The 72089-nt window shown below is 35.5% G+C and overlaps 1 protein-coding gene across 1 annotated transcript; it reads right to left on the bottom strand.

Moving 5' to 3' along the window:
* Window positions 1-33478: 33478 nt before the first annotated feature.
* LOC107963138 (uncharacterized) lies at window positions 33479-48634 on the bottom strand. The gene is made up of 2 exons (XM_016899720.1): window positions 48433-48634; window positions 33479-33801 (listed from the first exon to the last, which is right to left on the bottom strand). Exons 1-2 carry the CDS (start codon window positions 48632-48634, stop codon window positions 33479-33481), a joined length of 525 nt encoding a protein of 174 aa, XP_016755209.1.
* Between the last annotated feature and the right edge of the window lie 23455 nt (window positions 48635-72089).

Here is a 72089-nt window from a genome sequence, read left to right as displayed (position 1 = left end):
AAGATGGACACTTTTTTTTTGTTTTCTTTCTTACATTCACGGCAATGGGGAGGGGGAGAAACAATCACACACATTCTTTCCTTTTTCCATTTCTTTATTACCCATACTCCTTATTTTATTGTTCCTAACATACATCACTAACATAACATGTTTGTGACATGTTTCCACTCATAGCATGGCCGGCCACTAGCTCAAATATTGGGCAATTTGACATGCAAACCCACATTTCTATAACATGCATTAATAGGCCACTTTACATTTGCCTAGCACATTTCTAAATTTTCTCACATAAGTCCTATTTACTAAAATTCACTTACAATTAACAAAATTCAAACATGAAATTTTCACACATGCATAAGTACATATAATGAGCATCAACTAGGACAGTTAATTATTTTTTTATGACTCGTTTAGTGGTCCCGAAACCACTTTCCGACTAGGGTCAATTTAGGGCTGTCACAACTCTCCCCCACTTAAGAAATTTTCGTCCCCGAAATCTTACCGGTAATTAGGTTTGGGTATCGTTCTTTCATAGAGTTCTCAGGTTCCCAAGTAGCTTCTTCCATTCCGTGTTTGAGCCATAACACTTTCACTAACGGAACCCTTTTGTTTCGCAACTCTTTCACTTCACGAGCTAGGATACGAATCGGTTCTTCTTCATAACTCATATCAGCTTGAATTTGACCTCGGAGGGGTTTATTAGTGTGAAGGATCGGATCTGTAACGTTGAAGCATCGAAACATGAAAAACGTTGTGGATCCTTTCGAGTTCAGGGGGTAAAAGCAACCTATATGCAACTGGGCCAACTCGTTCGGAGATCTCATACGGCCCAATGAATCTAGACTCAATTTGCCCTTACGGCCAATCTGAGTATCTTTTTCCAAGGCGACACCTTAAGAAACACTTTGTCTCCCACCTGATACTCAATATCTCTTCGTTTTAAATCCGCGTACGACTTCTGACATCTGATGCTGCCTTCACACTCTCACGAATTATTCTTACTTTCTGTTCAGCATCTTTAATCAAATCCACCCCAAAATTTACTTTCACCGAGCTCGTCCAAAACAATGGCGTACGGCATTTTGACCGTACAAAGCCTCGTAAGGTGCCATCTTAATACTTGACTGAAAACTATTGTTGTAAGCGAATTCAATCAAAGGTAAATACCGTCCCATGAACCACTAAACTCAAGGATGCAGCATCTCAACATATCCTGAGTATTGAATTATCCGCTCGGATTGACCATCGTTTGGGGGTGAAAAGCGGTGCTAAAATGCAACTTGGTGCCCAAAGCTTCTTGTAATTTCTTCCAAAATCGTGAGGTGAATCTCGGATCTCTATCCAACACAATAGAAATCGGTACCCCGTGTAATCTCACAATCTGAGAAACATACAATTCAGCTAGTTTATCCAATGAAAAATCCGTACGTACGGGGATAAAATGAGCCGACTTAGTCAGTCTATCGACAACAACCCAAATCGTATCCTTCTTACTTGCCGACACTGGCAACCAGATACAAAATCCATCGTGACTCGATCCCATTTCCATTCAGGTATCATGATCGCTGAAGTAAACCGTAGGCACTTGATGTTCCGCCTTCACTTGCTGACATATTAAACACTTCGAAACAAAATCGGAAATGTCTCGTTTCATACCATGCCACCAAAACTGACGTCTCAGATCGTTGTACATTTTCGTACTCCCCAGGTGATTTGACATTCGGCTACAATGAGCTTCGTTCAGAATCATCGAAATGAGTTCTGAATTTCTTGGAACACACAAACGACTTCTGAACCTCAAATAATTGTCATCATCAATTTGAAATTCTGATTCCATATTCGGAGTACATTCAGCCCGCTTTGCACCAAATCATCATCGACTTTCTGAGCTTCACGAATTTGTTGAATCAACAATGGTTTGGCCTTTAATTCTGCCACTAACACATTGTCGGATAGAACAGACAAGTGTACATTCATCGCTCGTAAAGAAACAGTGATTTTCGGCTTAAGGCGTCCGCAACCACATTAGCTTTTCCCGGGTGATAATCAATGACAAGCTCGTAATCTTTCAACAACTCAAGCCAACGCCTTTGTCGCAGATTCAAGTCTCTTTGAGTCATCAAATATTTGAGACTTTTGTGATCCGAATATACATGGCACTTCTCACCAAATAAATAATGTCGCCATATTTTCAAAGGAATACGATGGCAGCTAGTTCGAGATCATGGGTCGGGTAATTTTTCTCGTGTGGCTTCAATTGTCTCGACGCATAGGCCCAACTCGACCTTCTTGCATCAATAGCAACCCAACCCAAGTAGGGATGCATCACTATAAATGACAAACTCTTTGCCTGATTCGGGCTGCACTAGAATTGGAGCTTCAGTCAAATAGGTTTTCAGTTGATCAAAATTTTCTACATTTTTCCGTCCATTCGAACTTAACATCTTTTTGAATAGCTTCGTCATTGGTGTGGCTGTCATCAGAAACCTTTTACAAACGTCGGTAGTAGCACAAGTCCCAAAAAGCTCCGAACCTCAGTAATATTTCTCGGAGGCTTCCAGTTAAGTATGGCTGAAACTTTGCTCGGGTCCACTCGAATACCCGATGCGGATACCACATACCCAAGAAGCTAACCTCTCTTAACCAGAACTCACACTTACTGAACTTAGCATATAGCTGCTTATCCCGTAAAATTTGCAACACTAACCTCAGGTGCTCAGCATGTTGGTCTCATCTCTTGAATAGACCAAGATGTCATCAATAAACACAACTACGAACTGTCCAAATACGTCTGAAGATCCGATTCATCAATCCATAAATACCGAGGGGCATTAGTGAGCCCAAATGGCATCACTAAGAACTCGTAGTGACCGTACCTCGTTCTGAAAGCAGTTTGGGTACATCCGAATCTCGAATTCGCAACTGATAATAACCCGATCTCAATCTATCTTTGAAAACACTAGGCCCCCTTTAGTTGATCAAACAAATCATCAATACGCGGTAACGGATATTTATTCTTTATTGTCACTTATTCACTGACGATAGTCGATGCACAATCTCATGGTTCCTCCTTCTTTTCACAAACAATACTGGTGCACCCCAAGGTGAGAGACTAGGTCAGCGAAACCTCTATCCGTCAATTCTTGCAACTGAGCTTTCAACTCTTTTAGCTCGGTTGGTGCCATACGATACGGAGCTATCGAAATGGCGTAGTCCCAGGTACAAGCTCAATACCAAACTCTACCTCCCGAACAGGTGGTAAACCCGGTAATTCTTCGGGAAAAACATCCGGTATCACAAACCACCGGCACAGATTCGGGTTTCATTTTAACTCTTTGTCATCAAGTACATACGCAAGGTATGCTTCGCACCCTTTCTTACATATTTCTGGGCCAACATTGATGATATTACAGCTGGCAACCCCTTAAGTCCGTAGACTCAACTCGGATTATCTCGTTATTTACGCACCTCAAATCAATAGTCTTGCTATTGCAATTACAACCGCATCATGCACGGTCAACCAATCCAAACCAAGAATTACATCAAATTCATCAAACGGCAAAAGCATCAAGTCCGCCAGAAAACAGGAACCTCGAATTACAAGGGGACATTTCTTACACACTTTGTCGACAAGCACGTAACGACCCAAGAGATTTGACACCCGAATTACGAACTCAGTAGACTCAATAGGTAAAGTCTTACTGGATGCTAAGGTTTCGCATATATAAGAATGAGTAGAACCAGGGTCAATCAAAGCAATCACATTAGTATCAAAGAGAGTAAAAGTACCGGTAATAACATCTGGCGAGGAAGCATCCTCGCGTGCGCGTATAGCATAAGCCCTAGCAGGAGCACGAGCCTCAGATCTGGTCGTAGCATCTCTAGATCCTCTCTGACCACCACTAGCATTGCCCGTATTTCTAGATGGTCTACCTCGAGCAGTGGTAGCACCCGGTTTCCCACTCTGATTTACATTCTGTTCAGACAACCTTGGGCAATCATTAATAAAGTGGTCAACTGACCTGCACTTGTAACAGGAGCGGTCATGGAATCTACAACTCCCAGAATGCCATTTGCCACAATATTGGCACTCCGTTCTGTCTCGACGATCATTTCCAACACTGGCGATCGAAGTGACTAGTGTGCTCACAGGGGGTCGATCGCGATCTCGTCTAGAAAAGCCCGAAGTGTCCCTAGACCGGCCTAAGCCATCTCTAAATTTCTTCGATGACTGTGGGAAGGGCTTCCCCGAAGACCTTTTACGAAACTCCCTTGCTCCCACCTCAGCTTTCTTTTCTCCATACTGAGCTCCTCGGCCTTGCAAGCTCGCTCGACAAGTGCCACAAATTCTCGGATTTCCAAAATGCCTACATACAGCTTTATATCGTCATTCAGCCCATCCTCGAAATGTTTACACATCACGGCTTCTGAAGAAATGCATTCTCGCGCGTACCGGCTAAGCCTTACAAATTTTCGTTCATAGTCAGTAACCGACATGGAACCTTGTTTGAGTTCAAGAAATTCCTTCTGTTTTGGTCAATGAATCTCTGACTGATATACTTCTTTCGAAACTCGGTTTGGAAGAACTCCCAAGTTACTTGCTCTCTGGGCACGACAGAAGTCGACGTGTTCCACCAATAGTAGGCAGAATCACGTATCAAGGAGATAGTACACTTTAGGCACTCATCGGGTGTGCAAGATAGCTCATCGAGTACCCGGATAGTGTTGTCCAACCAAATTCAGCTTGCTCGGCATCATCGCTGTCCATAGCCTTAAATTCAGTAGCCCATGTTTTCGGATTCTGTCAACTGGGGGCTTATTTGACCTTATTTGGTCAGTTACCGGAGGTATTGTAGGTGCGGGGGTGGTATTTGTCAGGAATGGAGGTTGTGGAACAGCCGTATTGGTTCGAATGTATTGGTTGAACCAATCATTCATCACGCTATAGAAAGCTTGTCTAGCTTCATCATTCGGGTTACTAGCATTAGGTTGAGAGTCCGCCGACGCTGTCCCTTGTGCGGGAGCAGGTGCTACACTCTCAAGATCATCAGCTACCGCTCGGTCGGGATCGGGATCCATTACTATAAATAAACACATTTGCAAATGTCAGAAATCACCACACTATCAAATAATCACATAAAATGGCATGTATAGCTAGCCCCAAACGCATTACGGTAGTCCTAGAATCGACTAAACCGTAGCTCTGATACCAATAAAATTGTAACACCCCGTACCCGAGACCGTCGCCGGAGTCAGACACGAGGGGTTCGCAGACTTAAATCACTTATTTGCACAGTCCATTTTAAATTTTCCAGGCAGTTGGCTAACTGCATCACTGTCACCTTAAAATCATATCTTAAGTTCCAAAACTCGAAAATCAGTTTGTAATTTTCCTGAAACTAGACTCATATGTCCATTTACATATTTTTTCTAGAATTTTTGGTCAAGCCAATTAGTACAGTTTATTAGTTAATTTCCCCTGTTACAGGGTTCGACTACACTGACCTTCTTCCATTGCGACTTAGATAACTCCTTGTACAGGGATTAAATACTTGTTCCATTTGTTTCTAATAAAACTAGGCTCAAAAAGGAATCTATACATATATGGTATGACTTCTAATTGTCTCTGGTTAATTTATAGAGAATTTCCAAAGTCAGATCAGGGGATCCAGAAACCGTTTGGCCCTGTCTCACGAAAACTTTAGCATCTCATAATATACTGTTCATATGAACGTTTTGTTTCTTTCCTATGAAAATAGATTCATCAAGGTTCGATTACATAATTTATTCACTATTTAATTCCATTCCTACTATTTTTAGTGATTTTTCACATCCACATCACTACTGCTGCCAGCATCTATTTTTAAGGTGAACTTTACCTATTTCATGATCCTCCATGGATCAACTAGAGTTTGTCATACATATACCAAAAGTGATCCTGAATGACCATTCCCATGGCTAACCGATACCAACATTTCCATACCTCTCGACGAACAACATACAAAACGATTATAATGCTATGATCAAAGTATATTTAAGGCATTTTCGCATGGCTATCCAAATTTACACAAAACCGAAGGGTACATGACCAATAAAAAAAGGGTAGTCCTATACATACCATTTCAAAGTTCAACCAAAAGTATACCGAAAGGGGCTTTGATAGTGTGGGCGACTTCGACTTCAAAATTCCCGAGTCCGATAGCTGACGAACCAAGATCTATAAAACAGAGGATTAAAGAAACGGAGTAAGCATTAAATGCTTAGTAAGTCTTGAGCAAAGAATTTAAGCACAACTGAAGTATAGCATTCATATAACTAAACGGATAATCCATATATACATATTCTCAAGTCATTCCTACTTCACATTTCAACCCCTATATTCATACATAAGGGATCATCTTAGCCAAATACCGGAAGCTCATTACTCGACTAAGCGAATATTATTCGAAGGGAATCAACTATTCCAATGCACATACGAAACATACCTCATTGTTGGGATTTTACAAGCGTATTAACTGAAATTTTTACAGCAAGATCGCTCATTCCCGAATCACATACCTTCGGAATTTAACCGGATATAGCTAATCGCTCAAATGCCTTCGGGACATAGCCCGGTTATAGTAACTCGCACAAATGCCTTCGGGACTTAACCCGGATTTAGTAACTCGCACCAATGCCTTCGGGCTTAGCCCGGAATTAGTAACTCGCACAAATGCCTTCGGATCTTAGTCCGGATTTAGTCACTTAGCGCAAAAGCCTTCGGGACTTAGCCCGGATATCATTCGAATAACCAAGCACATATATCAATAAATCATGACACATCCGTATTTCATTTTCATTACCAAAGCTCAAACACAAGACACTTATCACACTTGCAATTTCGGCTCAATAGCCATATACAAAGAGCATGATTTTGATTTGCTTAAAACATGATCTAATCAAATCATAATCTAAGTTCTATTACTCAAAAACTTACATCGGATGTCGTCGAACGATTTCGATGGCTATTCGACCACTTTTTCCTTCCTTTATCGGATCTAGTTCCCCTTTGCTCTTGAGCTTAATTGAACAAATAAATTGATTTAATCATTTGAGCATCGAAAAGACGAACTCAAGGTACTTAGCCCATATATATTCATTAGACATTAAAGTCACATACATATGAAATCATGAATCAACTCGACATATTATCCCACACTTCCTTTTAGCCGATTGTCTAAGCCAAGAAAAAAGCATCAATATGCTTGCCTCTAACCAAATACATGCAACGCCAATCCATCTCATGTGGCCGAATATGCATGTCTACGTTGAGGCCAATTATATACTTAGTACCACATATAAATGACATACATTTTACTAACTAATGCATTACATATTATAACTCAATACGCATCCATCATTTACTCCATAACTAAAACATCACCATATATAAACATATACCTTGAGATGATATATATATATGTCATACCAATACATCATGTGCAAATATATATATATGGAAGAGCCGAATCACAAGGCCGATTATAACCATCTCATATATTTTCATCCCATACCCGAATGCACAAGTACATTATAATAGCTTCCAACTTAATTCATCATAAATTTTCTCTTTTTTTTTTTCATGGCCGAATGCTCCTTCTACACCATTTACCTTCACAAAGCATGAATTTCATCATCCAACTTACAAGCTTACAATCTCATGAAGTTTAACCTCATAGTATCTATCAAACTCTCACTCATTAGCTTCTATCATAAACCTTCAACAACACCAAATAAACATATACTTCGTGGGTCTATGGTAGAACCAAGAAAGGAACTCATAGATATCAAGATGTAAGCAAACTACCATTATTGATCTAAGTTTAGCATGAAACACAACCATCACCCTTATTAATCTTTTATAGCCGAAAACCATACTCACCCCAAAAATCAAAATTTCAACATGGTTTACAAAAATCACTTGATATCTCATTCAATATCAACTAAAATTTCAAGAGCTAGTACAAACTTCCTTACCTTAATAGTGACCTAAGATGATCGATTGCTTCACTCCCTTCTTCTTCCTTTCAATTCGGCCAAGAAGAACCAAAGAACACAACTTGTTTTTCTTTTTCCTTAGAACATTCGGCCAAGAGAAATGAAAAAAAGATGGACACCTTTTTTTTTGTTTTCTTTCTTACATTCACGACAATGGGGAGGGGGAGAAACAATCACACACATTCTTTCCTTTTTCCATTTCTTTATTACCCATACTCCTTATTTTATTGTTCCTAACATACATCACTAACATAACATGTTTGTGACATGTTTCCACTCATAGCATGGTCGGCCACTAGCTCAAATATTGGGCAATTTGACATGCAAACCCACCATTTCTATAACATGCATTAATAGGCCACTTTACATTTGCCTAGCACATTTCTAAATTTTCTCACATAAGTCCTATTTACTAAAATTTACTTACAATTAACAAAATTCAAACATGAAATTTTCACACATGCATAAGTACATATAATGAGCATCAACTAGGACGGTTAATTATTTTTTATGACTCGGTTTAGTGGCCCCGAAACCACTTTCCAACTAGGGTCAATTTAGGGCTGTCACAATCTGCAACAGTTGTAGGGTGCAAGTCTCAATCGTTCAATCAAGGCAAGTAATGAGTAATATTTTGGAAAAGTGTAAGAGGGGTTGTTTAACCCTATTTTCAAATAATTATGTAACGCCCCCGTACTAGAGACCATCGCCGGAGTCGAGCACGAGGTGTTAACGGACTTAATTCATTAATTAAACAGCTCAAACAATTTATTTTTAAAATTTCCAAACAAGCTGGCTAACTGGATCACAGTAGCTTAAAAATTCATACCTCGAGCTCCGAAACTCGAAATTATGATATGTAAATTTTTCCTAAAACTAGACTCATATATCTATCTACTAAATTTTTTCTATAATTTTTGGTCACGTCAATTAGTACAGTTTATTAGTTAAAGTTTCCCCTGTTTCAGGGTTTAGCTACTCTGACCCCTATTCACTACGAATCAAATTTCGTTCTGTACAGAAATCCAATGACTATGCCTTTTGTTTCACTTAAACATATACTCAATAAGGAATCCATACATATAAATTGTAAGTCCTAATTGTTTTTACACAAATTATGGTGAATTTCTAAATTTAGAATAGGGAATCTAGAAATTGCTCTGACCCTGTTTCACCAAAACGTAAATATCTCATAAAATACAACTCTTTTACCTATTTTGTTTCTTCCACATGAAAATATACTCATTAATATATAATTCCGTATTTTATTCATCATCTTATTCTATCTCTACTATTTTAGTGATTTTTCAAACTTACGTCACTGCTGTTGTGTGATTCTGTTTTATAGCCAATTTCACCATTTTATGGATTTCCATAGATTAGTTAGCACATAAAGCATACGTGTTATCAAATATAATCTCGATTAGCCACTCCAATAGCTAATCATTTTCAAACATTTCCATGACATCCATAAGATATACACAAAAGGATTATAATGCTATACATGCCATATTCCCAAAATATGCAAGCCACCATACCGAGATGGTCCGTTGATAGTGTGAGCGTGCCTCCGACCGTCCTGATCTCGAAACTGGCTTGTCAAAACTACAAGGAATGGAAGGAAAGGAGTAACCATAAATGCTTAGTAAGTTCACATGCAAATAACAAATAACTTAACAAAGCAAGTATGCCAACCAACATTAGCATAATATCACCAAAACATATATCACATTTATATTCATCATTCATCGTCTTACTACATTATTGTTGTCGTATCAAGTCTCAACCCGAGTGTTAAGTACATACCTGTCCAAAGTGCCCATTCCACAACACTTGCCAATATGTCACTTGCATCTTGAGTATTCTTCCATTTCACTAGAATTTTGCCCGTTGAACACATCAGAATATAACTCGGATACATGGAAAGTTTGCACATAAGTGCAACATATGTAGCCAAGCTACCATGTAACCCGCCCATAAGCGAACTCGGACTCAACTCAATGAGCTCAGGCGTTCGCATCCATAAGTGAAGTCGAACTCAACTCAACGAGCTCGGATGCCTAGTTACATCTCACGAACTCGAACTCAACTCAACGAGTTTTGACGTTTGCATCCATAAGTGAACTCGGACTCAGCGAGTTCGGATGTTCGTATCCATAATTGAACTCGGACTCAACTCAATGAGTTCAGATGCCCAAATATCTGAATCTATTCCTAAGGTTCAACTGGGCTTTCCTCGTTCGTACTCCTTTACGATTCTCCTTGGAATACCCATGACGATACTTCAGTAGTCTTTCACATTTTTCACATAGTTCATAAAATTTTGCATGTTGTCCAACAATGACCACAAAGCATAGAATTGCATGATAACAATCATAATATCGTATAAATAGCACTAAATGATTTAAAATAACAATTATATTACAATATTTACATATGAACTTACCTCGTATGCGAAAATGGTCATTTTTACCATTTTGTCCACAACTTGGTATTTTGCCGATTTGAGCCCGAATTTCAATTTTCCTTGCTCTATCATTTCAAATATAGCCTAATTAGGACTCATATTATTCAAATCAACCCAAAATCATATTTTAGAAAAATTACAATTTTGCCCCTAAACTTTCACATATTTACACTTTTTCCCCAAATCTCGTAAATTAAACTTCATCCTATTTTCTTATGTTTTATGATATTATGATTATTTTTCCCTTCTACAGCAACATCCAATTCTCACTCTAACATGTACTTATGAACATTAGGTATTTTTACCGATTATATTATTTTAGTCGTTTTTACGTAAAATCACTTAGCAAAAGTTGTTTAACACAATCTCAAGCTTCATATTCTACCATAAAACATCAAAATTCATCCATATCATTCATGGGTAAATTTTTAAATATAAACCCTAACTCAAAATATTGGTAGAAACAGGTAAACCGAGCTACAAGGATTTCAAAAATGTAAAGAACATTAAAAACGGGCATAGAAATCACTTACAATCAAGGCTTAAAAGTGTTGAAACCTTAGCTATGGTGGAGAGCAAAATTTGCAGCAACTTATGGAGAAGATGATCATTTTTGTGTTATTTTTCCCATTTTATTTCATTTAATATCAAAATGACCAAAATACCCTTCCTTATTAAACTTTCAAAAATTCCATCCATGTCCAATTTTTGTCCATAAACTTAGAACTTGGTCAAATTGCTCTTTAAGACCTCCTAATTAATATTTCAAAGCAATTTCATACTAGAAACTTCTAGAATGCAAATTTTGTAACTTATTCAATTTAGTCCCTAACTTCAAATTAAGCACTTTATGCATAGAATTTATTCACGAAATTTTTTACACAATCATGCAATCATATCATAGACCTCAAAATAATCATAAAATAATTATTTCTATCTCAGATTTGTGGTCCTGAAACCACTATTCCGATTAGGCCCTAATTCGGGATATCACAAATTAATAGAGTGTCTTGATTGAATGTAGGTTTTGGTGCTCATGGGCTATTCACACATTTTCCTAGCCAAGGTGTATGTAACCACAATCCCAACTTCGGGATTTGGCAAAATCCAAAATAAGTGAGTGGCGATGCTACACGGGCGTGCACTCGCTCGTGTGGTAGCCCATGTGACTAAATATGGGCGTGTGATCGTTCAGGCCAGCCATGAGCGATTTCATGAACAGAGGCTGTATTGAGCCATATTGGGCCGAAATGGGCCGTGTGGGCCCTACACGGGTAAACCATATTGGGTCGGGCTGTGTAATCCACACGGCCAAGACCATTTTTGGGCTATGTGGGACACACGGGCGTGTGGGCCATGGGCCCATTTTCACTGTTTAATTGTTAAGGTTGCACTGGTCGTTCGAGATGACTATGGAGCTACTTTTGGGTCGGTAGACCCCCTATATATGATAAAATGATTATTTTGCCCTTATATGGTAAGATGACTGTAACACCCTAAATTTTGGGCCTAGAAGTAATGGGCCTTGAGTTTGGGATCGGTTAGAAAGTGGCCTAAATGAATGAAATGTGTTTAAATATTTTATAATTGCATGTTTAGTTTAATTGTTAAGTGATTTATGAGGGGTTGGTAGTGTAGAAAAAAGTCCTGGATTCGATCCAGGGCTTTAGCAAAATTTTGCATTTTTTTCAAAAAAAGGCCCTGAGCATTAGGTGGAAGGCTTAGTAATAAGGGCTGGTAAAATCTGCCACAAGGAAATGGTTGGCCTAGTGGCAGGAGGCGTTGGTAGCAAGCAGGAAGTCTAGGGTTTGAGTCTTGGCCTTGGCGAAAATTTTTATTGCGCACATGTGTAGTAGGGGAACTTGCGTTGAAACCTTATAAATGTGTTTGGTGGAAATTCGACACAAAGGATGCGCTTGGCCCAGTGGTATGATGGCGTTGGAAGTAAGGAAAGGTGTTGGGTTCAAGTCGCGGCATGAGCAGATGTTGTGGGCTTTTTTTAGACAACCTGGAGGTTGGCAAAAAGACTTTATAAATAATTGGGGAGGAAGAACGACACAAATAAAGTAGGTGTCGTAGTGGCAAGGGAGGTATAGTGCAGCCAAGAGATTAGGGGTTCGAATCTGAATGGTAGCAAAAATTTTTAGGATAACCTGGTTACAGGTTAATAGGCCTTAAAAATAGTTAGGGATGGAATATGGCATAAGAGCGCTTGTGGTGCAGTGGCGAGAAGCATGTTATAGATATGAGAGGTTGCAGGTTCGAATCCCAGGCCTAACAAAGTTTAAATTTTTATTCCTTAAGAGAACTGAGTCTTAGGCACATAAGCCTTATAGTTAATTGTAACCAAATGTTAGCACAAGACAGGTAGCGGTACAGTGGCCAGTACCGTGTTGGGAAGTTAGAGGATAGGAGTTTGAGTCGTTCCATACGCAAAAAGGGGATTTAATTTTGCTACTCAATGCAGGGAAGGATGGCCAGTCAGTGGAAGCAATTTGAATGCAATTCAAATTGGAATTTTAGGCTAAAATCAAGTAGATAACGATGAGGATTAAGTGTGGATATGATGAGGATAAAAATTGGAGGGATTGAAGGGAATTTAACTAGTTTATGTTGATTGGGGAGTGTAGGTTTGTATTTTTATTTATTTAGTTTTTCTTTTAGTATATATATGTGTGTCGTATGAGCAAGTAAGGGCATTTGTTGTTTTTGTGTGCTTCAGTAGCGTACCATCTCCTCTTTTTTTTAAACCAAACTCTTGATCTTTTCTTCCCTATTTTAATCAAATCAACCTCTTCCCTCTTCAAATTAGCCGACTGTTTCTTTTTCATTTAAAAGTCGAGTCATACACTTTGGGGCTTTAATTTCTTGTTGGCAAGTGATCTCGCAATCGGTAAGTGAATTAGATCTTCTTCGGTTTTTGTTAAATATTTCTAAGTCCTTTCGTTTCTACACCCTTAAAAGCCGATTTTTCTTTATTCTTTCCAATACTTTCGTTAACCTATGGTTTCTCCATTTATTTCTCTTTCTCCCTCTCATTCAAAAGTGTGATTGGTGGCTAAGTATTAGTTGATGGAAAAAGGGGGTTCTAGCAGAGAAGTTGGGATAGAGGCTCCCAAGTTTAAGTGACGTAAGGTGTCAGCCGTTCGGGACTTTTTGCTTGGATGCAGAAGGGGGACTACGTCAGATTCCAGGTTACATAGGCAAAGCACAGTCGATCAATATAGTCAAGGCAAGTATAGGTTGTTTTTCGGTAAGTAGTGGATTTATTTTGAAGTAATAGAATGTGACTAATGGAGTATAATGTTGAATATAGGTTTGGGCGATTATGAATACTTAGTACTCTAGGTGATAAGGTGTGTACTTCTACCCTATGATAGCTTGATATAAAGCCGAAGGTGTGTACATACACTGCACAAAAACAGTAGATCGGCAAATCCTGAAATGCCGAAAAGCTAAAATGCCAAATAGCTGAAAGTTTGGCTACAACAGACTCATGAGTGCGCGAACACTCGTAAGGGGAAAACCGATAGGTTGTCTGAGGCCCATGGGCGATTCCATTGACTTGGGCTGTGAATTGGCCAACCGGGCCAGAATGGGCTAAATGGACCCGATGGGCTGTTGGGCCCATAATAGGCAAAAATTGAAAATTGTATGTGAGCATGACTGTAAATGTGATTTGGGCCTAATGGCCATATGAATGTGATTTGGGCCTAATAGGCCATATAAATGTGATTTGGGCCTCATGGGTCATGTGAAAGAGATTGGGCCTAGTGGGCTATATATAGGTATGTGGATTTGTTTAGGCTTTGTATGGGGTTTTGGGCCTAGTATCTGATAACTGCTTAAACAGACATAAAACTTAATTAATTAATTAAAGACCATGGACAAAGTCATAGGGTTAAGGTGTGGTAACGGGTATATGCATGTTTAGGATTGGATCTAGGGAGAGCTTGGTACTTAAGCAGTCTTAATGACTCACCTCCTCTTCTCTGGAATCTTATCTGGTGCATAGTATCTATTCATCTTAGCCAACAGGGATTTGTTAACGGGCCAAGGTAAGTGAAAAACCCGTAATAAAGCAAAACTACTGAAATGCCCCTAAGGGCGAAAATGACTAAAATACCCCTATGTGTTGAAGGTAAGATTTATGGATGTTACATGTATACCTGTTGCATTCATACGCACTCATAAGGTATTCTGTTTAGGTTGCATATGGGTTGGGAATTATGGAACGGAGGAAGTATATGAGGATCGCATGGTTGCTTGACGACCGTGGATCCACTGATGGCTATTAATCCCAATATTTGATTAGTAGCTTGTTGCAATGAAGGTAGTACCGCAACCGGGCTACAATTGATGTGTATCAGATGGGTGGGTCGATATTTATATCCCCACATGATGTGTATCGGGGGACGGAGTTTGTGTGTAGCGGTTGGATTATTGGGGTGGGTTGTACAGCATAGAATGTATGATATTATTGTGATTTTATTGCGATGTGGGCTTCAGCCCAACTGAGGCTAACATGGGTTAAAGCCCAAAGGCCACCGCTATTGAATTGGGCTCAGGCCCAAAATAATTGATGATTGCTTTATACTTGTTGAGGGTTGTACACACTGAGTTTTCAAAACTCACCCCCTGCTTCTAAATTTTTCAGGTGACTCTCAGTAGGCGATTCAACAGATGGAGGGACTTGAAGGTGGCCAACTAGCATAAAAAGTTCAGACTTAGTCTTTATGTAATTTTTAATATTTTGATTTTCAATTATTTCTACTTGATTTGGGTTGTAACAAGGTCTTTCCTATGGCTAATAATTCAAATTAGGTTTATTATTATTTTTATGTGTTGTAATTATGAGAAGTTGAACATGGATTTTCTAAACCATAGTTTTTATATACTACGTTTTCGTAGTTTTTATATTCTACATTTATGCAACTAAAGTTTTAAAGAATAAGTTTTCATAAATCATATGTTTTAAACAAGTTTTTGTGATTGAAAAGAGAGATTTTACAAAGTAATTAAGGTTTTTCATTTTAAAGAAGTGTTTCCATTGGAAACAAGGTTTTCGCTAAAACACTTCAATGTGACACGCCAAATTCGACCATAACGTCCAGGCCGGGTTTGGGGTGTTACAATGACTATTTTGCCCCTATGTGATATGTATATATATGTACATGTATGAATGTATTTTAGCTTGCTATTTAAATTGTAATGGATACATGTATGATTCGACGACATCATTATATGATGCATTGCATGGGGATGGGTTTATACTGATCGAAGGAAGTGTACTGAAACGCTTCGAGCCTAATTTACTGGCAACACAGCTTCATATTACTGTCTACTGCCGCAACCAGTACTATTTGGAGTATAGGGATGGGTGTGTTGATTATATCCCCACATGGAGTGTAGGGTTGGACGGAGTTGGAATGTAGAGGCTGGATGGGCAGGACCCATATACTGTTTAAACTGTACTGCATTGATTATTGTTTCTGCAACGGGCCAAGGCCCAAACACATGACTGTTTCTGTATTGAGAAAGGCTAAAGCCCAAACTGATATTGTCATTACTACTAAAAAGGGCTTAGGCCCAGACTGTGCTTATTTTTTGACTGTTTGCTTATATGGGATTACACACTGCCTATCTGTTTATTTGTGCAGGTAATCCCCATTCTTAGGCGGATTGGTTGCTACGAGGGACTTAAAGGTGGCCACACAACCGCACATACTTTCACATTTGATTTTTGAAGTATATATATGTAATAATGCCTTTATGGATTTTTACTTTAATTTGGGTTTTTATTTGTTTTGATATATAACTACTAGTAGTAGGGACAATCGAGTTTTCAAAAATCAAACTATTTTAACAAATTGCACACGAATACGTATTTATTTTAAAAGCTTCCACAAAAAGAGACATTTTGAAAATTAATAACGTTCTAAAAGCAAATAACTTTTTGATAATGATTCGCGTTTTGAAAGTGAACGACATATCTTAGAAACAATGAAAGGAGATAAAAAGAGGACTAATGGAAAAGAGGGTTTTACTTTAATGAATACTTGTTTTATGAAAAACACTTCAATGTAACATCGCCAGATTCGGCCATAACATCTAGGCCGAGTTTGGGGTGTTACAAATAATGTTTAGATTATATTGATGGCTGAGTGCAGTGGTTATAGTTGAGCAGTTACTATGACCTCTTCTAGACATTCTATGTGTACATTTATCTTCAGAAATATATGTAACTGTTTAGTTTTAGAAAGAATTCTTATCAGATGAGAACATTAGCTAAACATGCTAATAGACGAAAGTATCGTTGGTCTATTTGAGTTATGTTCGACATTGCTATGTCTTTCTTTGGTATTTATTCCATTGTGTGGATATGAAAGTCGACGGTAAAATCTGTATGATGCTAATACTCTATTTCTGCTGGCTATTGTTCTATTGAAAATATGTGAAGATTATATCGCTTTTGTTACTGTTGATTCTAGTATTTATGAGTGATATTTTTCTTTCTGGACATTTTCTGTAATATCATCAAAGTTGATATCATTTTATATGGGTTGTAATTTTTTGATATTCTGTGTAGCTACAGATGTTGAAAATCTCGCTATTCTGGTTTTCTTATGATTTTATGTGATTATCTATAAGAGATATCTATTTGACGGAAATGATTATATCTATAAATAATCATAATTTCTATTCTAAAATTTGGGAAGTATTGTAGTACTCTTTTCAAAGTTATAAAAGTTGTGCTTTTGCATTGGTTGCTGTTCAAATCATATTTGATTTTCTTCTGGGTTTAAATGCTTTAGTAACAGTCGGGATATTATCTATTATTACAGGTAAGATGTCAGTCTTATTATGACATTATGATTTCTATTTGATGATTGTGGCATCTATATAATGATATGTCTGGGTTATCCTTTTTAACGAGAAGAAAGGATTTCTTTGAAAAGACCGATTCAATAGTTCAATCTAATCTGAAATTATTTAATTGAAAAGTTAATTGGATTATATGTATTTGAATCTATTCACGGGATTGGAAATAAACTTTGAATGCACATGTGTGAATTGAGGGATAATTTGGAGGAAGAATTCGTATTATTGAAGACATGATATAGAATTATATCTATCCGAACTATTCTATCTGAGAAATGTTGTGGTAAAATAAAGTTAGTTCGATTGTTGAAGTTTTCCTTTTTGCATGGAGATTTTGTTAACCGAAACATCAGTATTGGTTCAGTCTAATTTGAAGAAAAAGTTTATGATCTTTAGTTATGCGTCAATGAACGGTTTGAAGTGTGTTCTAAAAATAGAGTGTATAGAGATATCATATGATTCCATACGGTTAAAACTGCATGAAAAGCGTTATGTGACATATTTGATGATTACAAGAGTTTAAAATGTTTGACGTTGCAGAGTGAGATTCGAACTTGGCACAACAAAGCTAGCTCAAATAGTCGAACAACTTTTGATTCTGTAAGTAAATATTATTATCTGAGGGAAATGATTATAGTTTCGAATGATCTCAATAAGAAACTTTTGTGTGTTTTACGAGCAATCAATATGTGATTGATCTTATCAGAGGATGATTATATGTAAGCTAGATTAGAAGTTAAATTGATGCTTACTAAGTGAATTCGTGAAATTTAGAAATGTGTTATCAAAATTATAAGTTAAAAAGGGGTTTAGAATAAATTGATTTTTGACTTAGAACTTCAGATGTGGAATTGATCATTGCTGTTGTTTTGAAATAGAGTGTGTATACCAAGAAGCTCTGAGATTGTATAATCATTGTTGCAAGAGGCTCACACTGTTCATACAGGAGTAACTAGATGCATGATAATTTGAGAAAGTGGTATTAATAAATGGGTATAAAACGTAATATTTCTAACCTCGCCTTAAATGTCTGAGCTATCAATAAGTTAAAGTTAATTATTAAGCATTTTCAGGACTATTTCAGCATGTTTTGGGATATGAATATTGGTGAAATAGAATTTTGATAAATTTTGTATCGGGATTATCTCTTATCATTGGAGAAGATAGATGTTATCTGAATTATTGTTGACTGTCTGAATAAGTCTTTCTGTACACATAGATTTCTTTTTTGATAAATCAGCTGAGTTATTCATTTCAGATACTTTCAGTGTGCACATGGTGCCAGTCATCATTGTTTCAAATTAAAATTTAAAATTCATATGGTAATTCTGGGAGAAATTACAGTAAGCTTTGAGTACGAGGTTGTTTTGAAAATTGTCAAAATATTTATTCATCACTGTGTTGTAGAGTTTCAAAGCAACTATGAAAGATTGTTGCTATTTGATAAATTATCAGGTGAGTATAAAAGTGACATTGTATGAGGTATCGTATGTGGTAGTTACCTAGCTCCGTTGTTCAGGATCGAGCTTTGTGAGCAAATGATTCATGAGATTAAAATCATCAGCGAAATAAAGCAGAAAAAATGAAGGAAACTCAATATAGTTAGAAGCAGATTTAGTTTCATTTGATGTATAGCGAAAAACAAATCAGAATCTTAATTGTGAGATTAAAGAGATAGGAAATTCGAAACTATATGCGAATTTGCAATGTACTGTGTGAAATCAAACCCTAATTTACTTTCTGGTAAGATTTTAGGGGACAAAAATCCCTAATGGGGGAGAGTTGTAATAGCCCGATTTAGACCCTAGTCAGAACAGTGGTTTCGGGACCATGAATCCAAGTCAAACAATATTTTAATATTATTTTCCGTGCTTATTATATGTGAATTAATATTTGTGAAAATTTCATATAAAAATTTAGAAAAAGGACTAAATCAGAAAAAATGAAAAAAAGTTCATTCTATATGTGAAAGGTATTTAGTTGCTATGGTTTATTAAAGTAAGGGTCCTTGCATGGCAATTATACCATTGAAAATGATAGTGGACAATGTTGGACATGTAGTAGTTAAATTTTAATGATATATGCCATGGATAAATTAGTAAAATAATTAATAATGGATATTAAATAAAGAAAACAAAATGGAAGCATGCAAAAACATTTGGTACAGCCGAATATTGAAGAAGAAAGAAAAACCATTTTAGGTTTTAAGCATTCGGCACTTTGGAAATCAAATTAAGGTATGAATTTTCTTCGGTTTTTGATAATTTTTACGTTTTTGAGATTGGTGATTCATAAATTAGCTAGCCCGTGCTTTAATTTTCAGAATTGATGAGCAATTTGTGATTTGCCATTGTTGATATCTTGAGGTTTTTGTATTTGATGATGAAAAATAAATATGTGTTAATAGATTTTCATATTTAATTAAGTGATTTTTAGTAAAAATGCCCATTTGGGATTAAATTGTAAATTTTGTAAATTGATGGGTCAAAATAAATGATAGAAATTGGCTGCTAGGGACCTTAGTGAAATTTGGCGGTCAAATTTTGAATATTTTGCGTTTTGTGAAATAGGGACTAAATTGCAAAAAATGTGAAATGTTAGGGGAAAATGTGTAATTAGCCCATTTATGTGTTTTTGGATGAATTTGATTGAATATATGATTAAATAGTTCGAATTTGTATTGAATTAGATCAAGAAATGAGAAAATTGGATTTGGATCGGAGAAAGTAAAAAACTTATCGAATAATCGTTCTGGTCCGTTCGTGTTAGTACAAGGTAAGTTCATAAGTAAATAAATGTTGTTGAATTGAAATGTATGTGCATTATATGTGCTGAATTGAGTTGTAAAGAAATATATATGTGACTATGGTTTAAGTACAATGATAAATCGACTAAGTTTGGCACTAAGTGTGCGAGATCAATTTGGCTTTGGCTAATCAATGATGCACTAAGTGTGCGAATTCTCAGAGAATTGAAAGGCTCCCGAACGAATTAATGTATTGAACAAAGAGGTGAGAAAGAAATATTTTTTTTATTTTTTATTTTTTGCAAAATCAAAGTTTTCTTTTTAAAAATCACTACTTTTCTTAAAAATCAAAGCTTTATTTCGAAATAGTTGAAAAAGATCAAAATTTTATTTTAAAAATTTTAAAATTTTCCTTGAAAATGACTAAAAAACATATTTTTATTTTAAAAATCTAAATTCTCTTTTTAAAGAAAAAAAACTCAAAACTTTTCCCAAGATCAAACCTTTTTTTAGAAAAAAGAAAGCTTTATTTTAGAAAGGGGAAGGGAAAAAATAGGATTTTTAGGGCTCCTAAGGGCGGATGACTGACGGTCTGGTGATATCCCCTTCATTGAAACCCAAAATTCGATCCCTCATGACATGTCTATGGTCAAAAAAGAAAAAGATAGAAGAAAAGAAAAGAAAAACTAGAATTGTTGTTGTTGTTTTTTTACACTTTTTTTTAGGAACAAAATATGAAAAAAAATTTCTTTCATTTCATTTCATGTATATATATTGTTTTTTAATCTTGTTTATTTGTAAAAAAAAATATAATAATATTTAATAATAATAATTTGGGCCCTTGACAGGCCTAAAAAGGAAAGAAAAAGAAAATAAAAACAGAGGCCTACATTTGACGAAAATCGAGTGGGCTTCAAACAGGCCCAAGAGAGAACAAATATACAAATGGGACTCCAATTGGGCTCGGAAAAAAATGGGTGTCTATAGCTAGCCCTCTTTGTTCATAGCTTGCGTAGCAATGAATGTACAAAGACATAGACACCTAACCACTATCAAATCCAGTCAACATCGCAATAAAAGGAATAATATATTTTTGCAATTACCAAAATGGAAACAAATCAAAATATATTACATTATCCAAATCTAGAAAAGTAGATACCAAACCATCAAAACATGAAGAGTGAAACAAGATAAATTCAGACCTTATAACCAAATCTTTGAAATGAAAATGCAAAAGAATGTAAATAGACCTCACACATATGCCTTCATATACAAAGCAATGAAAAGTAAATAGATCTCCACACCAGGGCCTCTAAATGCAATGAAAGGTAAATGGGCCTCCACACCTAGGCCTCTAAATGCAATGAAACGTAAACGGACCTCCACGCTTGGGCTTCTAAATGCAATGAAAGGTAAATGGGCCTCCACACCTAGACCTCTAAATGCAATGAAACGTAAATGGACCTCCACACCTAGGTTCCTAAATGCAATAAAAGGTAAATGGACCTCCACACCTTGGCCTCTAAATGCAATAAAAAGTAAATGGACCTCCACACCTGGGCCTCTAAATGCAATGAATGCTTTCCTTTCTTCCTTCTTGAATTTTTCATAAAAGGTCATGATTTTGAGAATCATGTTTTTAAGTTGAAAAAGATCAAATTCCTATCCACACACAACAGATCATGAAAATCAAATTCCATGGGATATCACCTTAACAAATATCAAAATGATTTTATGAGTTGTAAATTAAATTCTCAGGATAGTTCACTTAACAGACTTGGTGCTACGGATTTCATAAATCCACCCTTCAAACATAAATTTCTTGCATTAAGAGTCAACTCGTTCATTCTCGTGAAGCTGAATTTCATTTTCCTGACATTGGATAGATTCGGCTTTATACCCTTACCATGCTCTTTTGCAAAATTGCGTCTTAAAGTAGATATTCTTCAATGTAGTTCCTTTCTCTTGCTCTCTCCCTATTTTTTCTTTTTTTTTCTTTTTCTTTTGTTTCTTTTATCTTTTGTTTTTTTTCCTTTTTTTTTTGTTTAGGCAAAATCTTCTTTCTATAGACTCTTACGTTCTCCAAGTAGATAAATTCCCTAATTTAAGCTGGCCATGAGAAATCAGAGATGACATTTTTCCAAGGTTATAGTGTCGGCTTGAGTTTGGGTGCCAAAGGGATAAAATAGGCTCAAATAGATTACTTCAAGGCTCGTACTGTAGGATCAATTTCTTCAGAAAATATTCATTATCCTCCAAGGCATATCATATTATTTTTTTAAGAAATCTCTCTAAATTGCTCATTTTTGAGTTTTCACCCTAGAGTTCATCTCCCTCTTTTTATGCTCTTGAAGGCGTCACAATTTCCTAATGATTAACTTCTTGATTTAAACAAACATATTTGATCAAAATGGTCTTTTAACGGTTGTAACGTGGTCTACGGGTTACGGGTCAATTAGAGAAAGGTTTTCCGAGCTCAAATATATATTACATAAAAGAGTATAAAAACCATGATGAGTTTTTTTGGATTTTTTATTACTCCTTCTATCTCCCAATCACTTTTCTTTGTTCTTACTCCTTCCTATTTCCTTTCTTTTCTTGTTTCTTATTCACTTTCCCTATTTCTTCTTTTATTTATTTCTTTTTTTTTTGGAAGGAGATTAGGAATTCAAAATTTTTCTTTCATTCTTCATTATCTTTCTTGTCAATTCATGATGTTCAATAGATGACTTTAATTAGGGTTTTCAAAAAGAAAACACATCATGCTTAGAATGGGGTAGCAAGGGATATACTTTTCTCCAAGTGACAGGGAGAACAAAAGGATGCCATTTATCATTTCAAAATATAGTTAATCTCATCATAAAGGTCATTCTTAGGAAAGCATCCATCTTTTCATTTTGAATTGCATATAATCTCATGTTTGCCCCATAATGTTGTAAAATCATCGATCCATACCTAAAACCTCACAATTTGTCCTCCAACGTGAAGGGTGATCCTTCGGTAACGGTCAATTTTGTACAAACAAGATGGCCCAAAGTGGTTAACAGAGGATAAAATTTTCTTCAAGTGAAGGATATTTTAACAAAAAAGGTCATTCGTCACTTTGAACATGGACAACTTATTAAGTAATTAACCCTGAGGAGAATGCAAGGTTCTAAAGCAAAATGTTACCTCAAACGTGTTGCACAAAGAAAAGAAAAATAGAAAAAAATCAATATTACTTAATGAGAGTAACTTTTTAAGAACAATCACGCTTGGTTTTTAAGCAAATTATTTTTTCACTGCATCAGAATTTACAGGGTTTGACATCTTGTCTCCATCCATTTCAGCGAGAATAAATGCTCCACCAGAGAAATCTTTCTTCACCATATATGTAACGCCCCCAAAAAATTAGGTATTTATTTTTGTATATTGTGTTGCATAAATATATGCTTGCTTTAGTGGTTGAGTGTCCTGAGGAGTGTAGAAGAGGTCTTGAGTTCAAGCCTTGGCTTGAATAAACCCCGTCTCTTGTTGGTGAGCTTCTTAAATAAATGTAGGAAGGATGTGTCATAAAAAGCCTAATGATCTAGTGGTAAGTGGCTTGTTGGGATGCTGAAGGATCTTGTAATATCCCGAATTAGGGCCTAATTGGAATAGTGGTTTTGTGACCACAAATCTGAGATATAAATAATTATTTTATAATTATTTTGATGTTTATGATATGATTTCATGATTGTGTGAAAATTTCGTGATGAAATCCTATGCCTAAAGTGCTTAAATTGAAATTAGGGACTAAATCGAATAATTTGCAAAACTTGCATTCTAGGAGTTTTTAGTATGAAATTGTTTTGGAATATTAATGTGGAGGTCTTAAATAGCAATTTGACCAATTTCTAAGTCTATGGACAAAAATTGGACATGGATGGAATTTTTGGAAAGTTTAGTAATAAGGGCATTTTGGTCATTTAGTTATTAAAATGAATTAAAAACAAAATTAAAAGCCAATTTTTGTCCATCTTCTTCATTAGGCCGAAATTTAAAGGGTTCTCCATAGTTAGGGTTTGTTTCAAGCTTCCAAGCTCCGTAGTAAGTGATTCCAAGCCCCATTTTTAATGTTGTTTACGTTTTTGGAATCCCGGTAGCTCGATTAAGCTTATGCTAGCAATAATTCAACCTAGGGTTCATATTTGGAAAAATACCCATAGGTGAAATTTGTGTATTTTGGTGTTTTATGATAGAATATGAAGTTTTAAATTATGTTAGACAACTTGTACTACTCGGTTTTAAGTGAAAACGAGTAAAAGGGCTTAATTGGTAAAAATACCTAATAGTCATAAGTACATGTTAGAGTGTGAATTTGATGTTGCCATAGAAGGGAAAAATGATCAGCATGTCATAAAGCATAAGAATAAGGGATGAAGTTTAATTCCCGAGCCTAGGGGAAAAAGTGTAATTATGCAAAAGTTTAGGGGCAAAAATGTAATTTTGCCAAAGTTCGTATTAAATGCTGTTTTGATGAATGTATGTATTAAATAAGATTAATTTGGCATTATAGATCAAGAGGAACGAGATTCAAGTCGCGGTCGAGGGAAAAACAAAGTTTACAAAGAATAGTCTCAATTGCTAATAATTTTGTACCGACGTAAGTTCATGTGTAAATGTAGTAACATAATTGTCATTTTAAGCAATTTGATGTTGTTTATATGATATGATGCTGATTATTATCATGAAATATTATGCTTTGTGGTTATTGTTGAATAATATGTAATTATGTGAATTACTTGATGAGTATGAACTATCACCGAAGTATCGATTTTGATATTCCGTGGAAGACGGCAAAGATGTGTGATCGAGGAAAATGCCCGTTTGAACCTTGGGAATAGATTAGAATACATGTGACATGTCACTAGGATGGTTGAGTTCCGAACTCGTTGAGTTGAGTCCGAGTTCGTGAGATGTAACTAGGTATCCGAGCTCGTTGAGTTGAGTCCGAGTTCACTTATGGATGTAAACGCCCGAGCTCATTGAGTTGAGTCCGAGTTCACTTATGGGCGGGTTACATGGTAGCTTGGCTACATAAGTTCCGTAGGCTATTGAGTTTGTCTAGCTGCGTATTCGAATTATATTTTGATGTGTTCAACGGGTGAATCTTACGTGAATAAGAAGAAGGCCTAAAACGAAGGTGACATGTTGGCAAGTGTGGTAAATGAGAAAATTTGACAAGTATGTGCTTAAACCCACGGGTTGAAAACTTGGTATGATGAAATCGTAGAAAGATATTAAATGTAAATGAAACATGAATGTCTTGGTGTTGTTTATGCAAATGATGTTTTATGTGAGATTGTGTGATTATGTTACTTGCTATTTGCATGTGAACTTACTAAGCATTTGTGCTTACTCCCTCCTTTTCTTTCATTGCAGTTTTGACAAGCCTGCTTGAGAATCGGGATAGGTCGAAGACTCGTTCACACTATCCGAAGGCTTAAATTGGTAAAATGGCTTGTGTATTTTGAATGTGGCATGTATGGCAAAACACTCACTTTGTGTAATTGATCTTATGATATGGCTATGGTTTGGTAAGAAAAGGGTTTGTAAATGATTAGCTATTGGAATGGCCAATCTAAGTCATATTTGATGTTATGTATGTTTAAAATGCTATTTAGTCCATGAAAATCCTTAGTAAAGTGAAATTTGCCATAAAACAGAATCTGACAGCAGCAGTGATGTAAATTTGAAAAATTACTAACAATAGTAGAAATGGAATTAAATGATGAGTAAGTTATGAAATTTAAGATTAATTAGTCTATTTTCATATGGATTGAACAAAACAGGTATATAAATTATATTTTATGAGATATTTGAATTTTTGTGAAACAGGGCCAGAGTGATTTCTGGATCCCCTATTATGAATTTAAAAATTCATCATAAATTGTAAAAAAATAGTTAGAAGTCATGATTTATATTTACAGATTCCTTATTAAGTTTAGTTTTAAGAGAAACAAACTTCATAGTCATTGAAATTCTGTACAGAGAGATATCTGATTCGTAATATACAGAGGTCAGAGCAGTCGAACCCTGAAACAGGGGAGACTTTAACTAATAAATTGTACTAATTGTCTTGACCAAAAATTCTAGAAAGAAATTAGTAAATAGATATATGAGTCTAGTTTTAGGGAAAATTCACGGAATTAGATTTCGAATTTTGGAACTCGAGATATGAATTTTTAAGCGACTGTGACGCAGATTGCTAGCTTGACTAGAGATTTTAAAAATAAATTGTTTGAGCTGTTTAAGTAATGAATTAAGTCTGTTAACACCTCGTGTTCGACTCCAGCGACGGTCTCGGGTACGGGGCATTACAGATCTTGATTTCGAGCCTTCCCATGCGTAAGGGTGTTCTATTTTGTTGCTTGTGCAAGGTAGGAAGATGGGTTTGATCGAAACTCTGATGATAGAGTGGTTGAGTGGGAGTGAATAGCTGAATTTGAAGAGAGAATAGTAGCATTGGATATGGGAGTTATCAATTTGGGTATGGTAAAGAGGGAAATTAGGAGAGAATCGAGGAAGTGGGAAGTTGTGGCAGTAGTGGTGCCGATTGAGGACTTTCCTAAGCCATTCGGTCATAGGATGGTTAGACAACTTGGTGCCGAAATTGCTTTTGGTTTTGTGCTCTCAATTCGATAGTTCTACCCCTTTTTGTCTCTTTCATCTTTTGGTTTTGCTGTTTGTTGTTGGTAGCCGAATGCTACTTGTGACCTATTGGGCATTTTCGTATCAGACTTTTTGGGTGGCTCTTCAATTGAGTGTTTTGCTAGATTGATTTTTCTCCTTCTTCCTCACCTTTCTTTTTTATTTCCTTACCTTTGTCGAACCTCCTATTTTCTTCTTCTCTCTTAGTCGGCCTCTAGTAGTTGCTTTCTCTTTTTTTATGGACTAAATACTTGTTGTCCCCTCTCCTTCTCTTTTCTATTCTCGGCTCTCCCTCAACTCTCTCTCTCCCTCTTCTCTGGTGTTTGGCCGAATATTGACTGGTAAGTCCCTGGTTATCTATGCTCTTTTAGTTTTCCCCTTCTTTCCTCTAAATGCTAAATCTCATCTCTTTCTCTAATGATTCTAGTATTCTTTAAGGGTAATACTTCTCGAGGAGTAGTGAAGTGCGCAAGTATGTCAAAACGATCAGAATCTTTCACTCGTCTTTTGATCGAAGGCAGCATGGTTCATTGTTATTGTTTTAACTGGGTATATTATGGCTTGCATTCCTTAGTATTAGCTGAATACCCTTTTCTCTGTTACTGGTTTTGACTCACATGTATGGGTAAACTTAACTAATAAAATTCGGTTATTATGCAGTGTTCATCAAGGAGTTCTTCAGCAAACCTTCGTCAACGGTTTTAGCAGGGCTAATCACTCCTGCGATCAAGGCAAGTATCGGTTGATAAAGTAAGTTGGGAATAGGGAAGGGTAATTAACCCTAGTGTTAATCAAATAATGGATTATCGTGACTGAATGTAGGTTTGGGAAACTCTTGGGCTTGGCGCATGTTTCGCAACAGGTGTGTAATCACACTGCTTTTAGCATAAATCGACAAAAGCTAGAAATGTATGACTGTTGACACTACACGAGCGCGCGCTCGTTCGTGTGGTGAGCCGAATGCACAAATGTAGGTGTTCGATTGTAGAGGACCCACGAACTGTCTTATGGGATTAGGCTGAATTTGGCCATGTTGGGCCAAAATGGCTGGGTGAGCCCACGGGCTCATGGGACCCACACAGGTAAAACCTCATGGATATGTAGGGATTGTTAGGCCAGGCTATGTAGTTCGCACGGCCAAGCCCATTATTTGGGCTTATTGGGCCACACGGGCTTGTGGCCCCACATGAGCTGTATTATGGGCTTGGACCCATTTTCGCTATTTAACTGTTAAGGTTGCACGGGTCGCCTGAGACAAATGTGGACCTACGGATGGGTTGGTAAGTATACCTAGACCCTAATCTATGAAATGACTGTTATACCTCTATGAGATAAGTGACAGATATACCCTTATATGTTGTGTGACTGTTGAGCATGTTATCATTTTTGTATGAACATTTATATTATGTTGCATTGCATGGGGTGAGATATATGATATTGGAGGAAGTGTATTGAAGGGCTATAAGCCTATTACTGGCAGCTCTGCTGCAAATACTATTAGTGCTGAAACCGGTGCTACATTCTGGAGTGTAGGGATGGGTGGGTTGATTTTATCCCTACAGAGAGTGTAGAGCTGGACGGAGTGGAGTGTAGAGGATGGATGGGTAGGATCTCTGTGTGCATATCTAAAACTGTACTAATTTGGGCTAAGGCCCACACTGACACTGCTACTGTAATGGGCTAAAGCCACATTGATATTGTTATTGATATGGTCTTAGGCCCAGACCGCTCGATACTGTATGATTGACTATTTGATAAATTAGGATTACACACTGAGTTTTCCTAAACTCACCTTTTCTGCTTATCGATGCAGGTAATTCTTAGACGGGTCAGTGTCGTGAAGGACTCGGAGATGGCCACACCACTGTTTAAGTTTCTATTAGGGATTTTCAGTAAAAGTAGATTTATTTGGGTAAATTTCATGTAATAAGGCCGTTTTAAGTTTTTATTTTTATTTGGGGATTTATTTAAATTGATTTATATCTGCTAGCAGTAGGACACGGGCTTTCAAAAAGTAAATGATTTTCAACTACCAAGCTATACAACGTGTTTTAAAGGCTTCCGCAATGAACAGTGTTTTCAAAGCATAATAACGATTTAGTAAGGGATTTGTTTTGCTAAACAATCCTCTAAATTAACAAGTGAACTAATAAATTTGATTTCTCTTAAAGAACACAAACGAGGTTTTAACACAAAAGGACTTTGCCGTTAGAACTACGCTTTTCAAAACTCACTCCAATGTGACATCACGTATTCAACTATAACATCTAGGCAAAATTTGGGGTGTTACAATATATGGTCCCTCACATTTTGGCGTCTATTTCCCCCGATGATCATGAACATATGGAAGACTCTTCTGTAGTACCAGAACCCCTTCTTTGAACTGCCTTGGTCACACCTTCTTGTTATAAGCCTTCATCATTCTTTGTTGATACAACTGGCCATGACATAAAGCTTCTAATCTCTTTTCCTCAATTAAATTTAACTGCTCATATCTTTCTTGTACCCATTCAGCCTCCTCTAGTCACACCTCCCTTAACACTCATAGAGATGGGATTCGCACCTCGATAGGTAAAACGACCTCCATACCATACACTAATGAAAATGGAGTAGCTCTAGTCGAAGTCCTTACTGATGTACGGTATGCGTGGAGAGCAAAATGGAGTTTCTCATGCCAATCCCTACACGTTTTTGTGGTCTTGGAAATGATCTTCTTGATATTCTTATTTGCATCCTCGACTGCTCCATTCATTTTTAGACGATATGGCATAGAATTGTGATGCTTGATCTTAAATTGTGCACAAACCTCTTTTATCAAGGCATTATTCAAGTTCTTGGCATTGTATGAGATGATTCTTTTTGGTAAACCATACCAAAAATGACCTCTTTTTTTAGAAATTTGTAGATCACTGGTCGAGTTACATTGACATATGAAGGGGTTTCGACCTACTTGGTGAAATAATCAATCCCTACAAAGATGAAGTGATGTCCCTTTGATGCTTTCGGTGTGATAGGGCAATGACATCCATGCCTCACATTGAGAACGACTAAGGAGGCACCAAGACATGAAGAATGGTAGGAGGAGCATTAATATTATCTGCATAAATTTGGGATTTATGAGATTTCCAAGCATAATTTAAACAATATCTAGCCCTCATGATTTGCCTTGCCATCATATGTCTGTTACTATGTGCTCCACAAACTCCATCTTGCATTTCCTTAATTATTTGATTTGCTTCTTCTGTGTTGACACATCTCAACAGGGTTTGTGTAATATCCCGAATTAGGGCCTAATCGGAATAGTGGTTTCGTGACCACAAATCCGAGATAGGAATAATTATTTTATAATTATTTTGATGATTATGATATGATTGCATGATTGTGTGAAAATTTCGTGATGAAATTCTATGCCTAAAGTGCTTAAATTGAAAGTAGGGACTAAATCGAATAAGTTGCAAAACTTGTATTCTAGAAGTTTTTAGTATGAAATTGTTTTGGAATATTAATGAGGAGGTCTTAAATAGCAATTTGACCAATTTTAAGTTCATGGACAAAATTAGGACATGGAAGGAATTTTTGGAAAGTTTAGTAGTAAGGGTATTTTGGTCATTTAGTTATTAAAATGAATTAAAAACAAAATTAAAAGCCAATTTTTGTCCATCTTCTTCATTAGGCCAAAATTTCAAGGGTTTTCCATAGCTAGGGTTTGTTTCAAGCTTCCAAGCTCCATAGTAAGTGATTCCAAGCCCCGTTTTTAATGTTCTTTACGTTTTTGGAATCCCGGTAGCTCGATTAAGCTTATGTTAGCAATAATTCAACTTAGGGTTTATATTTGGAAAAATACCCATAGGTTAAATTTGTGTATTTTGATGTTTTATGATAGAATATGGGTTTTTAAATTATGTTAGACAACTTGTACTACTCGATTTTAAGCAAAAACGAGTAAAAGGGCTTAATCGGTAAAAATACCTAATAGTCACAAGTACATGTTAGAGTGAGAATTTGATGTTGCCATAGAAGAGAAAAGTGATCAGCATGTTGTAAAACATAAGTTTAGGGGAAAAAATGTAAATATGCAAAAGTTTAGGGGCAAAATTGTAATTTTGCCAAAATTTGAGTTAAGGATTAATTTGATAATGTGAGTATTAAATGAGCTAAATGTGTTATTTTAGATCAAGAAAGACGTGGAATCGACCTCAATCGAGGAAAAGAAAAGATTGTGGACTAAATTGCAAAATCCTTGTATTTTGGTACCAAGGTAAGTTCATGTGTAAATAATGTAGCATAATTGTTATTTTTAAGTTATTGATATTAATTATGTGTTATGCTGAATTTCATTATGAAATGTATGCTTTGTGGTTAATTTCAAATAATATGTAAATTATGTGAGCTACTTGTTAAATATAATTGTTACCGAGTATTGATTTCGGCATTCTACGGAAGACGGCAAGGATAAGTGTTCGAGAAAAATCCCGTTTGAACCTTAGGAATAGATTAGGATACAAGTGACATGTCACTAGGATGGTTGAGCATCCGAACTCGTTGAGTTGAGTCCGAGTTCACTTATGGTTGCGAATGTCCGAACTCGTTGAGTTGAGTCCGAGTTCGTGAGATGTAACTAGGCATCCGAACTCGTTGAGTTGAGTCCGAGTTCGCTTATGGGCGGGTTACATGATTGCTTGATTGAATATGTGGCACTTATGTACAATTTATCCGTTTATCCGAATTATATTCCGATGTGTTCAACGGGTAAAGTTCTACTCAATGGAGGAATATTCGAGATGTGAAGAGACGTATTGGTGAGTGATGTGAAATGGATATTTTGGACAGGTATGTATTTAACCCTCGGGTTGAGTATTGATACAACCACTATAAGGTAATAAGATGATGAAAAATGATCAGAAATGTGATATGTGTTTTAGTGATGTATGCTAATGTTGATTGGTATAACTGTTTGTTATGTTACTTATTATTTGCATATGAACTTACTAAGCATTTATGCTTACTCCTTCCTTCTTACTCATTGTAGTTTTGGACAAGCCAGTTCAGGAGTCGGGATAGGTCGAAGGCTCAGTCACACTATCCGAAAGATTTTGGTAAATGGCTTGTAAATTTAAGTATGGCATATATAGCAATATACTTATTTTGTGTAAATGATCTTATGATATGGTGACAGAATGGTTGAGAAAATATTTGATAATGATAAATTATGAAAATGGTAAGTTTAGATTATGTTTGATGTTAAGGAAAATTATTAAGATACTTAGTGCATAAAAACTCATAAGAGTGATGAAATTTGCCATAAACAGAATACTGCAGCAACAGTGATGCGAGTCTGAAAATTTACTAAAAATCATAGAAATTGAATTTGGTGATGGATTACATATCAAATTGAATATTATTATGTCTAGTTTCACATGAAACAAATTAAATAGGTAAATGAATTATATGTTAGAAGATATTTTAATTTTAGTGAAACAGGGTCATAGCAGTTTCTGAATCCCCTATTCCTACTTTATAAATTCACCATAAATTGTAAAGATATAATTAGGTGGTGTATTTTATATCCTCAGAATCCTTATTGAGTCTAGTTTTAGGAGAAACGAACCTCATAGTCATATGAATTTTGTACAGAGATAAATGTGATTCGTAGTAAACAGAGGTCAGACCAGCCAAGTCCTGAAATAGGGGTAACTTTAACTAATAAACTGTACTAATTAGCCCAACCAAAAATTTTATAAAAAAATTAGTAGATAGGTATATGAGTCTAAATTCAGTGAAAATTTTCGGATCTTGATTTTGAGTTTTGTAACTCGAGATATGATTTTTCTTGTGACTGTGACGCAAGTAGCTTAAAAGCTGTGAATGTAGAAACAAATAATCCAAAGTTCTAAAAATGTTAAACTAAGCTTAGTAACACCTCATACTCGACTCCGGCGACGGTCTCGGGCGATGGGCGTTACAGTTTGGTCATGTCCTCTTTTGTACAAAAACTCACCATCCAAGAAGAAATCCATAGCCAGCCTCCTAATTATTCATTTATCATTTTTTGAGGCGCAATCAGGTATTGTTTGTATTGGAAATATCGCTTAATGTCAACATACCATGGTTTCTCATTCGTTCCTGATTCTACTCCCACGCAGTTGGCCGACAAGTCCTTGACCCTTAGTTGTATAGGTTGCACTTCTATTTCAGATCCTACTTTGAACATGGCTGCTAAAGTAGCTAAGTATCTGCTAACTAGTTTTCTTCTTTTACCAAATCACAAAATTGTATATCATCAAACTCTTTGATCAGTCTATGCACATATGTTTGATAGTGAATCAGTTTGGAATCTCTTGTTTTCCATTCTCCTCTTAATTGGTAAACGATTAATGCTGAGTCACCAAAAAATTTTAAAACTCTGATCTTTTTCTCAATGGCGATTTGAAGTGCCAAAATTCATGCCTCGTATTCAGCTACATTGTTAGTATAGGTGAACATCAGTTTAGCTATAGCAAGAAAGTACTAGCCACTTGGGCAGATTAGTACTACCCCAATCCCATGCCTCATCATGTTGGATGTTTCATCAAAATACACTCTCCAAATTTCTTCTTCACGCTTCAAAATTGACATGATCTCTTCATCTGGGAAATTAAAACTCATGGGCTCGTATTCCTCTTTCACGCGATCCACTAGAAATTTCGCGACTGTGCTTCCTTTATAGCTTTTTGAGACACATAGATAATGTCATACTCGAACAATACCACTTTCCAACGAGCAACTCTTCCTGACAATGATGGTTTCTCAAAAATGTACTTCAAAGGGTCCAACTTTCTGGTAAGAAAGATGTTGTGATACAACATGTATTGCCTTAGTCGACATGCAGTCCATGCTAAAGCACAACACATCTTTTCCATAAGGGAATACTTGGATTCATATTCCACGAACTTCTTACTCAGATGATAGGTTACATGCTCTTTCTTTTTTGAGCCATCTTGTTGCCCCAAAACACAACCTATAGAATTGTCCAACATTACCAAATATAAAAACAAAGGTCTTCCAAGCACCGAAGGAATCAAAATTTGTGGCTTAGCCAAATACTCTTTTACTTTCTCGAACACTTTTTGAAAATCTTTAGGGCATTCACCATTGTTATCCTTATGTAAAAGTTTGAAGATGGGATTACATTTATCTGTCAACTGTGAGATGAAACGAAACACGTAATTTAACTGTCCCAAAAAACCTCATACCACCTTTTGGTTTTAGGGGGTGTCAAATCTTGAATTGCTTGAACCTTATTTGGATATATTTCAATTCCCTGTTTATTCACTATGAAACCTAATAGGTTCCCCGACTTTACTCAGAAAGTACATTTTTTTGGATTCAATCTCAATTTGTATTTCCTCAATCTTTCAAATAGTTTATGGAGGATGACTTCCCTCCCTAGCGGACTTTGCTATCATATCGCCGATATAAACTTCAATCTCTTCATGCATCATGTCATGAAATAGTGTCACCATTGCTCATTGATACGTGGCCCTAGCATTTTTTAGACCAAATTGCATGACCCTGTAATAAAAATTTCACCAGGTCGTGATGAAAGTGGTCTTTTCCATATCCTTCCTCTCCATTTTGATTTGGTTATACCTTGAGAATCTATCCATGAAAGAGAAAACACAATGTTTAGAAGTGTTATCCACTAGTGTGTTTTTATAAGGTAACAAAAAATTATCGTTAGGGCTGGCTCGGTTCAAATCTCTATAATCGATGCACATTCTAACTTTCCCATCCTTTTTAGGCACTGGTACAAGATTTGCCACTCACTCTAGGTATTTAGCTTCTTCCATGAAATCCCGTATTGAATTGTTTCTTGACCTCTTCCTTAATCATCAACAGCATCTAAGGTTTCATCCTTCTCAACTTTTGGCATTTGGGGCTTACAATTTGATTTCTAAGGTAGCCTATATTCCATGATATTAATGTCCAAACCTGGCATATCTTGGTATGACCATGCAAACACATCTAAGAACTCAATGAGTTGATCCTTCAGCAATTGACTTTGCTCTAGCAAGAGAGTGGTTCCAATCCTAATTTTCTTTCTTATCTCATCATCAACCAGATTGATTAAATATGTTCCCTCTAAGTGGGGTTCTATAGGCTTCTTTTCTTGTTCAAGTAGCCTCAAAAACTAATCTGGTAGAACTTCTTCCTCTTTTGTCTCATGATCATTATGAGAATTTGATTCAAAGATGTCATTTGGATCATTTATCAATTCATGAGGTATATCCTTGAAATAATTTTTATTATGTATTGGTATATGAATGAAAATTATTGAATGAATAAAAGTGACTAGAGGCATGATCCAAATCTGATTTCATTAAAGAGAAAACAATTTTACATGGATTTTTGAAGGAAATTAAATTAATTGAACGATATTAAACTTTGATATAAAAAAATCTTAAAAATGATTACATCTCGGAGGACTCAAGGATAGTAGGTGATAGTATGAGCTACCAATTGTCTAAGGCGAAAGGGTAGTAGCGAACCTAGTTCGTTGACATCAGTTGTAACAGCCTGATTTTGGGGCTACTTGGAATAGTAGTTTCGGGACCATGAATCTGATGTAGAAAAACTTATTTTTATTATATTTTTATGGTCTAAAATTTTATGTAATGGTTTCATAAAAATCCCGTTCGAAAATTTTAATGTTTGAGCACTCAATTTAGCAAAAAGGACTAAATTGTAAAAAATGCAAAAGTTGAGTTCTACATGTTAGAGGTTTCTAATTGCTATGAAATTTTAAATTGAAGGTCCTTAGATGGTAATTAGATCATTTTACTTTAATTTGGACAAAAATAGACATGAGGTAAGAGAATATTAGTGTTTCGAGAAAAGGGCATTTTGGTCGTTTCGTAATTAAATGAATTAAAAACCAAAAATCAAGGCAAAATTTAGTCCATCTCTTTCATGCTTGTGCTGAAATTTAGAAGGGAAGCCATAGCTAGGGTTTGCCCACTTTCAAGCTCAATTGTAAGTCTATTATTACCCCGTTTTTAATGTTTTTTACATTTTTAAAGTCGTTATCACTCGATCTATCTATTTCTACCATTAATTTGAGAAATGATTAAGGTCTAGGCTTTGACCCATGTTAGATATTTGTGTATTTTGATGTCTAATGGTAGGAAAGGTATGTTTGGAGTATGATAAACAACTTTTACTAGGTGATTTTGATGAAACACCTAAAAAGGACCTATTTGTAAAAGTTACAAAAATGTGTGTAAAAGTGTGATTAAATGAAATGTGGGCTTTTATAAGCATGAAAGAGGTTCGGCTAGGCTTGGGTTTTGAAGAAATTGTATAGAATTCAATTTACGAGCCTAGGGACCAAAATGTAAATATGTCAAAGTTTAGGGGTAAAAATGTAATTTTGTACTGATGTAAGTTCGTATGTAAATAATGCATTGTTATTTATGCTCTAATTGGTTTAATATAGTATGAATTGTGATTTTCTCTTGAATGTAATTGACAAAGTTTGATAAGCGAGAAATCTCGATTGAACCTTAGTAATAGTTAGGATACAAATGTCATGACATTAGGGCTATTGAGATTACGTGTAAGACCATATCTGGGATACGAAATTGATATGAGACATTATGTAAGACCATAGCTAGGCTTTTGGCATCGATATGGGATCGCATATTAGACCATATCTGGTATATGGCATTGGTATGGTACTATGTATGCGAGATTCCCGAGTATCCTTTAGTATTCCAAGTGGCTCAACGGGAAATGCAACGAGAATGTCAAAGTTGTGAAAAAATATGGTATGTTGTAAATTGGTACAGGTATGTACATAAAACTCATGCTTAATGAGCTCAAAATGTGATGAATCTCTCGGTAAGGTTGTGATTGAGTAAGTTTGACTATGAGATTTATAATGACATTTATGTTAATTATATGTTAAATGTGAGTTTATAATGCTTATTATTTGCATGGGAACTTGCTAAGCTTTATATCTTACTCCCTTTTCTTTTCCCTTGTCTTATAGTGTCACTAAGCCAGCTCGGGGATTGGAGATTGTTGGAGATCCAGTCACACTATCAATCTAATATTTTGGGTATCAATGCTTTCAATGTTTTGAGTTATGGCATGTATAGGGACATGGCCATTTTGTCATGTGTCATAATTGATTTGGCCAAATGTGTTGTCTTATGTTAGTTGATAATTCATTTTGTAAATGGCCATTGAGATTGACTAATATTGATTTAAGTATATATGCATATGATGATGTCTTTCATGGATGTGGGAAATTGCATGATTTGAGTTGAGATATATGTGATGTTTGTGTATGATAAATGATAGCATGTGAATGAATCATTGATGCCTTGGTTGTGGCTGATTTGGTTGAATGTATATACTTGGAATGGTACTATGTTTTGTTGTGTAGGTTTGTGCATAGAAGGGTGACAATATGGATTGGAAAATAGCCTTATTTTTGTCCACACGAGTAGACACACGGGCGTGTGTCTAGGCCGTGTGTGACACTCGGCTTGCCCATGGGCGTATGTTCCAACTGTGTGTCCCCTCAACCTTAATTATTGCAAAACAGAATGCTCAGTATTGAGCACGGGCGTGTGCCCTGGCCTTGTGGCTTCAATTTATTCATGGATGACAAACAGAGAGTTACACGGGTTAGAGACACGGGCATGTACCTAGCCACACGAGCCTGTGACCCCTATTTAGTGAAAAATTTTCTATGTGTTATAAAATTTTCTAAAGTTCTCGGTTTAGTCCCCAACCACTCCCAATGTATGTTTTGGGCCTCATAGGCTTATTTTAGGGATAATATGAATGTAAAATAAAATTTTTATATTTGGATGGAAATTACGTCTCGAATTTGTTTGTTTGCTTATGTTTAAGTATGGTAATGCCTCGTACCCTGTTCCAACATTGAATACGGGTAAGGGGTGTTACGTTTGCACCCTCTCGCTAATATCTTTATTTCTGCTACATCTCTATTAATCATCAACTTGACCAGAGTCCTTTCTAGGTGCGCAAATTCCACTAAGTAAAAGGTCTCAGATAGTGGAGGAAAAATCAAAGGAGGTTCCACCACCTTCTTTCCAACTATGCAAGTCAATCTCTTTGCTGTTCGCTCTTTACACATCCTCTCGACATCCTCCCTCGTAGGCTTATATTCCAACCTTCTTGTATCCTTCTGTGTGGGAAGAAAAATAGGTTTTGAGAGATACTTTTTAGGTTTTTTCCCAAACCTAAGTGTATTTTCGAACCCTTCCCTATTGTTTGGGCAAATAACATGTTCATTGTTCGTGGCACATGAGGCTTAGGGGCTTGCATTCCCTCAGCCATGTAAGATGTAGTGGCCACCTCAAAGGTCTAGAAAGAACTCTCTATTGCATCATCATCCACTTCTATGAAAGGAGAATTTAGCACACTAGCTACCAACAAGTCCTCTTTACCTCGTACGATGCACAAATTCTTATTGACTACAAATTTCAATCTTTGGTGCAAGGACTATGGTCCCACCCTAGCCGAATGAATCAAGGGGCGTCCCAAGAGCATACTATAAGAAGACATTATTTCCATCACCTAAAAGCGAATAAGGAAATTAACGGCTCCTACCAATAAGGGAATCTTTATTTTGCCAATCACACTTCTTTTGGTTCCATTGAAAGCTCACACCACTAAAGGGCTCGATACTATGTACAAGGTGTCCATGGACATTGTAGACAATGTTGACAAAGGCAGGACATTGATCGATGACCCATTATCAATCAGGATTCTAGCCACAGAATAAGCTTTACACTTTATTGATATGTGTAGTACCTTGGTACTTCCTCTTCAATCCGAGGGTATTTCATCATCATTGAAAGATATGTAACTCATGGCCAAGATGCTCCCTAATAAGTGACTAGCATTATCTACTGACATGTTGTGAGTGACGTAAGCTTGTTTTAGAACTCGTACAAGAGCCTCCCTATGTGGCTCCGAGTTTAATAGTAGTGACAGCAAATAAATTCTTGTTGGTGCTTTGTTCAACTACTTGACCACGCTATACTTTGTGTCCTTTATCAGACGCAAAAATTTGTTAACTTCTTCATTCTCGACTTCTCCATTTTGGTCCTCCCTCATTTCCTTATCAGCTTCTTTATTGGTAATTTTTGGTTGATTTTCTGAAATAACTTCTTTACCACGGGGTTCTTTCCCCACTTTTTTTAGCTTTTAACAATGCCTGCTTCTAGTTATGCCACTAAGTTCTAAGATGTTGGAGGCATTAAATCCAACCATCTCATAGTCATATCTCTAAGGAACTCATTGGTCATCTCCATACTTAAAAGGGCCGGGAACCCTGATGACTAACACATCATCCTGTACAACATTTGAGGTATACTATTTTCTAATAGGGTTTTCTTTCCATATACGATGCTGACAGGTTTCACATCTAACGTGTTTATCTCATTGGCCTTAAGACCCTCCTGTATCTCTAGCTGGAAAGAATCTAAGGGACACTATATATGCTCCCTAAACATTGGGCAAACTTGGATAGAGTGTCCTTGAGCTCCTTGGTGGAATTTGTAGATTTGATCCATATCAATTCCCATTACAAATCTGAGTGGCTCAGTGTGAATTAGATTTGACTTTTTCAAAATGTCGAAGAGTCATTCGAGTGAGGTTGTGATTTCTTCCACTTTTCTCCTTTAAAGGCTCTTTTCTTCAGTTATAGCATTCATTGTTCGATTATGGGTTGGTAATGGATTCATGTTAACATCTGGTGTATTCTCTTGCTGAAAATTTATCTTTCCCGCCCTTATAAGATCTTCCACCTTATATTTTAATGCTAAGCAATTCTCGATAGTATAGCCTAGATTGCCAGAGTGATACTCACTCCAACCATTAGCATCATACCACTTTGGAAATGGTGGCTACATTGGTTCCTTGTGTGCGAGTACAAAAAGGTGTTCCTCTATTAGAATCAGAAAAAGTTCCACATAAGAGAAGGGAATTGGATCAAACACAGGTCTCTCTCGTGGTGGCTTTACTGGAGCTTGGGTCATTGGAGATTGGGTTGGCATAGTTAACATTGTAATAGCCCGATTTCAGTGAAATCAGAATAGTGGTTTTAGGACCACAAATCTGAGTCAGAAAGAAATTTATTTTAATATTATTGCATGGTCTACATTATGATAGGAATGACGTATGAAAATTTCATTAAGAAAACTTTACTGATTTCTTGTTTAATTATAGAAAGGACAAAATTGTATAAAATTCTAGTAGCTATAGGTAGTAAATAACTATGGAATTCAAACTTGAGGTCCTTATATGGTAATTAGACCATTAAATGGAGTTAGTAGATATTTATGATGAATCATCCATGGAAAATTAGAAAAAGAAAAGGACTAAATTGGAAATTGAAATAATTAAAAATGATAATAAACTAATGTCATCTATTTCATCTTCATCCCTAAATTAAAAATACATGGAAACACTAGCTAAGAGAAAAGCGTTCAAGCAAGATAAATTGGCTTAATTGGGTAAGCATTATTGTCCCATTTTTAGTCATTTTTATATTTCCGAGATCGTAGTAACCTAATCTACCTATTTTAGAGATTAATTTGTAATGTTATCAAAGTATTAAAAGTTTTCCATGGATGAGTATGTTGAAATTTTGAAATTTATGGTAAAAAAATTAAAGGTTGTTGATAGATAAACAACTTTTGTAAAGTGAATTTTGATGAAATTGTGATTTAGGGACTAAATTGTAAAGATATAAAATTCATGGAAAATTTTTTAATTTTTTGAATTACATGGGCTGTAAATGTTATATGAAAAATCTAGTTAGACTTGGAATAATGATTAAATTGCATGAATTTCATTATCCGAGCTTAGGGACAAAATCGTCATTTATTAAAAGTATAAGGGCAAAATGGTAATTTTTCCAAGGATATGAATTGGATGAAATTGAATGTGAATTTTATTAAAATGAGTTACATTTACTCATAGAGATCCAGATAGACCTAGTTCAGAATTGGATTGAGGAAAACAAAAAGTATCATATTAGTAGCCTATGAACATGAACAATTATTGAGGTAAGTTCGTGTAACTAAATCATGTATATTAATATGTTTGAATTGAAAGTTGTATATGTGTGAATTGTATGAATTTATTATGTATGAAAATCAGTCACATATTCGATAATACCTAATAAACGTTAAGTCCCATTTGAATAAATGAAATTCGATGGATACAATATTTCCCATATTGGTTGTGGTTCTGCATATGTTGCGGACACACCATAGCTCTTACGAGCATCCTGTTATAAGTCCTCTCAAGCTTCCCGTTACATGGTTCTTGCAAGCATCCCGATCGGTATTGACCCTGCATGTGTTGCAGTCATATCGTAGCTCTTTGTGAGCGTCTTGTTATATGATTGGTATGGATCCTGCATATAATGCAGACATACAACAGCTCCTTATGAGTGTCATGATATAGGCTCTTTGTGAGCTTCCTGATATACCTTGCTTGAACTTCTTGTTTATGGCTATCCGGAGCTCCCTAATAATAACTCTTTAGAGTTACCTATTAGGCTCAATGACCTTCCTGTTTTAAACTCTTATAAGTTTCTTATTATAGCTCGAATAAGCTTTCTGTTACATGGTTCACATGAGCATCCTGTTATATGGCTTGAGAGAGTGCTTCCTGATTATGTGCCCTAATGGGTACCCCTGAGTATGAGTTGACGGATTACAATTTTGTACACTTCGAGTGTACTACATGTGTATCCATGTCCAAATTAATTTAACAGGCAAAGTTCTGACATGGTTAAACTGAGCTTAAGATGATTTGTCATGGAACTGCATATTTTAAATAGAAATATGATATGAAAAGCACATGTTTATGAATGTTATTACATGATGAGCTCATCCTTAATTCTTGATGTTTATATGTAATTCCTGACTAACAATTTTCTTGAGATTATATGTGTTTCGGCAAATTGCCAAATTTCTTTGGATAAATTTTGTTTGCTTATCTTAAATATAAATGATTGGTAAGTTGATTTTTCGTTATACAAACTTACTAAGCATAATATGCTTATTTTTTTATTTCCTCTGTTTTATAGTACTTGGAAGCTTGTGAAGGTTGGAACTTGGCCGGAGACACATCATGTAATGCCAAAAATCTTTAGTAATTACTTTTGTATGGTTGTGACACACAGATGAGTGTTTACCTCAGTGGTTCAGTGTTCTGGGAGTGTTTGAGAAGTCTTGGGTTCAAGCCCTGGCTTGTGCAAAAGTTTTATTTTTTATATGAATAAGCCCTGTCTCTAATCAGCATGTTATTAAATAAATGTGAGCATTTTATGATAGAAAGGGGCCTACTGTTCTAAAGGATAAGTGGTGTGGCATTGTTAATGAAGGTCTTGAGTTTGAGTCCTGCTATGCGCAAATGTAACACCCTTAACCCGTATCCGTCGCCGAACTAGGGTTACGAGTCATTACTGAACAAAAACAAAAATTCCAAACATTCACATATTCATACAAGTCATACTCATAAATATATTAAGCACATGGAAAATTAAATATTAAACATACTTTATGTATCATTAATAAACTTATAACTAATTATAGTACTAATACATTTTTCCATGCAAACCGAACTAAACTAATCTTTGCATATTCGAATATAGGCTTGCCTCATATCATGCATTTCTAATATACATAAAATAGGCTAACACCTGAGCTCATATTTATAAATGAATAAACATCCATCAAAATTAAATCATTAAACCATATTTATTTCTATTTATACATATCAAAACCGAGTGACCAACCACAGCCAATTCCACCTATCATCATTTTCCTTTAAATTTTAATTCATTACAAACAAATATACATTCGTACATGAAAACATGTATAAACATCTTATAAGTTACATTTTTTAAACTCATTATCCAAATATATTTTACCCAAACCAAGAACCTAAATCGAAACAAATAATTATATCATAAAATTTATATATATATGATAATCATTACATCAATCCACTTTCAAATATACTAGCATCAGCGAACCATTATCAAACATACCACATATATCACATATTTCATTCACTTATAATTTATAACACATCAACTAAAAGTAAGCTCAAACCATATCCAAGTATGAAGGAATCTATCATGAAAATTAACCCATTTTCGCACGGCTAAAGTTATACATATTCAAAGTCGAACAAAATACGTATTAGCCTATACATGCCAAAAGTTTGAAAAGAAACTTTTAAAAGTACCGAAAGTTGATGATAGTGTCGATAACATCGATAATGATCCCCGAGCTTGTAACTTACAACCAAAATCTATAAAACAAAGTAACAAAAACATACAGAGTAAGCTAACTTAGCTTAGTAAGCCTTAAGCAAATTAAACAACTCAATGAATAATCAAAACATTTAAACTAAACAAATTGTATCAATAATATTATACTTTTACACAATAAGAAAACTTGGCTGAATGTTCAATATCAAATACATATCACCACATAATTATTTCCTATATAATCGATTATACAACATCAAATAGATTATCACATAGATACTTAAATGTATGGCCGAATATAGAAGTTAAATAAAACATCACTGTAACCTATAATTCAACTTCAATAGAACATCACAATGGCCGAATATGCCCATTCAAAATAACTTCACATAAAACTGAATATATAAGTTCAATATAATTCACATGTCATCGAATAATCAAGTTCAATATAAGCTTACATATACTTACCTATGTGGCCAAACATATACAATGTCATTTATCTCAATTACACTTGCTCAATATCCACATAACTTGAACTCTTATAATCATGGACTTGAAAGCAAATCACCGGTATAAAACCTGTTAGGTATAAACCTGAATTTCACATCGGCACATGGCCTACTAGACTCAAAGTCTGATATTTATTCACCGGCACTAAGCCTGCTAGGCACAAAGCCCGATCAAAGTCACCAGCACAAGGCTTGCTAGGCTCAAGGCCTGAATATCACAAACATAAAATCATTCCACAACATATCATATATCGAATCATATAATATTTCATGTAACACATACACACTTTCGGAAATTTTGATATCATTCAAATACAACTCAATCACATTAATTCATTGAAAATTCTCATTCGGCTAACATACTAATACATTATAAAATTTGAACCATCATAGTAAATCATTACATGTTTAGAATAAACAATATTTAATTCCTTAAAAACTTACCTCGGATATCAACGGACGTTATAGATCGGCTATTTGACTATTTTTGTTTTTTCTCGATCCAAGTCTGATTTCTGTTGTTCTTGATCTGTATAATTTCATTCAATTTAATCCAACAACACATAAATGGGAAAATTAGTATTTTACCCCTGATATTTCATACTTTTACAATTTAGTCCTAATTGCACAAAACACAAAATACACCAAATCTCACAACAACATAGTTGGGCCAAATTTTCAACATACTCATACAAGTCCATATATTTTATTTTTTTCATTTGAGACCTTAAATTTATTATTTTTGCAATTAATCCTATTAACTCAAAATCATCAAAAACTCCAATACAAAACATGTTAATCTAAAACATATTTTTAATATTTCATCATCAAACAACAAAAATCACAAGCTCTCATCAATGGCATAACTCAAAATATTCATCAAAATCAAAAATTTAAGCATGGGTCAGATAGTACTCGAAGCAACGATCTCAAAAACGTAAAAATTATAAAAAATCGAAACCAAACTAACCTTGAATTTGTATCAACAATGGTCGAATATCATGTGCTTTCTTTTTTTCTTTTCTTTTACTAGTTTCGGTCAAATAAAAATGAATACATGCATATTTTCTTTTTATGTTTATTATATTAGAACATATTATTCCATTTACAATTTTTAACCTTTTAATTTTAATATAAAATCATTATAATCTAAAGCCATTACCTTCCACTACTCATAACTTTGGTCTAATTGCATTATAAATGCCTCCACTTATAAAGACAAAAACAATTAAGCACTTTCACATTTAACCACCAACTTTTTATTTTACGCGATTAAGTCCTTTTATTTAATCGGACACTCAAACAATAAAATTAAATCACGAAAATTTCACAGATATTAATTCACACATAATGAACACAGAAAATAATTTTTAAATATTCTTCTAACTGAGATTCGTGGTTTTGAAGCCACTGTTCTGATTAGGGTCTAAATTGGGCTGTTACAACTCTCCCCCCTTAGGGATTTTCATCCCCGAAAATCTTACCAGTGAATAGGTTCTGATAGCATTCTCTCATTGCATCTTCTGACTCCCACGTTGCTTCCTCAACCCCATGTTTACACCATAGTACTTTAACTAAAGGAATCTTCTTATTTCGTAACTCTTTAATCTCGTGAGCCAGAATATGAATCAGTTCTTCCTCATACGTCATATCGGGCTTAATCTCAATATCAGACAAACTAATCACGTGTGAAGGATCGGATCGATATCTTCGAAGCATCGAGACATGGAATACATTGTGAATCTTTTCTAGCTCAGGTGGTAACAGTAGTCTATACGCAACCAACCCTATCCGCTCGATAATCTCATACGGCCTAATAAATCTCAGACTCAATTTTCCTTTACGACCAAATCTGAGTATTTTCTTCAATGGTGAAACTTTCAAAAACACTCTATCCCCAATCTGAAACTCTATGTCTTTACGTTTCAAATCAGCATACGACTTTTGACGATCTGATGCTGCTTTCAAACTTTCACAAATTAGTTTTACTTTCTGTTCGGTTTTTTTGATCAAATCGACCCCGTGTATCTTATTTTCACTGAGTTCAGTCCAATACAATGGTGTACGACATTTATGACCGTATAAAGCCTTGTAAGGTGTCATTTTGATACTCGATTGAAAACTATTATTGTATGCAAATTCAATCAGAGGCAGATATCATTCCCACGTACCTTCGAACTTGAGAATGCAACATCTCAACATATCCTCAAGTATCTGAATAATTCACTCAAACTGACCATCTGTCTGAGGATGAAAAGCAATACTAAAATGTAGTTTAGTACCTAATGCATCTTGCAGTTTCTTCCAAAACCGTGATGTAAACCTCAGATCTCTATCTGAAACAATAGATATAGGCACACCATGTAACCTCACGATCTGAGAAACATACAATTCAGCCAATTTATCAAGTGACTAATCTGTACAAACCGAAACAAGGTGAGCAGATTTAGTCAACCTATCAACAATAACCCAGATTGCATCTTTCTCGCTCGGTGTTAACGGTAAACCAGATACAAAATCCATCGTGACTCTATCCCACTTCCACTCAGGTATCATGATAGGCTGAAGCAACCCTGAAGGCACCTGATGTTCAGGTTTTACTTGTTGACAGACTAAACATCTCGCAACAAAGTTAGAAATGTCTCGTTTCATACCATGCCACCAATAAAGTTGTTTAAGATAAATATACATCTTTGTACTACCCTGATGAATAGATAACCGACGATAATGAGCTTCATTCAAAATCATTTGAATCAACTCTGAATTCCTCAGAACACATATTCAGTTTCTGAATCTCAAACAATCATCAACATCAACTCTGAACTCTGAATCAGCATCCGTGTCACACTGAGCTCATTTTGCAATCAATTCATTATCAACTTTCTGAGCATCACATATTTGTTGAACAAATAACAGTCTAACTTTCAATTCTGTTACTATCTAACCATCATTAGACATGGCCATATGCGTATTCATTGCTCACAAAGCAAACAGTGATTTTCGGCTTAAAGCATCAGCAACAACATTAGCCTTTCCCGGGTGATAGTCAATCACAAGCTTGTAATCTTTTAGCAATTCTAACCATCGATGTTGTCTCAAGTTCAGATCTTTCTGAGTCATCAAATATTTCAGGCTTTTATGATCAGAATAAACATGACATTTCTCACCAAATAGATAGTGTCGCCAAATTTTCAACGCAAACACAATGGCTGCCAGTTTCAGGTCGTATATCGGATAATTCCTTTCATGTGTCTTCAACTGTCAGCTATAACATTGCCTTCCTGCATCAGAACACAGCCCGAACCATTCAAAGATGCATCACTATAAATAACAAATTCTTTACCCGATTTTGACTGAACTAACATTGGAGCTTCGGTCAAAAGGACTTTCAACTGATCAAAGTTTTTCTGGCACTTCTCTAACCACTCAAACTTAACATCTTTCCATAGTAGCGTTGTCATCGGAGCTGCAATCATAGAGAAACCTTTCATGAACCATCTATAATATCCAGCAAGTCCGAGAAAGCTTCAAACTTCAGAAACATTCTTCGGAGGTTTTCAATAAGTATCTCTGAAATTTTACTCGGATCAACCCAAATACCTGATGCTGATACCACGTGACCCAGAAAACTGACTTCACTTAACCAGAACTCACATTTACTGAATTTCGCATACAACTGCTTATCTCACAATGTCTGCAACACAAGTCTCAAATGCTCGGCATGTTCGGTTTCATTACGAGAGTAAATTAGTACATCATCAATAAACAAAACGACAAACTGATCTAAATATTGCCTGAAGATTCGATTCATCAAATCCATAAAAACTGTAGGTGCATTAGTAAGTCCGAATGGCATAACTAGAAACTCATTATGTTCGTACCTCGTTCGAAAAGTATTTTTTGGCACATCGAAGTCTCTGACTCGCAACTGATAATAACCCGATCTCAAATCTATCTTCGAAAACACTAAAGCCCCTTATAACTGATCGAACAAGTCATCAATCCGTGGCAACGGGTATTTATTCTTTGTAGTCAATTTATTTAGCTAGTGATAATCAATACACATTCTCATAGTTCTGTCTTTCTTTTTCACAAATAGAACTCGTGCACCCCAGGAAGAGAAACTCGATCGTTCAAAACCTCTATCTGTTAACTCTTGCAACTGTGCTTTCAATTAATTTAATTCAGTAGGTGCCATACGATACGAAGCTATCAAAATCGGATTCGTTCCCGAAACTAACTCAATACCAAACTCTACTTCTCGGATAGGTGGTAAACCCGACAATTCCTTAAGAAACACATCCAGATATTCACACACAACTGGCACAGATTCAATTTTCTTTTGAGTTACTTTACTATCAAGCACATAAACAAAGTAAGCTTCACAACCTTTTCTCACATACTTCCAAGCTAACATCGAAGATATTACTGCTGGTAAACCACTCAGATCATTAGATTCAATCCAAATAATCTCGCTGTTCTGACATCTCAAATCAATGGTCTTTCTTTTGCAATTAACAATGGCATCATGCAAAGTCAGCTAGTCCATACCCAAAATTATATTGAACTCGTCGAATGGTAACAACATCAAATTGACCGAAAAGCATGAATCTCGAATCATTAATGGACAATTCTTACACACTTTGTCAACCAGAACACACCAGCCTAGGGGGTTTGATACTCAAATCACAAACTCAGTAGACTCAATAGGCAAAGTCTTACTGGATACTGATGTGTCACACACATAAGAATGAGTAAAACCAGGATCAATCAATGCAATTACACTAGTATTAGAGAGTGAATGTACCGGTAATAACATCTGGGGAAGAAGCCTCCTCGCGAGCTCGTATAGCATGTGCTCTGGCAGGTGCACGAGCCTCAGATCGAACTGCTGTATCTTTCGTCTCTCTCTGACTACCACTCAAATTACCTGAATGTTTGGGTGGTTTGCCTTGTGCTGACATGTTACTCGGTCTCGCATTCTGAACAGTGTTTTGCTCGGCTACCATCGGACGATCTCGAATGAAATGGTCCATCGATCCACATTTAAAACAAGACCGATCATGCAATCTACAACTTCCAGAATGACATTTACCATAATGCTTACACTTGGATCTGTTCTGTCGATCATTGCCAACACTAGCAATCGAATTAGCTCGTGAACTCACAGGAGGTCGGTCTCGATCTCGCCTAGGAAAGACTGGAGTAGCTTTAAATCTACTAGAATCATCTCTGAACTTCTTCGATGCTGAGTGAAATCTCTTACTCGATGATCTTTTACAGGAATCACTAGCTTTAAAATAATCTTTTCTTTTCTCTTTCCCGAGCTCTTCGGCTTTGCATGCTTGCTCAATAAATACCACGAACTCTTTAATTCTGAGTATACCAACCATCAATTTAATGCCTTCATTTAAACCGTCTTTGAATCTTTTACACATGATAGCTTCGGTTGAAACACATTCACGAGCATATCGACTAAGTCTCACAAATTTTCCCTCGTACTCGGTTACGGTCATACGACCCTGTTTCAATTCCAAAAATTCTTTGCATTTCTGGTCGATAAATCTCTGGCTGATGTATTTCTTACAGAACTCCGCTTGAAAGAATTCCCAAGTCACAATCTCTTTCGGGACCACTGATAGTAGCGTATTCCACTAGTGATATGTAGTGTTTCGTAATAAAGATATGGCACACTTTAAACATTCATCTGGAGTACATGATAACTCGTCGAACACACAAATAGTATTATCAAGTCACAACTCGACCCGTTCATCATCGTCATCATCATTAGCCTTAAACTTTTCGGCCCCATGTTTTCTGATTTTATCTACAGGATGCCTGTTAAGTTTCATCGGATCAATCATCGGAGGTATCACAGGTATCGGAGATGGATTCTTTGGGGGTGGAGGTTGTTGTACAGTCGAATTAGTCCGGATATACTGAGTAAACCAATCGTTCATCATTTGAGTATGAAGGAATCTATCATGGAAATTAAGCCATTTTCATATGGCTAAAGTTATACATATTCAAAGTCGAACAAAATACGTATTAGCCTATACATGCCAAAAGTTTGAAAATAAACTTTTAAAAGTACCGAAAGTTGACGATAGTGTGGATGACTTCGATAACGATCCCCGAGCTCGTAACTTACAACCAAAATCTAGAAAACAAAGTAACAAAAACACACAGAGTAAGCTAACTTAGCTTAGTAAGACTTCAGCAAATTAAACAACTCAATGAATAATCAAAACATTTAAACTAAATAAATTGTATCAATAATATTATTCTTTTACACAATAAGATAACTTGGCTGAATGTTCAATATCAAATACATATCACCACATAATTATTTCCTATATAACCGATTATACAACATCAAATATATTATCACATAGATACTTACATGTATGGCCGAATATAGAAGTTAAAGAAAACATCACATGTCACCTATAATTCAACTTCAATAGCGCATCACAATGGCTGAATATGCACATTCAAAATAACTTCATAGAAAACCAAATATATAAGTTCTATATGATTCATATATAATCGAATAATCAAGTTCAATATAAGCTTACATATACTTACCTATGTGACCGAACATATACCATGTCATTTAGCTCAATTACACTTGTTCAATATTCACAGTAACTTGAACTCTTATAATCATAGACTTGTAAGCAAATCACCAGTATAAAACCTGCTAGGTATAAACCTGAATTTCACACCAGCACAAGGCCTGATAGACTCAAAGTCTGATATTTAATCACCGGCACTAAGCTTGCTAGGCACAAAGCCCGATCAAAGTCACCAGCACAAGGCTTGCTAGGCTCAAGGCCTTAATATCACAAACATAAAATCATTCCACAACATTTCATATATCGAATCATATAATATTCCATGTAACACATACACACTTTCAGAAATTTTGATATCATTCAAATACAACTCAACAACATTAATTCATTGAAAATTCTCATTCGGTTAACATACTAATACATTATAAAATTTGAACCATCATAGTAAATCATTATATGTTCAAAATAAACCATATTTAATTACTTAAAAACTTACCTCGGATATCAACAGATGTTATAAATCCGCAATTCGACTATTTTTGTTTTCCCCGATCCAAGTCTGATTTCCTTTGTTCTTAATCTATATAATTTCAAATTAACCTTATTAAATATAATTTCATTCAATTTAATCCAACAACACAAATGGGAAAATTACTATTTTACCCCTGATATTTCATACTTTTACAATTTAGTCCTAATTGCACAAAACAAAAAAATAAACCAAATCTCACAACAACATAGTTGGGCTAAATTTTCAACATACTCATACTAGTCCATATATTTCATTTATTTTGCATTTGAGCCCTTAAATTTATTATTTTTGCAATTTAGTCCTATTAACTCAAAATCATCAAAAACTCCAATACAAAACATGTTAATCTAAAACATATTTTTAATATTTCATCATCAAACAACAAAAATCACAAGCTCTTATGAATGGCATAACTCAAAATATTCATCAAAATAAAAAATTTAAGCATGGGTCGGATAGTACTCGAAGCAACGATCTTAAAAACGTAAAAATTGTCAAAAACTGAAACCAAACTAACCTTGAATTTGGATCAACAATGGCTGAATATCATGTGCTTTCTCTTTTTCTTTTCTTTTACTAGTTTCAGTCAAATAAAAATGAATACATTCATGTTTTCTTTTTCTGTTTTATTATATGATAACATAGTATTCCATTTACAATTTTTAACCTTTTAATTTTAATATAAAATCATTATAATATAAAGCCATTATCGTCCACTACTCATAAATTTGGTCTAATTGCATTATAAATGCCTCCACTTATAAAGACAACAACAATTACGCACTTTCACATTTAACCACCAACTTTTCCTTTTACACGATTAAGTCCTTTTATTTAATCGGACACTCAAATAATAAAATTAAATCACGAAAATTTCACAGATATTAATTTACACATAATGAACATAGAAAATAATTTTTAAATATTTTTCTGACTCGATTCGTTGTCCCAAAACCACCGTTCTGATTAAGGACTAAATTAGGCTGTTACAGCAAAGGTGTTTTATTTTGCTGCTCTTGCCGTGTGGGAAGTTGGGGTTGACTGAAACAATACCTAGTTGGGTAATGTTTGAATTTGGTGGTTGAAGAGCTGATGGTGGAATGCTTTTAGGAGGAAAATATGGGACTTGGAAGTGTGGGGATTGTGTATCCAAATTTGTGGAGGGATATGGGGAGAAGGTCATGGTGAATTGAGGGGAGAGGGAGTGTTGTGCCGAATGGGGATTCTAGGTGCTCATTGAATTTCGCTTTGGAAAGATTTCGGTTTTGGTTTGGGTACTTTGCTCTCTACCTTGTTTTCTGTCAGTTTCTTTGGGGACGAATTGTGCTAGGGGTGTGAGTAATATCTTTTGTTTTTGGCTTATTTCAAGTATCATTTAGGTTCATTTAGGTTGTTGTCTTTGTTTTCCCTCTACATACACTTGTCTAATTAATTCTCATCTCTCCCTTACTTTCCCAAACCTTGGCCGAATATTGTTGAAGTGATTTCATGTTGTATTTTTCTTCTGGCCTTGCTCTTCTTCCTCTACCCCTTTTGGTTAATTGTTGCCGAATATTGCTTCATTTCCCCCTTTCTTTTGTTTTCAATTTTTGGCAATCTTGCTTTCTTCTCTGCCGACTTCCCTTCTCTATTTTTCCTCTCTTCCTCCAACAAGCGTGTGTTGGTTGAATATCATATGGTAAATCCCTATTTTGCTCCATCCCTTTCAGATTTTCTCCTCTTTTATTATCTTATTATTGATTCTCATCTCCTCTCTATTCTTGGTGGTGCTCATTTCGGTTCTTAGAACTTTTCGAGGAGTGAAGAGGTTTACAAGTGTTACAGAAGCGTTAGAAACCTTTCTCTCATCACTCGATTAAAGGTAATATTATTCTTGTCATCATGTTCAACCTGAGTTTTTGGGTTCTGTGTTTCTGTAAGCTGACATATGTTGATTTAAGCCATGTGTATGAACAATCGCGATTAATGAAGTCCGCTTGTAACACAGATATCCATCAAGGAGTTTGTTATCAGCCTTTGTCAGTAGTTTAAGCGAGCTAAACCACACTCGTTCAATCAAGGCAGGTATTAATATTATTTCAGGCTAAGCATTAAAAGAGGGTGATTAACCCTATTGATTAAAGGACTGACAGAGTGTCTTGATTGGATATAGGTTTGGTGCTCGTGGGCTTCTGCGCCTTTTCGCAAAAAAGGTGTGTGCATACTACCCAAATCATAAATCGGCAAAAACAAGAAAATGTGACCACTGACACCACACGGGCGTGCACTCGCTCGTGTGGTAATCCGAATGCATAAACATGGGTGTTTGGTCGTAGAGGCCATCATGAGTAGTTTCGTGGGCTTAGGCCATTTTGGGTCAAAATAGACCGTACGGGCCCCACACGGGTAAATCGCATGGATGTGTAGAGAATAATGGACTAGGCTGTGTATCCATGCAACCAAGGTCATTTTGGTCTATGTGGGCCATACGGGCGTGTGGGTCCACATGTGCCTGCATTATGGGCTTTAGGCCCATTTTCACTGTTTGACTGCTAAGGTTGCATGGGTTGCCTGAGACGACTGTAGACCTACTGTTGGGTTGGTAAGTATACCTAGACCCCAAATTGATAAAATAACTGTTATGCCCCTATATGGTAAAATGACTATTATGCCCATATGAGATGTATGACTGTAATCGAGCATGCCATTTTATACATATATTGCATACATGTATGATATGATGATATGTTGCATGGGGATGAGTTTATTATGATTGGAGGAAGTGTACTATACTGGCAGCTCTACTGTATATACAGTTTAGTGCCGCAACCGGTGCTATTTTGAAGTGTAGGGATGGGTGGGTCGATTTTATCCCCACATGGAATGTAAAGCTGGATGGAGTGAAGTGTAGAGGCTAGTTGGGTAGGATTTTTTATTGCACATTTGTATTGCTACTGTTTCTAAAATGGGCTAAGGCCCACACTGATACTGTTACTGTATTGGGCTAAGGCCCTAACTGAAAATGAACTGTTACTGAGATGGGCTTGGGCCCAGACTGTATTTGCCTACTGTATGATTGAATGTTTGTTACTTAGGGATTAGACACTGAGTTTTCATAAACTAACTGTACTACTTATCTGTGCAGGTAATCCCTAGGAGGATCGGTGCTGCAAGGGACTCGAAGGTGGCTACACAATCGTAGTTGCTTACACATTCGACTTTTTATTTAAAAGTAATTTAATTTGGGTATTTCAATGTAATAAGGCCTCCTTAAATTTTAAGTTTTTAATTTGAGGTTTTATTTATTTTGATTCATATCTGTTAATAGTAGGACTCAGGTTTTAAAAAGCTTTGGCACATATTTTAAAAGCTTCCGCACAAATAATGTTTTAAAAAGTAATAACAAATTAATATGATTATCGTTTTGCTAAACGACTTGAGTTTTAACAATGAACGAGACGTCCTAAATTTTTATTAAGATCACAAAGAGATTTAATATAGAACGGGTTTTTCAACGATATTATATTTTGCAAAAAACACTTCAAGGTGACATCGCAGATTTGGCCATAACGTCTGGGCCAGGTTTGGGGTGTTACACATCACACTATCCCTTGGGCTTCCCGATATATAAGGCATGCTAACGTTTGGTATAATGGCATGTATAAGCTAAGTAGGCATAATGATGAAATGTTTTGGTTGTAATTAGCCTTTGGAATGGTTGGTGTTAGTCATATTTTGATGTAGTTATATAAGGCCTTACCATGCTTGATGTGTGTATAGAAATGGTTGAATGATAAAAGTTACGTAAATATACTTATATGTTTATATGGCCAGTTAGGTAAGATTAAATACTTAGATAAATAGGATGTTATGACATGTATTGAACTTGAAATTGGCTTGAATTGAAGGTATTAATGTGACTTGTAATGGTACAAAAATTGGTTGGATAGGTTGATGCCAGGTTGGGTGAGAAATAAGGCTTGGAAATGGCCTTATTTTTTCTACGCAGGCGTGTGTCTTAGCTGTGTGTGACACATGGACATGCACACGGGCAAGTAGTTTGGCCGTATGTCCCCTGTATCATAAAATTTGAGAAACAGAATGCTTCGAATTGTTCACACAGGCAAAGACACAGGCGTGTGTGTCACACAGCCTAGCACACGAGTGTGTGGCTGGCCATGTGACCTAAATTAGAAAGTTACACGGGTATAGACATAGGCAGAGACACGGCCATGTGCCTAACATTGAATGCCCATACAGCCTGGGACACAGGTGTGTCATTTGGCCATGTGAGCCACATGGCCCGACCACACGAGTGTGTGTCCCTTGTACCTTGGAAAAATTTCCTGAGTTTTCGTGTTGGTGTTGACTTATTTCAAATGCATAAATTGGACCTCGAGGGTTCATTTAAGGGACAATATGATTGAATATGATTGGTTTCGGATATGAATAATAAATAACATGAATTAATTTTTTTTTTGTTTTGTAAACTCCGGTAAGGCTCCATAACCTTATTCCGGCGATGGGTGTTGGTTAGGGGTGCTATATTTATTGGTATCAGAGCTACGGTTTAGCCAATTCTTAGACTAACGTAGCAAGTATGAGTTTAGTTATACATGCCATTTTATAATTTATGATAGTATGATGTCTCTTGACCATTTTAAACATGTTTTTCATTTAGTAATGTCGTCCAACCGAGCTGAATCTGAGGAAGCTGAGAACAATGCTCAAGATTCATTTCAAAGAGCTACTTCCAATAGAAGGCCCATATCTAAGGATCGAGGTGAGGAGGCTAAAGAAGCCTCCTTTCAAATGATGAATGAATGGTTTATAGAATTTCTAATAACGAATCCTGCTGTACAACAACCCCCCTCCTGTTTCTCAATCGGTTCTTGATATACCACAAGGTACTGAACTTGTCAGATCTAGTAAGCCTTTAGTAGATAAAATTTGGAAATATAGGGTAGAGAATTTAGGGCCACTGTTGAAGATGATCCAGAAAGGGCTGAATTTTGGCTAGAAAACACCATCAGGGTTCTGGATGAATTATTTTGCATGCCTAACTAATGCTTGAAATGTGTTGTATCTTTGTTAAAAGATTTGACTTATCAGTGGTGGAATACTCTGATTTCTGTTGTACAAAGGGAGAATGTTACATGGGAATTTTCTGATTTCTGTTGTACCAAGGGAAAATGTTACATGGGAGTTTTTCTAAACGGAATTGAAAAAGAAGCCTGGATCAGAAACAGAAGGAATTTTTAGAGCTCGAATAGGGAAATATGACTGTATCTGAATACAAGTTAGAATTTTTCAGACTAAGTAAATATGCTAGAGAGTGTATCCCGACTGAAGTTACCATGTGTAAATGGTTTGAAGAGGGACTAAATGAAGATATTAAGCTATTAGTTGGGATTCTGGAATTAAAATAATTTGTCGTACTGGTTGATTAGGCACATAAAATCGAAGAATTAAGTAAATAAAAGAGACAGGCAGAGATGGAAGCCTGAACTTGAGTAAAAGATTTATGGGAAAGTCACAACCGTCAGCTTCTAAGAAATCAAATAAATCAACAAAATATCATGATCGTTCTACCACATCTGTAGGGTATTCTGGGAAAGACCAAGGCTCTCAGCGCTCTAATACGAGATCTCCAGCCTTATCAGTAGCAAGTGCTAAAAGTGTGGGTAATCCCAAACCCAGATGTAAACATTGTAATAAATGGCATTTCATTGAGTGCCACATGAGAAGCAGAGCATGTTTTAGATGTGGTTCTCTTAACCACTATCTCAAGGACTGCCTAGAAAGAATTGAAAAAGATGCTGTTCAGACTTCAAGGTCGAGTAACCCTACCTCGAGAGGTAGACGACCTCGTAACCTCGGTAATATAAGTGATAGCCGAGGTACAAGAAAAGATTCAACTACTAAATCTGAAGCAGGAGCACCAGCTAGAACATATGCTATACGTGCACGTAAGGATGATTCTGCACCTGATGTTATTACTGGTCAATTTTCTCTTCTTGATACTGATATTACTGCTTTGATTGATCCTGGTTCAACATATTCATACATTTGCACAAATTTAGCATTTATTAAAAAATATCTGTTGAATCCATTGAATTCGTGGTCAAAGTATCAAACCCCCTTGGCCAGTATGTGATGGTGGATAAAATTTGTAAGAAATGTCCGCTAATGATATGGGGTTTCTATTTTTTGGCTGAATTGATGTTACTGTCATTTGATGAATTTGATGTAATCCTGGGTATGGATTGGTTAACTCTGTAACACCCCTTACTCGAGATCGTCGCTGGAGTCGAGCACGAGGCATTACCAGACTTATCTTACTTTCCCTTTGGTACACTCTTTAAATTTTCCGTTGAACCACTTAGAATACTAAGGATACATGGGTATCTTTCCTTTTTAAACTTACCATTGCCATGTCTTGACATGGTCTTACATGGTATCCTTTCCTTATGAACTCACCATTGTCATGCCTTAGCATGGTCTTACATGGGATCTTTGCCTTATCCTAGTTTATCAATTCCATGTCTTGACATGGTCTTACATGATTTCCTTGCCTTGTAAAACTTACCAATACCAATGCCTCTTACTTGCTATCCTTAAACCCTAATGTCATGACATTTGCATCCTACACATTCCTAAGGTTCAACTGGGACTTTTAAGTATCATTTCTCTGTCAATTCTTACATGAATCATCAAGGAATAAATTTACGAAATAAATATATAGATGCTGAAAAATAACATCATTAATTATAAATAATAAAACATTGCATTTATTTACCGTAAACTTACCTCAATACAAAATACGATCAAATATTTTGATTTAGTCCTCAACCTTTTTCTTTCCTCGGTCTAACTCTAAATTTCGTTCTTCTTGATTTATAATAGAAAATTTAACTTATTTAATATTCACATTTATCAAAACAGTCCTTAACTCTAACTTTGGTAAAATTATGATTTTACCCCTAAACTTTTGCATATTTACACTTTTTCCCCAAGGCCCGGAAATGAAGCTTTATCACTAATTCTTATGTTTTATGACATGTTAATCATTTATTTACCTATGACAACATTAAATTCCCACTCTATCTTGTAATTATCACCATTAGGTATTTTTACCGATTATGTCATTTTACTCGTTTTCGCTTAAAATCACTTAGCTCAAGTCGTTTAACAAAATTTCAAGCTTCATATTGTACCATAAAACATCAAAATAAACACCTTTCACCTATGGGTATTTTTCCAAATATGAATCCTAGGTTAAATTATTGCTAGAATAAGCTAAATCAAGCTACCGAGACTTTAAAAATGTAAAGAACATTAAAAACGGGGCTTTAAATCACTTACTATGAAGCTTGGAAGCTTGACAAAACCCTAGCTATGAAGAACCTTTGAAATTTTGGCCTAATGAAGAAGATGGGCACATTTTTCCATCTTTTTCCCTTTTTTAATCTTTTAATTACCAAAATGACTAAAATACCCTTCATTAAAACTTTAGTTATTTTTTTCTATGTATGTCCATTTTTTTCCACGAAAACCTAATGGTCTAATTACCATTTAAGGACCTCTACTTCAATTATGCTCTTCAATTTAATCCTTTAGCATCTAAAGCTCATATTTATCAACTTTTGCAATTAAGCCCTAGTAGGTAAATTAAGCATGCTATCCATAAAATTTTCCATCGATACTCTAACACATGCATCTAATCACTCGATAAATTATAAAAATTAATCAGAATAAACTTTTCTATCTCAAATTTGTGGTTTCACAACTATTGTTCCATTTAGGCCCTATTTTGGGATGTTACATTTCTCCCCCTTTAGGGATTTTCGTCCTAAAAAATCTTACCTATGAAAAGATTTGGATACTATTTTCATATAACCTCTTCGAGCTCCCATGTAGCCTCATCTACCCCATGCCTATTCTACAATACTTTCACAAGTTCAATACTTTTGTTCCTTAGTTGCTTGACCTCTCGAGCTAAAATCTTTATCGTTTCTTTACCATAAGTCATATCTTACTGAATCTCAACCTCTGTCTGTGAAATCACATGTGAAGGATCAGAACGGTAACGACGTAACATGGACACAGGGAACACATCATGAATATTCTCTAACTCTGGTGGCAAAGCTAACCGATATGCTAATGGTCCAACTCTTTTTGTCACCTCAAACGGTCCAATAAAATGTAGACTTAGTTAGCCTTTCTTGCCAAATCTAAAGACTTTCTTCCACGGGGATACTTTTAAGAACACATTGTCACCAACTTGATACTCAATCTCTTTTCTTTTCAAGTCTACATAAGGCTTTATTCTATCTGAAGCTGCTTTCAAGCAATCTTTGATAACTTTCACTTTCTCTTCTGTTTCTTTAACTAAATCAACCCTGTAAATCTGATTTTCTTTAAGCTCTGTCCAATACAAAGGTATGTGACATTTACGTCCATACAAAGCTTCATAAGGTGCCATTTTCAAACTCGACTGGTAACTATTATTATAAGCAAACTCTACCAATGGTAAATATTTCTCCCAACTACCTTGAAATTCTAAGACAAAACATCTGAGCATATCCTCAAGTATCTGAATAACTCTTTCTAACTGACCATCGGTCTGAGGATGGAAAGCTGTACTAAAACTCAACTTTGTGCCCAAAGCTTCCTGTAACTTCTTCCAAAATCGCAAAGTGAATCTCAGGTCTCTATCTGAAATAATCGATAATGGTACTCCATGTAGTCTGACTATCTCTGAAATATACAACTCGGCCAACTTGTCAAGTGAATAATGCATACGAACTGGAATAAAATGAGCCAAATTCGTTAGCTTATCAATCACAACCCATACTGCATCTTTCTTTCTCAGTGTCAATGGCAATCCTATCATAAAATCCATGGCAACTCAGTCCTATTTCCACTCAGGAACAAACACAGGCTACAAAAGGTACCTGATGTTCGGCTATTACCTGCTGGCAGATCAAGCATCTAGAAACAAACTCTGAGATATCTCTCTTCATTCCTATCCACCAATACATTTTCTTCAAATCATTATACATCTTTTTACTACTTGGATGAATAGACAAGGAACTGCTATGTACTTCCTCTAAAATATTTCGAATAAGCTCATCATTCTTTGGTACACATATCCGATTTCTAAACATTAAACAACCGTCAGAACTGATCTGAAAATCTGACTCTATACCAACTCACATTGAGCTCTTTTGGCTTGCAACTCACTGTCATCTTTCTGAACTTCACAAATTTCTTCAAGAAATATTGGCTTAGCTCTTAATTCGGCTAAGATAGAACCATCATCTGATAAGGTTAAACTAGTGTTCAAAGCTCTTAATGCAAATAAAGATTTTCTACTCAAAGCATCGGCAACTACGTTTGCCTTACTCAGATGATAATCGATCACTAGTTCATAATCTTTAATCAACTCTAGCCATCTTATTTGCCTCAGGTTCAAATATTTCTAAGTCATCAAGTATTTCAAACTTTTACGATTAGTAAATATTTGGCACTTCTCACCATACAAGTGATGTCTCCAGATTTTCAACTCAAATACAATGGCAGCTAGTTCTAAATCATGTATCGAATAATTTTTCTCATGTGGCTTTAGCTGTCTAGAGGCATAAGCAATTACCTTTCCTTCTTGCATAAGTACACAGCCTAGTCCATTCAAGGACGCATCATTATAAGTCACAAACTCTTTACCCGGTTCTGGTTGTACTAAGACAGGAGCTTCAATCAACAATGCCTTTAACTTATCAAAACTCTGCTGACACTTTTCAGTCCATTCAAACTTGACATCTTTCTGTAGCAATCTTGTCAATGGAGTAGCTATCATGGAAAATCCCTCTACAAATCGTCTATAATAATCGGCGAGACCAAGAAAAATTCTGATCTCTGATACATTCCTGGGAGGCTTCCAATCAACAATGGCTAAAATCTTGCTCGAATCAACTCTAATACCTTCACCTGTGACTATATGTCGAAAAAAACCAACTTCCTGTAATCAGAACTCACTTTTTCTAAACTTGGCATAAAGCTGATTATCTCTTAAAGACTGTAAAACTGTTCTCAAATGCTTGAATGCTAGTCTTATCATGAGAATAAATTAAGATATCATCAATGAACACAACTACAAATTTATCCAAGTAAGATCTGAAAATTCGATTCAGTAAGTCCATGAAAATGGCAGAAGCATTAGTCAAGCCAAATGGCATCACAAGGAACCTATAATGGCCATACCTAGTCCGGAAAGTAGTCTTCGAAACATCTAACTCTTTAACTCGCAACTGATAATATCTAGATCTCAAATCTATCTTGGAGAACACAGTAGCTCCCTTCAATTGATCAAACAAATCATCAATTCTAGGTAGTGGATACTTGTTCTTAATAGTCATCTTGTTAAGTTACCGATAATCTATGCACAATCTCATCGAACCATCTTTCTTTTTCACAAAGAGCACTGGTGCACCCTATGGTGAACAACTAGGTCTTGCGGAGCCTTTCTCTGTCAGTTCCTGCAACTGAACTTTCAATTCTCTCAATTCCATAGGAGCCATTCTATAAGGAGCAATAGAAATGGGTGTTGTACCCAGAACCAATTCAATACCAAACTCAACTTCTCTGATAGGAGGCAAACCTGATAGTTCTTCTGGAAACACATCAGAAAACTCACATACCACAGACACATGATTCAATTTTCAACTCTGGATATTTAGTATTCAACACAAAAGCAAGATAAGCTTTATATCCTTTTCTCAAGCATTTCTGAGCAGACATAACAGAAATCATGGCAATTGAACTATCTGATTCATCTGAATTAACCCGAAGAATTTCACCATTTTTGCATTTCAACTCAATGAATTTATTTCCACAATTCACTATCACGTCATGCACAGTCAACCAATCCATACCAAGAATCACATCAAACTCGTCAAATGGCAATAGCATGAGATCGGCCGGAAAACAGTAACCTCTAATCATCAAAGGGCAATTTTTACATACTTTTTCTACTAATACATACTGACCCAATGGATTCGATACTTTAATCACAAATCCCATAGACTCTATGGACAAGTTCATACTAGGCATCGATTTCATGCAAACATAGGAATGGGTCGAACCCAGATAAATCAAAGCAATAACATTAACATCATGAAGAGAAAATGTACCCATAATTACATCGGGGGAGGATGCCTCTTTACGAGCACGAATAGCATAGGTCCATGCAGGTGCTCTAACATCTAGTCTTGCTGCTGAATCTCTAGATGCACCTCTACCTACCCCTATTCCCGAACTTCTCTGAGATCTGCCTCTAACGGGGGCATTGCCTGATCTTACACTCGGTATTACTTCTCTTTTAACCATCTTAAGACACTTCAGAATGAAATGATTCAATGCACCACATCGAAAACAACCAGTCTCAATTGCTTGGCATTAACCTGGATGACGTCGACCACATTAAGAACACTCAGGTCTATCAGGCTGAATACTGTCAACACTCGCAATTGTAGTGGTCTGAGCTTTCTGACCCATAAATCTTCTACCTCTATTTCTGCTAGAATACCTTGCTGAAATATTAGATCTCGTAGAGAACTTTCTAGGCCTCTTAGATGTAGACTGAAATGACTTGCTAGTTTGTCTTTTCTTCGTGTCTTGCATCTCAATTTCAGCTTTACCCTTTCCTTTCAGCAACTCCTCTACCTTACAAGCTTTTTCAACTAAAATAACAAACTCTTTTATTTCTAAAAAACCGACTGATAGTCGAATATCATCATTGAGCCCATCTTTAAATCTCTTGCACATAATAGATTCAGTAGAGACAAATCTATAGTATAATTACTGAGTCTGACAAATTCACATTCATATTCAGTCACTGTCATCTTACCCTGCTTTAGTTCAAGGAATTCTTTTCTTTTCTGGTCGATGAGCCTCTGATTAATGTATTTCTTACGAAACTCTTCCTGAAAGAAATCTCAAGTAACCCTACTTTTCGGTACTACTAACACAAGTGTCTTTCACCAATGGTAGGCCGAGTCTCGTAAAAGTGATACAACACACTTCATGCACTCTTCAGGTGTGTTGGATAACTCATCAAAGACCCTGATAGTATTCTTGAGCCAAAATTCAGCTTTCTTTGCATCGTTATCTTTAGTAGCCCAAAACTCTTTGGCCCCTTGTTTCCTAATTTTATCAACTAGTCGCTTCTCTCTTCTGACTGTAACTGTGATTGGGGAAGCTACATGGGTAGTCTGAGAATCATAAGGGGGTAGAGGTCTAACGGCCAAATTTGTACAAACAAACTTGGCAAACCATTCATTCATAGCTTAGAAGAAGGCTTCTTGAGCCCCTTCTCCCTGACTAACTGTAACGGGCCTTTCACTACTATCTAGTGGCACCATCCCTTTTGCGGGAGCGGGTGCATTACTTTCTACATCATCTGCACCAACTCGTTCAGGATACATAACTATAAAAGAAAAACATTTTAAAATCGTTAAGAGTCATCAAACTATCAAAATATAAGTATGGCATGTATAGCTAGACTCTTACACATACTGAATATTCTGAGAATCGACTAAACTCTTGCTCTGATACCAATAAATGTAACACCCCTTACCTGAGGCCACCGCCAGAGTCGAGCACGAGGCGTTACTAGACTTATCTTACTTTCCCTTTGGTACACTCTTTAAATTTTCCATTGAACCACTTGGAATACTAAGGATACACAGGTACCTTTCCTTTTCAAACTTACCATTGCCATGTCTTGACATGGTCTTACGTGGTATCCTTGCCTTATGAACTCACCATCGCCATGCCTTGGTATGGTATTACATGGGATCTTTGCCTTATTGTAGTTTATCAATACCCTGTCTTGACATGGTCTTACATGATTTCCTTGCTTTGAAAAACTTACCAATGCCATGCCTGGGCATGGTCTACCTTGGCATGGTCTTACTTGGTATCCTTAAACCCTAATGTCATGACATTTGTATCCTACACATTTCTAAGGTTTAACCGGGACTTTTAAGTATCATTTCTCTGTCAATTCTTACTTGAATCATCAAGGAGTAAATTTACAAAATAAATATATAGATGCTAAAAAATAACATCATTAATTATAAATAATAAAACATTGGATTTATTTACCACAAACTTAGCTCGATACAAAATTCGATCAAATATTTTGATTTAGTCCTCAACCTTTTTGTTTCCTCTATCTAACCCTAAATTTCATTCTTCTTGATCTATAATAGTAAAATTAACTTATTTATTATTCACATTTATCAAAATATTCCTTAACTCTAACTTTGGCAAAATTACAATTTTACCCCTAAACTTTTGGATACTTACACATTTTTCCCAAGGCTCGAAAATGAAAATTTATCCCTAATTCTTATGTTTTATGACATGCTGATCATTCATTTACCTACGGAAACATCAAATTACCACTCTAGCATGTACTTATGACCATTAGGTATTTTTACTAATTCCGTCATTTTACTCGTTTTTACTTAAAATCGCTTAGCTCAAGTCGTTTAACATAATTTTGAGCATCATATTGTACCATAAAACATCAAAACAAACGCATTTTACCTATGGGTATTTTTCCAAATATGAACACTAGGTTAAATTATTGCTAGAATAAGCTAAATCAAGTTACCGAGACTTCAAAAATGTAAAGAACATTAAAAACGGGGCTTGGAATCACTTACCATGAAGCTTGGAAGCTTGAAAAAACCCTAGCTATGAAGAACCCTTGAAATTTCGGCCTAATGAAGAAGATGGGCACATTTTGCCATCTTTTCCCCTTTTTTAATCTTTTAATTACAAAATGACTAAAATACCCTTCATTAAAACTTTAGTTATTTTTATATATGTATGTCCATTTTTTTCCATGAAAACCTAATGGTCTAATTACCATTTAAGGACCTCTACTTCAAATTATGCTCTTCAATTTAATCCTTTAGCATCTAAAACACATATTTATCAACTTTTGCAATTAAGCCCTAGTAGGTAAATTAAGCATGCTATCTATAAAAGTTTCCATCGACACTCTAACACATGCATCTAATCACTCGGTAAATTATAAGAATTAATCGGAATAAAATTTTCTATCTCAAATTCGTGGTTTCGGAACCACTATTCTGTTTAGGCCCTATTTTAGGGTGTTACAAACTCAGCATGATGTAATGGTAAATTGTAAATAGAAATATATTGTCTCAAAATGTCAGAATTGTGAATTGCTCCATGTTGAATCTCATAAACTGGATGGGTTGTTTAATGTGATCTCAGCTATCTCAGTACAAAAATATATCAGAAAAGGGTATGATGCCTATCTTGCATATGTATTGGACACTAAAGTATCTGAATCAAATATTAAGTCAGTGTTGGTTGTCTGTGAATATCTTGATGTGTTTCTAGAAAGGTTATCTGGATTACCACTGAACAAAGAGGTTAATTTTATATAAGTCTTGTATCGGGGACAACACTGATATCTATAGCACCTTACAGAATGGCTCCTACTGAACTAACGGAGTTGAAAGCATAGTTGCAAGAATTGACTGACAGAGGTTTTGCTCAACCTGGTTCTTCACCGTAGGGTGCACCAGTTTTGTTTGTTAAAAAGAAAGATGGATCATTGAGATTGTGTATTGACTGCCGACAACTTAAAAAAGTCACTATTAAGAATAAGTATCCATTACCTCGTATTAATGACTTGTTTGATCAGTTGAAAGGTGCTACAATATTTTTGAAGATTGATCTCTAATCTGGCTACTATCAGTTACAAGTGAAAGACTCAGATATACCAAAGACAACCTTCAAAACCAGGTATGGGCACTATGAGTTTCATGTGATACCGTTTGGCTTGACCAATGCACCTACAGTATTTATGGATTTGATGAACAAAATTTTTAGACCGCATTTGGATAGATTTGTGGTGGTTTTTATTAATGATATCCTTGTACATTCTTGAGATGAAAATGAACATGCTGACCATCTAAAAATTCTACTGAAAACTATATGTGAGAAACAACTGTATGTCAAATTCAGTAAATATGAATTTTGGCTTTGAGAAGTTGGTTTTCTTGGACATATAGTATTTGTTGAAGACATCAAAGTGGACCCAAATAAAATTTAAGCTATTGTTAACTGGAAAAATTGTTTTTGAAGTTAGAAGTTTTCTGGGGCTAATTGGATATTATTAGAGGTTTGTAAAAGGATTTTCTATGATAGCTTCTCTGATGACTCATTTGTTACAGAAAGATGTGAAGTTTGAATGCATTGATAAATGTCAGCAAAGTTTTGACAGATTGAAAACCTTGTTGACTAAAGCACCAGTGCTAGTTTAACTTGAATTGGGTAAGGAATTTGTAATTTACAGTGATGCGTGATTGAATGGTTTGGGCTGTGTTTTGATGTAAGAAGGTAAAGTAATAGCCTATGCTTCTAGACAGCTTAAACCACATGAAAAGAATTACCCAATACATAATTTAGAGTTGGCAGCCATTGTGTTTGCATTAAAAATTTGTTGACACTATCTGTTTGGTGAAAAGTGTCATATATTCATTAATCACAAGAGTTTAAAATATTTGATGCCGTAAAAGGATATAAATTTGAGACAGTGCAGGTGGTTTGAATTATTCAAAGAATATGATCTAGTTATTGACTATCTTTCGGGAAAAGCCAATGTGGTTGCAGATGCTTTGAATAGAAAGTCTCTATTTGCTTTGCGAGAAATGAATACCCAGTTGTTACTATTTGATGATGGTTCAATCATAGCTAAGTTAAAAGCTAAACCGACATTTCTACAGCAGATTTGTGAAGCTCAGAAAAATGATGATGAATTACAAGCTAAACGGGTACAATATGACTCAATTTTTTATTTGAAATTTCAGGTTGGGTCTGATGATTGCTTGTTACTCAGAGGCAGAATTGTGTACCGAGGAATTCTAAACTTGTACAGAACATTTTGAACGAAGCTCATAATGGTACTTTTGAACAAAGCTCGTAATAATACTATATTTGTTCATCCGGGAAGTAACAAAATGTATCATGATTTGAAAAAGATATATTAGTGGCTGGGAATGAAATGAGATATTTCTAAATTTGTATCTAAATGTTTGATATGTCAGCAAGTTAAAGCTGAACATCAAGTGCCTTCGAGATTATTACTAACAATACCTATGGCAAACTATTTTTCAGTGAAATTGGAACAATGGTTTCGAGACCACAAATCCTACCCAAAAATTAGGTTTATTTTTATTTCATTATATGTCTGTATTATAATAGGCATGTCGTGTGAAAATTTTGATATGAAAATTTTATCGTTTTGGTGCTTAATTACGAGAAGGACTAAATGGCATAAAATGTGAAAGTTGAATTCTAGTAGCTATAAGGATCAAGCAGATATGGAATTTAAAACTTAAGGTCCTTATATAGTAATTAGACCATTTAGAAAAGTATGTAGATTTATCTTGGTGACTCATCCATGGAAATATAGAAAAAGGGCAAGGACTAAATTGGAAATAGCAAAATAGTTAATTAATTAAAAGATGAAAAGAAAACATATCATATTATTTTCATCATCTTCAACCTAAAATTCTATGGAAACCCTAGGAGAGAGAAGGGAAACTTTCAAGGCCTAATTGGGTAAGTTTTCTTGTCATGTTTTTAGTAATATTGATATTTTTAAAACCAGGATAACTTAATCTCTCTATTTAAAGGATTAATTTGAAAAGTTATCAAGGTATGAAAAATAGGTCAAAGATGTATATGCGAGAAATTAGAAATTTATGGTAGAAAATGAAAGATTATTGATAGATAAATAACTTTTACAAAGTGATTTTTGATGAAAACATGTTTAGGGACTAAAATCAAAAGTTGTAAAATTTGATGAAAAATTCTAAAATTTTATGAATACATGTGCTATAAAATTTGTAATGAGGCTTTGGTTAGGCTAGGAATAAGGAGTAATTTGTAGGAGTTTTATATTCCGAACTTAGGGACAAAATCAGAATTTATGGAAAAGTTAGGGGCAAAATGGTAATTTTGCCTAGGACGTAAATTGAGTCCATTTGAATATGAATTGTGTAAAACTGATGGTTAAATTCATTTATATGGATTCAAAAAACACTAATATGAGGCTAAATTGAGGAAAAGAAAATGTTTCGGATTAGTAGACTTTTTACGTGAACAAGTGTCGAGGTAAGTTCATGTAACTTAATCGAGCTTGTAATTATGTTAATTGAATGTTGTGTTTGTATGTAATGTGATTTACATTGATGTACTTTACTTGAAAACTATGATGGAAAATTTGATACATGCTTGAAATGGTAATAAAGGGTTATGTCCCGATTGAATGTTGAATTTTGATGATTATATGCGCTTTCCCGAAACTAATAAGGTCCTACATTTGTTACGGACATGATTTAGCTCAGACGAGTAATCCCATTAACCTTTTCATATAAAGGATTTAGCCCAGACGGGTAATCCCGATGGAAAACCTCTCGAGCATATGTTATGATTTGGGTTTAGCCTAGACTAGTAACCTTAATTGAACTCTTTAAGCATACGCCATATAAAGGATTTAGCCTGGATTGGTAATCCTGTTGTACGATATGTGGCTCGAGAGAGTGCTCCTTAGTTAAGTACCCTAAGGGGTAACCTCGATAAAAATTGACGAATTAACAAATCATACACCTCGATTGTACCACTTGAGCTTTCATTGGAATTTCAATGATCCAACGGACATAAAACTCTTGACATGGAATGAGAATCTTGAGATGAAATGATAATGACTTGAAAGAATATTGCTTGATGAGCTCATCTATGTTACTTGATTGATATGTATATTTTTGTGACTAACATGTTTGATTGAATATATGTGAGTAGGCAATCTAGCCAAATGGATGGAAACATAACATTGTATGCCTAGATTTTAATAAACAAGATTGGTAAGTTTAGTTTCTGTTATACAAACTTACTAAGCATGTAATGCTTACTCTATTTATTTTTTCCTGTTTTATAGTGCTCGGAAGCTCGTGAAGGTTGGAAGATCATTAGAGCATCATCACATTATCAACTAGCTATTTAGGTATATATAGTGAAATCATTTTGGTATAATGGCATGTATAGGATAACTTGACCATTAGTAGCTTGAAATGTTATTTTGCAACCTAGCCATTGGAATGGTTAGTACTGGTTCATTTTGGTATGACTAAGTAGATTACCATGATATATATACACACATGTGTTATGTTAAGAATTTGTAACCAAATGTTGTTATTGCCTAAGTTAAACCAAAGTAAGTTTATAAACACTTGTGCTTGTAATGGTGTGCCATAATGAATGATGAAATTGTCTAAATTGAATACTTGGATTGGTTGGTATTGGATGTGTGTTTCAAGTCCAGGTCTTGGGTCAGATTTGAGGTGAGAAATGAAGCTAGAAATGGCTTCATTTTGTCCACATGGGCAAACACAAGGGCGTGTGTCTAGATTGTGTGTGAGACATGGCCTGGTAACATGGGCTTGCAGTTAGGCCGTGTGTCCCCTGCACCTTAATTTTGAGAAACAGAATGCTTAGAATTGAGCACAAGAGCAGAGACACAGGCGTGTGTCTCAGTTGTGTGTGCCACACGGCCTAGAACAAGGGCGTGTGTCTTGGTCGTGTGAAACATGCACCTATTTTCGAATTGAATTAATTTGTAACAGCCCAATTTTGGGCCTAGTCAGAACAGTGGTTTCAAAACCACTACTCCAGGGCTAGAGAAATTATTTCTAATGTTATTTTATGTGTTATACCATGATTATATGAGATCATGAAAATTTTGGTGAAATAATTTTAGTGATTCCACGCTTAATTGCGAAAAATGACTAAATCGCATAAAGGGGAAAAGTTTTGTTTTGCTAGCTAAATATGTTAAATAGCTAGAGAACCAAAATTTAGGGTGTTTAAAGTGAAAATAGACCCTAAAAAAGGTGCTTGGCTAGCCATAGACAGAAAGAAAGTAGAAAAGTCAAAATTTGGTGTGGTTGGTGACTTAATTTTGACTAGAAATAGAATAAAATAAAACAATAGGTATCATCTTTTTACCTTTCTTCTTCCCCACCAAAAATGGAAGTAAACAAGGGGGTTTTAAGAGCTTAAGCTTTTCGCCACTTAGTTCTCTTGCAAGTAAGTGATTTTGATGCCTTTTCTTAATGATTTTTACACTTTAGGGACCCTTATAGCATGAGCTAGCTAATGGGGGGACTATTTTACAAAATGGTTGAAAGTTTAGGGTTTTTCCATGAGAGAATTTATGTTGTTTGCTGAATTTTTATGGAATAAAATGAGTCTTGGTTGTGTAATAAACAACTTTTGTGAAAGAAGTTTGCATGAAAACACCTAAAAATGGCTATTTTGTAAAGTTGTAAAATAAGTTGTAAAAGCGTGAAATAATTGAAATTGTGAGTTGCTATAGTTATAAAAAGAGTTCGGCTAGGCTTGGTAAAGGAGGAAAGTCAATAAAAATCGATTTACGAACCTAAGGGAAAAATCATAAGTAAAGTTTAAGGGCAAAACAGTCATTTTTCCAAATTATGAATTATAGAATTTTTTAATTAATGTAATGATTAAATGAGTGAATTTCATCATGTTAGATCAAGAAAATGGACTAAAATGGACTAAAATGGAGTAATTAGCCGAAATTGCATTTGAGGTAAGTTTATGTGACTAAATAAGCATGTTATCCATATTATTGTTAATATACTTGAAATCTAGTGTGTTATAATTGTATTGAATTATATGTTGATGGAATTATGTATGAGAAAATGAAGCCAAAAGTTAATAACACTTATGTGATGATAGAATACATTATAAATTTGATGGAGCATGATATTCCATTGAAACGAGTAAGTTGTACATAAATAATACAAATATAATGTTACCATGTACTGTACGATTAGTATGGTCTGAATTGTTGCCTTGCGTTGTGAATATAATTTATGATAATTTACGTCGCAATGACTCCTAGTTGAACCTTACGAATAGATTGTGATATTCATGCCATGACATTGGGTGATATGTGTGCTAGTGTAAGACATGTCTGGGACATGCATCGGCCACATTACGAGAGCCAGTGTAAGACATGTTTGGGACAATCGTTGGCATTGAGACAAGAGCTAGTGTAAGACATGTCAAAGGCATGCATCAGCCTCGAGATATACAAGCTAGAGTAAGACCTGTCTGGGACATGGTGTCAGCTTGTTGTGTGTCGGTGTAAGACCTGTCTGGGACATGGTATTGGCTCCAATAGATGAGAGCCAGTGTCTAGGACATGGCATCGGCCTCGATATATGAAAGTCAATGTAAGACCTTTGTGGGACATGGCATCGACTTTAATGTGCTAGCCAGTATAAGACCATGTCTGTGACATGGCGTCCGCATCTTATCCCATGCTTGGGGCTATTGAATATCCTGCAGTATTCCAAATGGTTCAATGTGAGATTAATGGTATATATCGAAATGAGAGAACTTATGTCCATGTTGTGAGTGGTAAAGGTAGTTACATGAAATTGATGAGATGTGAATCCAAGTCATGTTGTATGATTAATAAAGAATGAAAATGAGTAAGTATATGAGCATGTTGAGTAAATCAGGTGTGTATGCCAAACTCATGATAAATGATTTCAATTTATGATGTATATTTGGTAAGGATGTAAATAAGCAAGTCATGCCTATGAGAATGATTTTGTGATGACCTTTTGATTATAGGTCTATACTTATGATGTATACACGTATTTTTATCAATGTGGTGAAAATGAATTAATAAGGGTGATAAACATAGTATCATAAATTTACAATAAAATAATTTTGGACAGCAATAATAGTCCGAATTTGAAAATCCACCAAAAATTATGGAAATTGAGTTAAAGGCTGAATAAAATATGAAATTAAATCTTAATGAATCTAGTTTAACATAGAAGAAATGGTGTAAGCAAAAGAGTTTGATACTATGAAATATTTAAATTGTTGTGAGAAAGACTCAGAATCATTTTGAAATCCCCTGTTCTGATTTGAGAAAATCATTGGAAATTTTACAAAAATAGCTATGGTTTATAATTTATATTTTTAGAATTATTAATGAGTCTATTTTCAGGAGAAATAAATGAGAATGTCATCTGAGTCCGTATTATGAGATAATTAATTTTTAGTGAAGAGGGGTCGGAACTGTTAGATAGCAATAAAGGGGTATCTTTAAGGAATAAACTGTACTTATTCGCTAGATGAAAAATTCTAAAAATTTTATGGTAAGAAGATATGTGAATCTATTTTCAGGAAATATTAGCGGATCTTAATTTGGAGTTCCGT

This window comes from Gossypium hirsutum, chromosome A06 (genome assembly GCF_007990345.1).
Source record: "Gossypium hirsutum isolate 1008001.06 chromosome A06, Gossypium_hirsutum_v2.1, whole genome shotgun sequence".
Classification (NCBI taxonomy): domain Eukaryota; kingdom Viridiplantae; phylum Streptophyta; class Magnoliopsida; order Malvales; family Malvaceae; genus Gossypium; species Gossypium hirsutum.
The sequence above is the reverse complement of the archived record's forward strand: the minus strand, read 5'-3'. Positions and strand labels throughout refer to the sequence as shown.

Bases quoted from the DNA above. Each gene is read 5' to 3' on its own strand.
- LOC107963138 (XM_016899720.1), bottom strand. From the start codon at position 48,634: ATGGTAGCCGAGCAAAACACTGTTCAGAATGCGAGACCGAGTAACATG. The intron at 33,802-48,432 runs GTACATTCACTC...ACAATTCTATAG, and splicing joins TTCCCCAGATGTTATTACCG to GTTGTGTTTTGGGGCAACAA.